Source organism: Arachis hypogaea, chromosome 9 (genome assembly GCF_003086295.3).
Source record: "Arachis hypogaea cultivar Tifrunner chromosome 9, arahy.Tifrunner.gnm2.J5K5, whole genome shotgun sequence".
Classification (NCBI taxonomy): Eukaryota; Viridiplantae; Streptophyta; class Magnoliopsida; order Fabales; family Fabaceae; genus Arachis; species Arachis hypogaea.
In genome coordinates this window covers 117,333,976-117,403,551 of record NC_092044.1, presented here as the reverse complement: position 1 = coordinate 117,403,551, position 69,576 = coordinate 117,333,976, and the positions used below count along the sequence as shown (strand labels likewise).

The 69,576-nt window shown below is 30.6% G+C and overlaps 5 protein-coding genes and 1 pseudogene across 6 annotated transcripts; 4 read left to right on the top strand and 2 right to left on the bottom strand.

Annotated features, from left to right (window-relative positions):
- Positions 1–17,195: 17,195 nt before the first annotated feature.
- On the bottom strand, positions 17,196–19,736 carry LOC140175248 (non-specific lipid transfer protein GPI-anchored 14-like). Its single transcript, XM_072202205.1, has 2 exons — positions 19,469–19,736; positions 17,196–17,260 (listed from the first exon to the last, which is right to left on the bottom strand). Exons 1-2 carry the CDS (start codon positions 19,734–19,736, stop codon positions 17,196–17,198), a joined length of 333 nt encoding a protein of 110 aa, XP_072058306.1.
- A 1,447-nt stretch (positions 19,737–21,183) lies between these two features.
- On the top strand, positions 21,184–23,607 carry LOC112713118 (receptor-like protein EIX2; annotated as a pseudogene).
- On the top strand, positions 23,515–23,877 carry LOC140175247 (receptor-like protein EIX2). The gene has a single exon (XM_072202204.1). The coding sequence runs from the start codon at positions 23,515–23,517 to the stop codon at positions 23,875–23,877; it is 363 nt and encodes a 120-aa protein (XP_072058305.1).
- A 3,370-nt stretch (positions 23,878–27,247) lies between these two features.
- LOC112712483 (ran-binding protein 1 homolog b) lies at positions 27,248–30,557 on the top strand. Its single transcript, XM_025765381.2, has 4 exons — positions 27,248–27,656; positions 27,762–27,913; positions 28,050–28,175; positions 29,956–30,557. Exons 1-4 carry the CDS (start codon positions 27,505–27,507, stop codon positions 30,180–30,182), a joined length of 657 nt encoding a protein of 218 aa, XP_025621166.1. The 5' UTR covers positions 27,248–27,504; the 3' UTR covers positions 30,183–30,557.
- A 587-nt stretch (positions 30,558–31,144) lies between these two features.
- LOC112712482 (protein PIGMENT DEFECTIVE 338, chloroplastic) lies at positions 31,145–34,902 on the bottom strand. The gene is made up of 8 exons (XM_025765380.3): positions 33,395–34,902; positions 33,085–33,159; positions 32,936–33,007; positions 32,619–32,699; positions 32,397–32,494; positions 32,022–32,147; positions 31,856–31,904; positions 31,145–31,743 (listed from the first exon to the last, which is right to left on the bottom strand). Exons 1-8 carry the CDS (start codon positions 34,343–34,345, stop codon positions 31,585–31,587), a joined length of 1,611 nt encoding a protein of 536 aa, XP_025621165.1. The 5' UTR covers positions 34,346–34,902; the 3' UTR covers positions 31,145–31,584.
- A 13,375-nt stretch (positions 34,903–48,277) lies between these two features.
- LOC112712481 (type IV inositol polyphosphate 5-phosphatase 3) lies at positions 48,278–56,250 on the top strand. Of its 2 annotated transcripts, none has more exons than XM_025765377.3 (10): positions 48,278–48,532; positions 52,820–52,886; positions 52,961–53,108; positions 53,200–53,272; positions 53,370–53,474; positions 53,567–54,332; positions 54,431–54,615; positions 55,102–55,210; positions 55,335–55,474; positions 55,692–56,250. In XM_025765377.3, the coding sequence occupies exons 2-10, from the start codon at positions 52,857–52,859 to the stop codon at positions 55,903–55,905; spliced, it is 1,770 nt and encodes a 589-aa protein (XP_025621162.1). In that variant the 5' UTR covers positions 48,278–48,532; positions 52,820–52,856; the 3' UTR covers positions 55,906–56,250. The 2 variants fall into 2 exon arrangements, with proteins under 2 accessions (XP_025621162.1, XP_025621163.1); XM_025765378.3 differs by having other exon boundaries at positions 48,326–48,532; positions 52,817–52,886.
- Positions 56,251–69,576: the final 13,326 nt, after the last annotated feature.

The following is a 69,576-nucleotide window of genomic DNA, read 5'->3' as shown; positions in this document are numbered from 1 at the left end:
AAATAAAACTGGTTTAATTTGTTTTGTAAATAAATTAATTAATTTATTTATTTAAAAAATTATGTATATAACTGTTAACTGATATAATATCACTTAATATAGTGTTAGTCTAGATATTTATATCAGAATTAATTAGAACTGTTAACTGATTATAGTTACTAACTAATTAGAGTTAATTTTTAGTTAGCATTTATATATATCTTTAATTAGGAGGTAATTAATATTTGTGGCATTTTACTGTATATTGAAGTGGTATAAAAAGAGAATATAAATTTATTTTATAGTTATATTTTATTATTTTATTATTATTCAAAATGTGGGTCCTATCTTTATCAATCTCATTTTCATTCTATTAAAAGAATCTGTAAACTTACATTTTTACCATATAATTCACCTTAATATTTTTGTGATTCTCCATAATTCTTGTATGTTTTTGGTTTTTTTTCTGTTTTTCTTCTCTCCACTCATCATCAACCTGAAACTTTTTTATGACTCTAAATTTTGTCATGGTAGATGAAAGTGCAAGCATAGATTAAATTTGGAATTTTAGAAAACAACATTTCATAAGAAGATTTATCTTTTAAAACTGAATTAAGTAATCAATTAATGAGATAGGCAGTATGCCCAACTGCATAAGTCCAATAATATTTAGGAATTGATAAATGAAAAAATAATGTTCTAACCATATTTAATAAATGTTGATGCTTTCATTTAATCACTTTATTTTATTGGGATATTTTTACACATAATGTTTAATGCATAATACTTTTTTCGGTTAAAAAAAATTGTGAAATTAAAATTCAAATCTATTGTCCAATCTAAAATATTTTATAGTTTTTTCAAAATGTGTTTGAATATATGCTACAAATTTTTTAATTAACAACTGAATTTCAGATTTCATTTTCATAAAATAGAACCAGGTAAATCGACTCTTGTCGTTGATCACAATTAAACAATATTTATGTCTAGCAATCAAGGGAATAACATAAGGATCTCAAACATTAACATGTATAAAATCAAAAAATTTATTAAATTTTGTGATGCTTTATACAAAAAAGTTTTTTTTTATTTTGCATAATGACAGAAATTACAAAACTTCTTACAATCTATATTATTAAAGAGATGATATTTTCTTTTTATTACAAGCATCTTATCTGTAGGGAGGTATATGTTCGAGTCTAAAATACCATTTTTTGTATTATTTTATACTCTACGTTATGCTGTTATATAAGATAATGTATTTGTATTGTGAGATTAATTGATGGGTTAATATGTATAGGGTGAAATGTGAGTACAGTTTTATGTGGCACTTGTGAATCTGGCGATGTGATTATCAAAGTATATTGAAGCAAATTGTCATATCGTTCGAGATAAAGTTCGTGAGAGTGTTCTTAAGCTATTGTCAATAACTTTAGTCAACCAAACAGCAAACCTCTTTAGTCAACCAACACAGGAGATCTTTTCACTAAGACTATGTGGCACCATGACCTTTTAATTCATGTTTCTCCAAATTAGAATTATTAAATATTCACACTCCAAATTTGAAGAAAATATTAGCTGAAATAATATCATCTAACATAGTGTTAGTCTAGATATTTATACCAGAATTAGTTAAGATTATTAACTGACTATAATTACTAATTAACTAAAGTTAGTACTTATATATATCTTCAGTTAGGAGGTAGTTAATATTTTTGTGATTCTACTCCTTATTTTTTTAGTAAAAAGTCTCACATTCTCATATGCTCATTCACTCTGTTTTTCTTCTCTCGCACTCGTCATCAACCTGCAACCTTTTTATAGTGTTGGATTCTGTCAATAACCTGAAATTTAAGAATTAATGGTCAAATTAGTTTTTAAAATATGGGTCATTCTTTAAATTCATTTTTGATAAATCAAATTAGTCTTTCAAAAATTATAAATTAATCATTTTTGTTCTTTCGTCACTCAATTAATAATTTTTGCCAACGATTAATGGTTTAAAACATTAACTGACAATATACATGATACTTAGTATTTCCAATTAGATACTGAACAAATATATTTATAAAAATCTATCAATTTAGTCTATTTTTCCAATTATCCTAATCCTAATATAACTTAACGACACTAAATTGATAATTTTTTATAGATATATTTATTCAATGTCTAATTGAATATGTTAAGTGTCATGTGTGATGTGTATTAATGCTCTGTATCATCAATTGTTAACGAAAATTACTAATTGATGAGTAATTGAAGGACAAAAATGATTAATATATAATCTTTAAAAGACTAATTTAACTATTATGTCTATAATTTAATTTCATTAGTAAAATTCCTTGTACTAATGATGAACAGACTTCTTAAGTAGCTAGGGACGAAAGATGAGAGAAACCTTTTCTGAAGTATACCATCCGTGTATTATTGACCTCAAAACATATGAATCAATGCCAAATTAAAGATGCCCGAATTTCATTGTCTGACAGCCTCAAGTTATGAGCCTCTATAAAAGCTAAGATTTGGACATGTTAAAGTGTGAGAGATAAAATTAACTAATGATTTTATAGTTAACAACAACATATATAAAACTATATATGTATGTGTGTGATGATTTGAATTTCTAATTCTTCTTATCAACTAGTACATCTCTGTTTAGTGAAATAAAAGTTAAGGTAAAATTAATAATATTCATGATGTTACCAGAATTTGGACATGGTTTTAGATTTTTTAACATTTATATGGTGTAAGTTGGTAATTGAATCAATGTGACAAAGTTAGGTAGTGTGGCCAATAGCAAGAGATTCAGAGCTGTGAGTGATTTATGTGGTAACATGTCCATGGAGTTGGCATGGCACACACAACACAATGAGGTTGCCTTATTGGGAACATAAAGGTTATAATTACTTTGATGATACTCTATGCCTTCGGAGATTGTGAAAGGTTAAAGGGTTTGGAGTAACTTAAACAATTTCATCGTTGTCTTTTTTTTCTCTTTGTATAAACCTTGCTAAGCAACAACTAAACGTGACATTTGACATTAATTCTAAGCAAGAGTTATATTTATGAGGGACATGGAGTTTTTTTTTTTTCATAGTCTTTTTTTAGTCGAAAATATTTAATAATAAAAAAGTTTGAACTTATTTTAATTAGTATGTCAAAAAATTTAATTTTATTTAAGTATTTGTTATTGATTAATAAAGTATTATATTCGAATTTTTTTAACACTTAGTTAAACAAGCAAGTTAATGAGACAACTCAAATTTTAACCTATAAATAACTCTAACAAATCTTTAGGTATATGCATAGTTGATAGTAGTGATAATAATAGATGCATTTGCTAAATTAAGAGTTTGATGTAAGGTGAAAATTCAGGTGCAGTCGACTTTACGTGAAGTTGATAATTGAGAGTCGATAGATGATTTGACTAATTTGACTAAATTTTTTTCTAACGATTCTCAACTATCAACTTCACGTGACGTCAACTGCACCCGAGTTTTTACCTTGATGTAAACTTTATATTTGTCCACTACGAATGACACGTACAATATGTGTATGACTAAGAAATTAAGATAAGAGTCACATAACTTACAACCATAGGGTGAGAATCGAAATAAGGGGCTGCCCAATGATATCCATATATAGATAGAGGATAGGGTTAAGAGGGGTGAAATTGGCAGTGTATATAGATTTTTTTTTATTTGTAATATTTGCTTTGTTTGTTTGTAGTTTGTACTACTTTTTTAGTTTTTTTTTTCTTTTTAAAGTAATATATTAATTATTGTTTTGATTATGGAAATTAAGAAAGGGTAGAGTTAGCAGGTTACCGAGGAAGAGGAGGTGGGTGTGTTTTGGGAATGGAGCAAAAGAAAATTGTGACATGTGATGTGAGTGAGAGGAGTTTTTGGAATAAATTAGGGCACAGGTAACGATTTGGGAGTTTTATATACAATTAAGGGTTTAGGTTTTGACTGTTTTCATGCAATTGAGCTGCACGAGGCTTATCTCTCATAAATGTCACTAAATTTTAGGGTTGAGAACCTTTATGGCTGGCACCTATCATTTTATTTCCAAGTATTTATTTTAAGTATGTCTTATAAAGACATTAATTGAAGTACTTAAAAGAGAGTTTATATGAACAAATTAAATGATTCAAAATTTTAATATATTTGTAATATATTTATGAAAATTAAAAAAATTATTTTTTTATTAATAATAATCTGAAATCCAGACAAACACGCCTAAATCGATTCTTAAAAAATTTCAAATCAAACATTTATAATAAATTTTTATTTTATAATAGATTTCAAAAATTATAATTTTGTGAGAATCTCTCTCTTGTAAAGGATAGTAATTTGTCTTATGGTGATTTTTTTATCTAATTATTTTAATATAAAATTTGTTAGAGACTTAATTATTTGTTTATCATATTAAAATTTTGATTGAAAATAATAAAACAGTTAAATTTATTTGACTGAATAATTCTAAGAACTTCTAAAAAATAAAAATGATTAAAAACTAAAATGTTTAATTTAAAATTTTTGAGACTAAATTAATTATTTCGTCTAAATCTAAATAATATCCTGAAAAGTGAAAACCCATGTTAATAAATTATTTTTTAAATAAAAGGCATACGGTTCCCATCCAATTTTTTTAAGTTCTATTCAAAATTATACATATATATTTCCTTTCCTTGGAAAGGCAAGGTGTTTTGTTTTGGACTTTTTCATCCAGAGACAATATATAACGACAAAAACTTACTCAGTTTAAAGGATTTTAAAATTATGTTAAAGTTGAGTCTGCATTATTTTAATGTCATGCACTAAAGTCTACACATTTTTTTTTTTATCGAACTTAAAATTTTGTGTTCTGCTATCATCTCTCTCCAATATATACTTAAAAATTGACGAGTGTGTTAAAAATGAGCTAATATGTGTTAAACTTAATTCAACTAAGCTCAATAAGAATAATAAGCTTAACTTAGGCACGAATTAGTGTTAAGAAAGTTCAGTTAATTATTTGTAATATATAAGTCTAGTCTATATCCTGAGCTTGAGCTCAAGAAGACAATATCCTATATACTCAATTTATAATATAAGAATTAGATTTAATAATAGATACATGTGGAAATATATAGTAAATATTCTACTTATATACATGTTATTAAATTAGAAACTGCAAATCTACATTTCAATTTATAAGTATAAAAAGCGAAGAATAAGCTCAGCTCGTTTAACAATTTAGCTAAAACTTCACTCTCAATCTAAACAACTTAACGCGTGAAGAGTTGTTAACAAATCAAATTTTGATCGGAATTTTTTTATGCGTTTTTTCGGGTCTTTCATGTCATCGTAAGGAGTCAATGTGAACAGTAAGATAAAATTTTTAGGCAGTTTAAAATTCATAACGCCAGCCGCGTGAATGAATCTACAGCATTGTCTAATTCGTCTTTGTCATCATTTTACTGATTTTTCTTTAGTTATTGAGTTTTCGAGATATGTGTTGAATCAAAATATTCTTCTTCGTCTTCTTAATGTTCATTGTCATTATTTTCAATCCGAGTATTGGTTAGCTCGACTATTTGATTTGCCATTCGTGATTTTCTTCCGTCATGCGCTGATTAGCCTGTTGTAATTCCGTTATCATTTGAAGAAGCTCGTATGGTGTGGGAAAAGGTAGGTCAGCCATGAGCAGGTGTGAAAATTTTGGAACCTATAGAAAGAATGGTTTTTGTTTTGAGGCCCCACGGTGGAACTAATCGTTCTTGTAGAGGTTGGTAAGTGTATAGCTCGTCTGCCAGTGAATACTTGTAAACTTTCTGTCAGGATGAGGTATACGTTGGCAATGAGAGAACAAGGGGTAAGTACCTGCAAAAGGTACTCCGACGCTCAAGTCAGTAAGTGAGTAATAAGTTTTGTAGAAATGCAATGAATAGAACAATCTTCTTACCATGTCCTTTATAACAGAAATGAAAAATAACCGTTGTATATTTGAGTACTAATGGTATTTTAAGTCGAGAGTAATAACATATCTGACGTTTTGGTACTTGTTTGAATGTCAGTTATTGACAGTTAATCTATAACGTTTATGGCTAAGTTATAATTTGTAACTGATATATAACAGTCGTATTGTGAAAATTAGTAAAGCTAATTTTAGAAAATATATAAATAAATAATAACTAAATAAAATGAGAGGTAATAAACAATCTTAGTTTATAACCTTAGAATTTTAGTGGTTGAAAAAGAGAAGAATTATATACCTCTAATTGACGGATGGTTCATATTGAAGAGACTCACCTATAAATTGAGTTTTTCTTTAATTCATTTCAATCAAGTCATCCAAAGAGAATAACATAATATTTCTTTGAGTAGTTTTCTTCTATATATATAGAGAGAAGTGTGTTCTTCTTTTGTCAAGAGAGAGTGTTATTGTAGTCTCCTTGTGAGAGAGAGAAGTTGTAATTCTCAAAGAAAGTTATTCAATTGTTTTCATATTTTATACAAATTCCTAATTTTTCATCTCTATATTTTGCTGTGTCATTTGTCTGGTACCTAACAGTGGTATCAGAGCCAAAGGTTGCTGATTAATATATTTTTTTTCTCCGCTGCAAGTTACCGTCTAAAAAAAATGGCAGCAAAGTATGAAATTCCGAAATTCAGTGGGAGTAATTTTTCCATATGGAAATTGAAGATAAAAGCCATTATGAGAAAAGACAATTGCGTGACAGCAATTGAAGGTAGACCCACTGGAATTACAGATGAAAAATGGAAGGAGATGGACAACAATGCTGTTGCAAACTTACACTTGGCACTAGCTGATTCAGTTTTATCAAGTGTAGCAGAGAAAAAGACAGCAAAGGAAATTCGGGATGCTCTCACCAAATTATATGAAGTCAAGTCACTTCACAACAAGATATTCTTGAAGAGAAGACTTTATACTCTTCGAATGAGTGAATCCACATCGGCAACGGATCACATCAACAATCTAAATACGCTATTTTCCCAACTCTCATCGTTGGAATATACCATAGCGAAAAACGAACGTGCAAAGCTCTTATTTCAAAGTCTACCAGATTCATATGATCAGCTTATCATTAACTTAACTAATAATGTTTTGACTGATTATCTTTCTTTTGATGACAGGCTGCTGCGGTTCTTGAAGAAGAATCTGGGCGCAAGAATAAAGAAGATAGATTAGAAAGCTCAAAACAAGCAGAGGCTTTGTTGATGACAAGAGGGAGATCAATGGAGCGTGGTTTCAGTGGGAGTCAAAGTAGACCAAAGTCACAAAGTAAGAAGCAGGTCAAATGCTACAATTGTGGTAAGAGAGGGCACTTCAAGAAAGATTGTTGGAATAAGAAGAGTATAGAAAAGGTTCCAGAAGGATCAAGTTCTCAAGGATGTGTTGCAAGTACCTCTGAAGATGGAGAAATCTTGTATGGCGAAGCAACAATTGGTTCTAAAGGCAGTAAACAGCTCACTGATGTTTGGATTGTTGATTCAGGAGCAACATGGCACATGACTCCTCATCGTGATTGGTTTTGTACATATGAACCTGTCTTGGAAGGATCTGTGTTTATGGGAAACGATCATGCCTTAGAAATTGTTGGAATGGATACTGTCAAAATAAAAATGTTTGATGGTTCTATTCGTTCACTTCAAGGGGTAAGACACGTGAAAGGCTTGAAGAAGAATTTGTTGTCGATTGGGCAATTGGATGAACTTGGTTGTAAGACCCATATTGAAGGTGGGATCTTAAAAGTTGTTAAAGGAGCTCTTGTGGTAATAAAAGCAGAAAAGATTGCAGCAAATCTATACATTCTTATGGGAGATACTTTGCAAGAGGCAGAGGCATCAGTTGCTTCAACAAGCCAAGAAGAAATGACGATGATATGGCATTGCAAACTAGGCCACATGTCAGAACGAGGCTTGAAGATTCTTGTAGAACGTAATCTCATTCCCGGGCTCAAATCGGTAAACTTACCATTTTGTAAGCACTGCGTTACAAGCAAACAACATAGATTGATGTTTGGTAGATCAACTGCTCGGAGCAAGAACATATTGGAGTTGATTCATTCTGATGTGTGGAAATCGCCGGAGATGTCCCTAGGAGGAGCAAAATATATTGTATCATTTATTGATGATTACTCTAGGAGGCTATGGGTGTACCCGATCAAGAAAAAGTCAGACGTGTTTGCGATGTTCAAAGAGTTCAAAGCAAAGTTAGAACTTGAATATGGAAAGAAGATCAAGTGTTTAAGGACAGATAATGGAGGAGAATATGTTGATGGTGATTTTCTAACATTTTGCAAGCAAGCAAGTATTCAACGACAATTCACAGTTGCATATACGCCTCAGCAAAATGGTGTAGCAGAGCGAATGAATAGGACTCTCCTAGAAAGAGCACGAGCTATGTTGCAAACTGCAGGTTTAGCCAAGTCTTTTTGGGCAGAAGCTGTTAAAACCGCCTGTTATGTGATAAATCGGTCACCATCAACTGCAATTGGGTTAAAGACACCAATGGAGATGTGGCAAGGTAAGCCATTTAATTATTCTTCTTTACATATATTTGGTTGTCCTGTGTACGTGATGTACAATTCCCAAGAAAGAACAAAGCTAGACCCAAAGTCTAGAAAATGTATATTCTTGGGTTATGCTGACGGTGTTAAGGGGTATCGCCTGTGGGATCCCACTTCTCGCAAGGTAGTTGTCAGTAGATATGTGATATTTGCAGAAGATGAATTGCAAAAAGAACAAGAAAATGACAGCACTATTAAAGAGATAACCACTGTTCAAATAGATGAAAAATGCAGAGAAGGTGATCTTTCTGAACCAGAACCACAGCACGAAGAACAAGAAGCAGAGGCTAATGACATAGAAGTTCGTCAATCTACTCGACAAAGAAGAACACCATCATGGCACTCAAATTATGTTTTGACAAACCATGATGCATATTGTCTTTTGACAGAAGATAGAGAGCCAACAACTTTTATGGAGGCTATGCGCAATCCAGACGCTTCTATGTGGATGACAGCAATGCAAGAAGAAATTAAGGCATTACATAGGAACCATACCTGGAAACTTGTTGAACTTCCAGCAGGTCGGAAAGCCATTGGTAACAAATGGGTTTACAAGATCAAACGAGATAGTAATGATCAGGTGGAACGCTATCGTGCAAGATTGGTTGTCAAGGGATATGCTCAGAAAGAAGGTATTGACTTCAATGAAATATTTTCTCCGGTGGTGAGACTAACTACTATTAGAGTAGTTTTGGCTATGTGTGCTGCATTTGATTTACATATAGAGCAATTAGATGTAAAGACTGCTTTTCTTCATGGAGAACTTGAAGAAGAGATATATATGCTCCAACCAGAAGGTTTTGAAGAACAAGAAAAAGAAAACTTGGTTTGCAGGTTAACTAAATCTCTGTACGGTCTAAAGCAGGCGCCAAGGTGTTGGTACAAGAGATTTGATTCTTTCATTATTAGCCTTGGATACAACAGACTTAGTTCAGATCATTGTACTTATTACAAGAGGTCTGGTGATAATGATTTTATCATTCTACTGTTGTATGTGGATGACATGTTGGTGGTAGGTCCCAACAAAGATCAAATCCAAGAATTGAAGGCACAGTTGGCTATGGAGTTTGATATGAAAGACTTGGGACCAGCAAACAAGATTTTAGGGATGCAAATTCACCGAGACAAAAAAGATAGGAAGATTTGGCTATCGCAAAAGAATTATTTGAAGAAAATCTTGCAACGCTTCAATATGCAAGAATGTAAGCCAATTTCAACCCCACTTCCTATGAATTTCAAATTATCCTCAAGTATGTGCCCTAGTAGTGAAGCAGAGAGGATGGAAATGTCTCGAGTACCGTATGCATCAGCGGTGGGAAGCCTTATGTATGCCATGATTTGTACAAGGCCAGATATTGCTCAAGCAGTTGCGGTGGTAAGTCGATTTATGGCAGATCCGGGTAAAGAGCATTGGAATGTTGTTAAGAGGATCTTGAGATACATCAAAGGAACCTCAAATGTTGCATTATGTTTTGGAGGATCAGAATTCATTGTCAATGGATATGTCGACTCAGACTTTGCAGGTGATCTTGATAAACGAAAATCTACTACAGGCTATGTGTTTACACTTGCAGGAGGAGCTGTGAGCTGGCTATCTAAATTACAGACTGTTATAGCTTTATCTACTATAGAAGCTGAATATATGGCAGCTACACAAGCATGCAAGGAAGCTATTTGGATCCAAAGGTTGATAGAAGAACTCGGGCACAAACAACAGAAGATTTCTGTGTATTGTGATAGTCAGAGTGCCTTGCACATTGCAAGGAATCCTGCCTTTCATTCAAGAACAAAACACATTGGAGTACAATATCACTTTGTTCGGGAAGTAGTAGAAGAAGGAAGTGTTGATATGCAGAAGATTCACACTAAAGATAACCTAGCAGATGCCATGACAAAACCAATCAACACAGAAAAGTTTGAATGGTGTAGATCCTCATACGGCCTATGGAATACATGAGCAACATGAATTTTGAAAATTTATCAAAATTAGCTTTAAGTGGGAGATTGTGAAAATTAGTAAAGCTAATTTTAGAAAATATATAAATAAATAATAACTAAATAAAATGAGAGGTAATAAACAATCTTAGTTTATAACCTTCGAATTTTAGTGGTTGAAAAAGAGAAGAATTATATACCTCTAATTGACGGATGGTTCATATTGAAGAGACTCACCTATAAATTGAGTTTTTCTTTAATTCATTTCAATCAAGTCATCCAAAGAGAATAACATAATATTTCTTTGAGTAGTTTTCTTCTATATATATATAGAGAGAAGTGTGTTCTTCTTTTGTCAAGAGAGAGTGTTATTGTAGTCTCCTTGTGAGAGAGAGAAGTTGTAATTCTCAAAGAAAGTTATTCAATTGTTTTCATATTTTATACAAATTTCTAATTTTTCATCTCTATATTTTGTTGTATCATTTGTCTGGTACCTAACACGTATCACATATTTTCAACCAATTCTATTTCTTTTAATATCAACTACATTTTTAACTTGATGCTTAAGATTTATGTCATATATTTTTTTATTTAATTTTTATATTTCTAATTGTATAATTATCATTTTTAAGATTAATTTTTGAGTATTACAGTAGTCTGTTAATCTCTTTTAATCTCTTTTCTACAGTAACTTAACAAATAAAGTGATAAATTAACATTTTATTATCATATTGGACACCAATAAGACAATATTGTCTACTTTTGGCACCTAATAAAAGCATACGTGATGTTATTTTGATATATGTTGACATGTAAAATAGTTTTGCATATATTGAAATAATATCACATCTGTTTCATTAAGAAGCTAAAAACAAATGACATCGTTTTATCAGGGTCAAATATGGTATTGGAATATTGGTATATCACTTTATTTGTTGAGTTATGGTCAAAAAAAGATTGATATTATGGTAATACTCGAAAATCAATATTAAAAATAACGAAAATGATTAGTAATTAAAAAAAATTAGTCAAAAATAGTCATAATTTGTTTTATTTAGTATTCATTAATAATAATTAATAAATGCTAAATAAGATAAGTTATGACTATTTTTTTTTTGTTTTCCTAGTATTAATAATGCAACTAAAACTTTAAAGATCAAATCACATATGATGTGAATATCAAAAACTATTTTAGAGTTTTATGTTAGAATAAATCATTTTTATTAATTCAAATAATCCATATTGAATCACCAAAAATTATATATCACAGTGTGAAAGCGTATCTGTACTTATAAAAGTGATAAAAGAGTTGTCTCAATCTTCTTCAACCAAAACCTTCTGTATCATTAATAGGGTTGAATTGTAACTCTTCTGATGGGAAAAGAACTACAGAGGCGGCTTTGGTATGTTGGGACCGAAACCCTAGAGTCACTATTTATATTTGAGCATGATATCTATTATAAACTCTAAAAGTTCAAAAGATACTATTTGATTTTATTTTCATTTCATTCTAAATCAAAAGTAATTATGACTTATTTAATTTAGTATTTATAACAATAAATAAGATCACTGTTATATAAATTATTTAATTTAAAATAGTATAATTTGTGATTATAATTAATATATATATTATTCATAAATAAATTAAATAATTTTTTAATATTTTAATATTAAAATATTAGATCCTGGCTCAAAACTTTAAAAAGAAAAAAAAATGTACAGATTCTCTATATTATATACTCCACACCACTTATTAATCCATTTTCTATCAATGTTGAATTTCATCTCTCACTTAATATCTCAATAACAAAATATAGTTAAATTAATTTGTGTCGAAACCTTCTAATATATGTGCGTTCTTCTTGCAACGTGTAGTGTATTCCTTATGTATTTTTTTATCAAAAATAAAAAATTCAAATTTACTATTTTTTATTAGTTCAATATAAAAAGACTATACTATTTAAAATATAACTCGTTAGCTTCTTGTATATTATGTTTACGTATATGATAAATTACATCTCATATTAAAGACATAATCAAGCTAATTAATACAGATATCTTGGGGCTATATATGTCTATTTGAATAGTGCCAAGATCAATCAAACAATATATAATTTATGGGAGAAAATATTAAATATTTTGACCCTGCGACTTTGCAGTCCTCGCAAAGAGTCACTCGGAAAAAGTTCAATAGTTTGCTACTTTGCTTTAATGCGCCGCTACATATACTATACAGCATATATAATAATTATATAGTATAGTACAATATTATAAACTATTATCCATATAAAAATATATTACTGAATATATATTTCTAGTTGAATTACACTATGACTAATAATGCTGGATATAACTAGTGTATAAAAAAAATTGTTAAATATGTTAATTGCATTCGGTGGCATATCCTGATTAGACATGAGTGAATCCGTTGAGAGAAGAAGCTGGACTTAAAAGCAACCAAAGACAAACCTTGGAAACAGGAAACATAATTAACTTTATTTTATCAATATATATATATTTTTTATTTTTTATTAGCTAAGGTTTGGAAAGGAGGGGGGTGTTTGTTTTGTCCTTTGTTTATTTTAGCATACAAGGTTTAATTTATTTATTTTTTTTCGCTTTATGCTCAACTATATAAAATTATAAACATCTTTCTCTATACTAAGCAGGGTTAGTTCACCTATAAAATATAGTAGACTGCTTAATAGTATTAAAAAATAAAAACCCTAACCAAATAGAGGGTCTTGGGTTCCCTTATTTTCCGGGGTGCTATCTCAAAAAATGAAAATATATGTTGAGTATGCACCAACAATGTAATTTGAATTCTTGATGAGGTAAGAAATTATTTTGAATTCTTGATGACCATTATTACTGTTATCTTTATTGTTTTAATTAATATATATATTCTAATCATACTAAGGTTAATTCAATTTTTCATAGAGCCCCAAACCCTATACTTGTAAATTGTAATAGGCTTCCAATTTGGTCACCCTGATTCTTTGTGGATCAGTTCTCATTTTTAATGAATTAATAATTACTTTCCTTTTTACTCAATTTTGTTAGCTACTTAAACAAAAAGATTAGACTTACCAAATATATGTGTAAGAGTTAAAAAATCCAAACAGAAAGAACACAAGATATTGACTTGAGCAATCAATTCCTAAATACATGGGTAAGAGAAAGCAAATTCTTAAATAAAGTAAAGTATTTTATTAAGGATTATTTGAACCGGGTGCAGCTTGATGAGAGGCATAGAAATCCTCCATCTGTGCCAAGCCTCAGCTGCGCCTTTTTTGTGTTTGAGTTGGAAGAATTCTTGCCAGAAATAGGGAATTGGATTATGGTGCAGGTAATTGAGTTTAAGGGTTGGGCTTCAAATGGTAGTGAGAGGTAAACTTTTTCTTTTGTTTTTATTTTTGGGCCTGAAGTATGACGAATAATCCATGGGTATTCATACCAGAGGAAGTATAGAGAGTAATGAAGTGCCAATGAGCCATAGCTCACACGGCATTCCGTCTCCTCCCCACTTCAAAGGTCTTGGGTTTGAGTCCTACCAGCTTCATTTGATGAGGAGAAAGTACAAATACTTCATTGACTCTTTAGCGAGATTCTAGATATCATCATTATATTATATTATTATTCAATAGCGGAGTTAAAAATATACTAATTCAAGAACATAAAAAGAACATATAAAGATTAAAATGTACTAATTCAAGAACATATAAATTTATATATAAAAAGAAATAATTACACTTATTAAATAGGAAAATTTAATAGTTATAATTAATATATATTTTATGAGTTAGATGATATTTTGATTTTTTTTTATTTTGTTTTAGTTTATAATTAAAAAGGATTAATCTAAACGGTCTCACAACAAAAAAATTTTAGGACCATAATGACTGACACTAATAGGTACGATACTAAACAACCACGGTGAAAAAAACCGACTCTTGCAAAAAAAAATATTGAATTCTAATTTCACAATGATTTATTCTACAAATTTAAAACAATTCCATTTACTTATTTTTTTATTTTCTTTTAATGTTTAACATGTGCATTTTCTTTTAAATTGTGATAGATTTAATTACGTCTGACAAGGATATCAAAAATTTTGCATTGTCAGACATAAAAGACATCATATCATGCATTTTTATGAAAAGAGCTTGTAAGAATATCCTTTAATGTCAATTTCTTTTAGTAATAATTACTCATGACAGGATAAACGACTAATAATAGACGAATTCAGTTGTGACAGACGACAATTAGAGACCTTAACATCATTGATGTTGTGCACAGTGATTATGGAATAAAAAGAAGCTTATAACAGGGTTACGAGGGCAATGAATAAATCTGAGGAAAGATTTATTTTTTATAGTCATGGTGGTTGCAGCAAAACATTTCTGTACAACTTGATATTAGTAAAGTTACGTCAGAAGGTAAAATAGTACATAATGTGGCTTCCAGTAGAATAGCATCCCTTTTCTTACCAAATAGTAGGACTGCATACTCTAAATTCATGATACCTTTAACTGTAAATAAATATTCTACGTGCAAATATCCGACAGGACTCACCCCTTACCAAATTGTTAATAGAGACAGATTTAATAATCTGTGATGAAGCACCTGTGCCTAGCAAGTATATTTATGAAGCACTGGATAGATGTTTGAGAGATATTATGAGGTACACATCAATTGCTAATGGCGAGCGTCCATTCGGAGGGAAGGTGATTGTACTCGGTGGAGACTTTAGACAAATATTGCCTGTAACTACAAGAGAATCTCGACATGATATAGTGCGCAAAACCATAAATTCTTCATACCTTTAGGAGTCTGCTGAAGTTTCATGACTGTCAAGGAACATGAGACAAACTATGGGATGCAAAAATGATAACCAACAGGAAATCAAGGAATTTAGTGATTGGTTGTTAAAATTGGTGATGGCCTACGAAGAGATAACTTAGATGAAGAGTCAAAAATTGAGATTCCTATAGATGATAGTTTTATATTCCAAACAGGTATTTGATGAAAGGAAAAGGACACATATCAATTAGATTGAAGGATGGTTCTCTAAGTTATATTTCTGATGTTTTCTATGCTCCTGAACTTGATTACAATTTACTAAATATGGGGCAATTATCTGAGAAGGGATATAAGATGATAAGTTATCGTGGATATTGCACTGTGTTTGACAACAACGGAAGGTTCATAGATAAAGTAAAGATGACTTCAAACAGAATATTTCCATTAAAAATTCAACATGTTAATCCCTCTTGCTTGAATTTTGTGATACTTGATGATAACTGGCTGTGGCATATGCGGTTTGGACATTTTCATTTTTCTGGCCTAAACTACCTGTTAAGAAAAGGATTTGTTTCTGGTCTACCACGGGTTCATATTCCCAATTGTGTTTGTGAGATTTGTCAACTGGGAAAGAAGCACAGAGATTCATTCCCTACAGGAAAGTCATGGAGAGCCAGAAGATTACTTGAAATTGTGCATTCAGATCTCTGTTCTATAGAGATTTCAAGTAAAGGTGGTAGTAGGTACTTTATCACTTTTATTGATGATTTTAGTAGATATACATGGGTATACTTTCTGAAGCAAAAATCAGAAGTATGTGATGTCTTTAAGACATTCAAGGCGTTTGTCGAAAAACAAAGTGGCTGTAAAATCAAAATCCTCAAAATAGACAGAGGAACATAATATCTTGCATGTTCAGAATACTTTAAGTAACATGGAATTCAACACCATCTAATAACTAGATATACTCCTCAACAAAATAGAGTTGCTAAAAGAAAGAATAGAACCATCATGGATATGGTTAGATGCATGCTCAAGACAAAACAAATGCCTAAAGAGTTTTGGGTAGAAGCAGTCGCAACAGCAATTCATATTTTAAACAGGTGTCCAACAAAAAGTGTTTGTGATAAAACTCCAGAGGAAGCTTGGAGAGAAAAGCGGACTTTCATTCGTCATTTTAGAATCTTTCGGTGTATCACTTATTCCCACGTACCAGATCAATTAAGGAAGAAGTTAGATGACAAAGGCGAAAAGTGTATCTCTATCGGCTGTAGCACAGACTCAAAAGCATACAAGTTCTATAATCCAGAAACAAAGAAAGTAATCATCAGCAGAGACGTGACGTTTGATGAGAAAGGCATGTGGGACTGGGACACAAAGACAGAAAAGCAGTCGATTGTAATTTCAAATACATGTGATGATGAAGAAGAAATACAACCGGACACAACCGAACAACCAGAATCATCTAAAAGACCTCAAAGAGAGCGGAAACTACCTGCTAGATTAGCAGATTATGAAGTTGGCAATGACAACAATCCGTCCGATGAAGAAATAATAAATGTTGCTCTATTTTTAGACTGTGAGCCCTTGAACTTTGAAGAAGCTTCTAAAGATAACAATTGGAAGAAAGTAATTGATGAAAAGATTCATGCCATTGAAAAGAATGACATATGGGAGCTGATAGATTTACCAACAGATAAGAAGCCGATTGGAGTAAAGTGGGTTTACAAGACTAAGTACAGACCCATTGGTGAAGTTGACCATTTCAAGGCAAGATTGGTTGCAAAAGGATACAAACAAAAGCTAGGTATTGATTAATTTAAAGTATTTGCTCCTGTTGTTAGATAGATACTATTTGTATGATTATTTCACTCTCTGCTCAAAATAAGTAGAAGATACATCAGATGAATTTTAAGTCAGCATTTCTAAATGGCACTTTAGAAGAAGAAGTGTACGTTGAGCAACCTGCAGGATAAAAAGTTTTTGGAGAAGAAGATAAAGTTTATAAGTTGAAGAAAGCTTTGTACGGGTTAAAACAAGTACCAAGAGTGTGGTACAAGAAGATTGATTCTTATTTCACTCAGAATGGTTTCAAAAGATGTCCATTTAAGTATACACTTTATATCAAGTTTGTTGAACCTGGAGATATCTTGATCATGTGTCTTTATGTTGACGATTTAATCTTTACTGGTAACAATTTGAAGATAATTGCAGAATTTATGGAGGCTATGATAAATACTTTGAAATGACAGATATGAGCTTGATGCCTTATTTCCTTGGCATCAAAGTTCTTCAAAAAGATAATAGAATTTTCATTTCTCAGGGAAAATATGCAAATGATATTTTGAAGAAATTTTAGATGGAGCACTCAAAACCAGTTTCTACTCTGAGCGAAGAGAAATTAAAATTATTGAAAGAAGATAAAGGAAGAGCAGTAAATCCCACATACTATAAAAGCTTGATTGTAAGTCTAAGGTACTTGATTGTGACCAGACCAGATATTGTGTTTGGAGTTGGTTTGCTTAGCAGATTTATGGAGGAGTCTTGTACCAACCATTTGCAAGCGACAAAACGGATTTTTCGATATATCAAAGGTACTTTAAATGATGGTATTTATTATGAAAATACTAATGAAGTGAATCTTGTCGGTGGGCTAGAGATATAGAAACAAGAAAAAGTACTTCGGGATTTATATTTCATCTTGGTTCTGGTGCAATTTCATGGTCATCAAAGAAACAACAAGTAGTAGTACTCTTTACGGCAGAAGCAGAATATATAGCAACAGCAAGTTGTGCAACGCAAGCAGGGCTAAGAAGAATTCTTGAGAAATTAAACGAGAAACAAAGTACTCCAACAATGATATTTTGTGATAACAAGTCATTTATTGCACTTTGCAAAAATCCTGTGTTCTATAGAAGATCGAAGTATATTGATATTCAATTTCACAAAATCAGAGAGTTGGTGAATGAAAAAGAAGTTTTGATTGAGTAGTATTCTACTGAAGACCAAGTTGCAGATATATTTACAAAGTCATTAAAGACCGAGTTATTTACAAGTTAAAAAAATGCTTGGAATGATTAACTCTACAAACTTGATTTAAGGGAAGCAATGTTAGAAAATTAAATCAAGTGGTATGCAAGTAACAAAAGTTTAGAAAATCAAAGGCAGAATTTAATTTGAATTCAAAGTGGTTACAAGTTCATGGTTTATCACCAAGATTCTATAAACTTCTTCTTGTGCTATCAACTTGTACAAGTTGAATCCAACATAGAAGACTCTACAATATTCATTAGCATGCACTGTAATTAATTTATTGTCACCACCTTTGATTCTTAGCAACTAAAAAATATTATTTTGATTAAGTAGTTGCCTATAAATAGACTTAAACTCATGTACTGTAAATGTGTTCCTTGAAATGAAAAAAACATGATTATGAGAAGTGTTCTGTTGTTCTGAGTGTTGATGAGTTTGAGAAATTAAAAATGTGGTAGCATTATTACGTGAGTAAGTAATTCTACAGCGAATATAGTATGGGTATTATATTTACACTCAATCATAATCCTTGGCTTTGCAACCGATTTTTGGGAAATTCTTGGGTTTTGTATTTAAAAAGAATTGGAGGTATGTTTGCTCTGGATATGTGGACAAGGTAGCAGACAAGATATATGTTGCAGTTGTCTTGAAAGTAGCCAAACTAAAGGAAATGGTGCAGAGGAACCAACAAGTAAAACTTAAAGTTTGAAGTTTAGTTTTCACCATCCTCATCCATAGTTCACTTAATGTTTAATGATATTGTTAGTGTGATTAGTTTTTCCTTTTATGCCTAGTTTTTTTTTTTGTGTCTGGTTTGTGTGTACTTGATCTTCTGCTTGGTGAGACTTATAAATAAATTATTTATTATTCAATCATTATGTTCTGTATTATCCATATAAATAAAATGATACAAATACACTCCCTTTTATTTGGACATCATCACAGGTAGGCGAAATTCTGGGAACAAAAATAAAGAACCAATAATAACAACAGAGCTATTTCAGATATCATTGAGTCCTTGTGTGTGTTAGGTAGTTAGTTAAATATTAGTTTCTAGTTGAGTACTCTCATCACCATGTAACTATGATCCAAACTATTTCTTTTCTTTTAAACATAAAAAGAGGGATTGGTTAAACTTACCAGGGCACTGTGAGAAATTGTCAGAAGCTTTGCAAAGAGAAGGGAGACCAAGTGCAAGTGTGATATTGATCTTCAATCCAAGGTCAGGATCATCCCTGTCTTTGAGGATAAGACAGACACATTTTTTGTTGTTCTTTAAGGATTCTATGAGGCCACTGCAACAATCTGATGTGGGAGCTTTTGCATCACCACCAAGATATGGCAAACATGTTGCAGTATTTGTTAGTTGTTCTGCACATTTTTGTTTCTCTTGTGCTGAGTCCCCCATTGCATTGCTGATTAATATCAATGCTATTGTTACTAACACTAACTTAGAATCCATATTCAATTATAGAGAATGAATATTGGTGGAGGTAGATTATAATCTTAAAGTTATGTAAACTATTTATATAGAAATTGTGGTTTATTAAAAGGTTATATAAGTAATGTTAGATTCGAAAAGTGGATTGAATTTCTTTTCCCCTTTTTATTCATAGAAAATCATACAAGCAGTTATGACTTATGAATTTTTGTTGAACAATCAGCATTGTTCAAAAGAGGAAAGTAAATGAAGAGTGAGAATGACTAGAGATAGTAGATACTATACTAGATAATAGGATAACCTTACAATGAGATCAAGCTAGCTTATTATGCAGAACATATAAACCACATTTATCAAACTAAACTATGCACTTTGTTATATATAACTTATAGAAGATTGAATAGAGAGAAAAGCCGTGTGAAATGAGCATCAAATGGTGTTAGGATTTCCATGAAAAATAGTATGAATATTATTAGAACAAATTGGAAAACTAAATGTGGAATTTGTAATCATGGTTTTTTCTGATTGACCACAGAAAATGCAAGTTGTACTAAATGGGTTGGTAATGGCAAAAGAACTATAAAAAGAAAAAGTCTTTAAAATAGAAATGTTTCTTAAGCATAATAATGTCTAACGTATTATTTTTCCACCATAAATATATTCCAATGATCAAGTAGTAGTTGTAGTGAGTGTCCTAATCATAACTTGAAGTTTGGTTTTCTTTCCCCAATAAAATGCAAGTAAAAATCAGGAGTCCATGAAGTCAAAGTGTGCAACCGGGAGATTCCACCGTTGACTGGAAAAGTGATGAACCACTTCATAATTCAGATATGAGGATCACAAAAAAATGTTGAGCTACGTGTACAAATATACGTAAAATTAAGGTAGAAACTCACGTACAATTATCTTCGTATAAAATTGATAGTTAAAAACCATTAAATGAGTTTAACATATTTGATTAAATTATCATCTAACGATTCTCAACTATAGACTTCACAAGAAGGCAACAACAGCATGTGAAATCTCACCAACATAACAAGCACTAGCGTGCAATTTGCTGTTCATACAAAGAAAAAGAAAATATTATTTTTCATTTTTAGAAAAGAAATACCAGGTGGATAAAGATTGGAGTTGGTTAAAAGTTTGTATAAGAGTAATATTTGCAAAATAAAGTGTGACGAATAGCAGATTTTTTGCTCCAACTCCTTAATAAAAGTAAAAGATAAAAGATAAATACTTGTACTACACACATATTGTTGACATTCACATATTCAGAAGCATTTCAGAGTCATATATGTGATAGATATGTTATAGACTAATAATTTCACATATAAACTGCACTACACTAATGTGTTAAGCAGCCACTCTTACTATATAGTATATACAATAATATTCCTTCTGGTTTAGCAATTGATCATGGCATCCCCATATGCAACTCAATCTCTTCTCTTGATTCTGTTCATCATTCTAACAACCTTCCTTCACTTCAGTTTATGCATGGTGAAAAGGCTAAACATGACATGCAATGAGAAAGAAAGGAATGCACTCCTCAGCTTCAAGCATGGACTCTCAGACCCTTCCAACAGGCTCTCATCATGGTCTAATGAAAAGGACTGCTGCAGATGGCTAGGAGTTCGCTGCGACAACATCACCGGCCGAGTCGTGGGACTCAATCTCAGCACCCCGCTCAACTCGCCTTACATGGAGTTGAGTGGTGAGATTAGTCCTTCCTTGCTTGAACTAGAATCTTTGATTAGCCTGGACTTGAGTTTGAACTATTTTGTTCATACTCAAATACCAAGCTTCTTTGGCTCAATGAAGGGACTAAGATACTTGGACCGTAGCTTAAGTGGATTCATGGGACTAATCCCTTATCAGCTAGGAAATCTTTCAAACTTGCAGCATCTTAATCTTGGATACAACTATGCTCTTCAAGTTGGTAACCTTAATTGGATTTCAACCCTTTCTTCATTACAATACCTTGATTTGAGTAGTACAGACCTACATAAAGAACTTGATTGGATTCAAGTTTTTGGTGCACTTCCTTCACTTTCAGAATTGCACTTGGAGAATTGTCAAATTGATAACTTATCACCATCAAAAGGGAAAGCCAACTTCACAAATCTCCAAGTGCTTGATCTTTCAAACAACAATCTCAATCAAGGGATACTTTCATGGATTTCTAATCTCAGTAGAACTCTTGTGCAGCTCGATTTGCGAAGTAACTTTCTGCAGGGTGAAGTCCCTGAGATGCTATCAAGAATTCAGAACTTGCAGAGTCTTGTCTTACAAGGAAACCAACTCAATGGGGAACTTCCAGATTCATTAGGCAAGCTTGAGCATCTTGAAGTCTTGGATCTCAGTAACAACACCATCACAGGTCCTATTCCATCATCATTGGCAAATTTATCATCCTTGAGGACCTTAAATCTCGGTCACAACCAACTCAATGGGACAATTCCAAAGAGTTTTGGATACTTGAAAAACCTTCAGGTATTAAATCTTGCTTCAAATTCTTTGACAGGTGGTATCCCTGAAAGTCTAGGAATTCTCTCAAATTTGGTGACATTAGACCTTTCATCAAATTTGTTGGAAGGACCAATGAATGAATTGAATTTTCTAAAACTTTCCAAATTAAAGGAACTTCGAATGTCGTCAACAGAACTATTTTTCAGTGTCAATTCTAGTTGGGTGACCCCTTTTCAACTTGAATATGCTTTGATGAGTTCCTGTGGAGTAGGTTCTAAGTTTCCAACATGGCTTAAGAGGCAAAGTTGTTCAAATCAGGTATCTCAGACAAGGCTCCAATTTGGTTTTGGAATTGGACTTTGCAGCTCGAATTCCTGGATCTCTCTAACAATGAGATAAGTGGAGATCTATCTAATGTCTTCTAAATTCCAGCATCATAAATTTGAGTTCTAATCTATTCAAGGGTCTATTGCCAAGTGTGTCTGCAAATGTTGAAGTGCTGAATATTGCCAACAACTCAATCTCAGGACCAATTTCTCCTTTCTTCTGTGAGAGGATGAATGGTAATTATACTAACAAGTTAGCCGTGCTCGATGTTTCGAACAATCGCTTATCCGGTGATCTTGGTCAATGTTGGATGAATTGGCAAGCTTTAATGCATTTGAACTTAGGCACAAACAAATTGTCTGGTGAAATTCCAAACTCCATAGGGTACTTATCTGGACTAGAGTCTTTGTTGTTAGATGACAATGCCTTTTCTGGATCAGTTCCTTGGACAATGCAAAATTGCTCAATGTTGAAGTTCATTGACATGGGTGACAACCAACTTTCTGATACATTACCAGCATGGATATGGGAAATGCAACCTCTAATGGTTCTTCGCCTTCGATCCAACAAGTTCAAAGGAAGCATTAATCAGAACATGTGCCAACTTTCCTCCCTCATTGTGCTGGACCTTGCCAACAATTCCCTCTCAGGAACAATTCCAAATTGTTTGGATAGCTTGAAGGCAATGGCTGGTGAAGATGACTTCTATGCCAACCCTTTGAAGTACTACTATGGATTTGATTTCAACTATGATAACTACAAAGAAAGTCTTGTTTTGGTTCCAAAAGGAGATGAATTAGAGTACAGAGACAACTTGATCCTTGTGAGAATGATTGACCTCTCAAGTAACAAGCTATCTGGGGCTATTCCAACAGAACTTTCCAAGCTATCTGCGCTGCGGTTTCTGAACTTGTCTAGAAACTATTTGTCTGGAGAGATACCCAAAGACATGGGTAAAATGAAATTGTTGGAGTCCCTTGATCTCTCATTGAACCAAATTATGGGTGAAATCCCTCAAAGCTTGTCTGATTTGTCCTTTCTCAGCTTCTTGAACCTATCATACAACAACTTATCAGGTATGATCCCAACAAGCACTCAGCTTCAGAGCTTTGAGGCACTTAGCTACACAGGTAACCCTGAACTTTGTGGTCCTCCTTTGACAAGTAATTGTTCTAGTGGCCAAGAGTTGTTGGGTGCTGGTTCTGTTGAACATGCTGATGGCATTTTCTTTGATACATCTGACTTTTACAAAGCTATGGGAGTTGGATTTGCTGCTGGGTTTTGGGGGGATTTGCAGTGTTATTTTCTTTAACAGAACTTTCAGGCATGCTTATTTTCGTGTTCTTAATCACTTGGATGATCTTATTTATGTTTCCATAGTCTTGAAGATAAGAAGGTTGATTGCTAAATTATAAGTTTACATTCTAAGAAGTGTGTTATCACAAGGTTGTCTTTGTTAATATAGTCAAATGGTGTCATTTCTGTTTTTATTTACTTTCATTTGTGCTCAAAATTCTTGGATGTTTGAGAAACTCAGAATGTACCTCTGCAGTTAAGATTTTGCTTTATGCTAATTTCCTTCAGTAACTAAAGCTAAAATTTCAAGGTGTCATTGAAGTGAATATATTCATTCCTAAACATATTGTTTTTCTGGGTGACTATCATTACTAACATATTACCACTCTGTAGTAGTTTCTTGCTAATTTCCTAAAAAAAAAAGTATATGGTACCAATATACTATCCAAATCTATTGTCGATAATAATTAATTATTATATTTTAATTACAATTAGCATTAACATATATAAAGAGACACATCTATTAAGACATTTTCATTCATAAAAAATATTTTTTTTTTAACACATTCATAAAGACACTTCTATTAAACACAAATATAAATAAGAGTTGGTAGAAGTTGGTAAAATCTTTATTGATTACGTAACGGGATTGTTTCAAATTACAACAATATTTAAAATAATAAAAATTATTTACAATAAAATAGTGTTGTAAATACATTTAATTATATATTGTTACGTTAATAAAAATAATTATTTTTTTATTGACGGTCTAAACAGTTCTTCAATGTGTAACGCGTTTAATATTTAATTTAATAATTTAGGCTTTAATAGGTCGCCTATAAACTAAATTGGGAGCTAAATTTTTTGGCCATTTAACAAATATCTGTTTGTTAACAAATACATATAAAAAAATGTTAATTCTTGTTTAAAATTTAGTCTTTGTTTAGTTTTTTGAAGAATTTATTATTATTTAATTAATTTAAATATTTATTTTTATAGTACTAATTGTTCAAAAAATAAAAATTATTTATTTTTTTTAAATTGAATAAAAAATATTATTTAAAAGATAGCTAATTGCTCTTACACATATATGGATACATGCATGTACATAAATGATACATGTGTATATAATATATAGAAAAAATGTAAATAAATAGTTTTTAATTAATTAATTTTAAATAACTGTAATTAATAATAATTAATTTTATAATTTTAAAAAATAAATTTAAATAATTATTAATTAATAATCATTATACAATTTAAAAATATTATTTTCAAAGTTATATTTATAATTTTTAATATATCATTATACAATTTTTTATGAAGATAAATAATGGTGCAAGTGCAGATATTTTCAAGAGCTTTAAGGTATATTATTCATATCTATTCATTATTGGCTTCTCCTCTACTTGATTAGCTTATTCATTTTCAAATATATTCAATTACAGATGGGATGTGAATGTAGTAAACACTCTTCCAGACTACATGAAATTTATCTTCTTAGCACTCTTCAATAGTGTCGATGGCATAATTGCCTTCCTCATCTCGCAAAATTGCTGTAAATAAAAATTCTGATATTATATGATAAAATTATTAGAAATAATAACTGATGTGGTGAATGTTATCAGTGGTGTGAGTGGTGCAACAAGAACATCATTCCGCCGTTTCATGCCTACCTACAAAATGCAACAATTTTGTCGTCCGGCGAGGCGTTACTTGCTCCTTGGCTCCTTGCTATTTCTTACTAGCTCAAGCTATCGATGATTCCATTACTACTAACTACCTGGTTCGCTCCTCATGCACCATTTTCAGGCTCTACAATGATCGAGAAAGAGTGGAAGAAGATGAACGGAGTTTCACACTGCACCTACCAACATGGTGATGGCCTAGGCAGGCCTGATGATTCAGCACACAACAGAATCAATCTGTTACTTGTTCACCCAATTCCAATTACCTAATTCATAATTAATACAATGTTGCAATTTCACATGCATACATTATTATATATTCCCAATAATTGTTACTAGTTCTCTTCAGTATCAGTGTTTCCAAATGATGTATAACATCAATTATCACTCAATCTATGTGGTAATGTTTGTTAATTGAGACAGAAACACAGTATTGTTAACTAAAATTTCAATTTTGAGAGATAAAATTTTAGTCTTATAAAATTTTTTAGGCTAGAAATTGAAATTGTAATACCATTTATTAGCTGTGCATCCCTCTACTATATATTTACTGTCCAATTTGACACACTTAGCTCAATTTGGTTTATAAGAAATCACCTTTAGGGTGCACGCAGATCGGATCAGATATGGCTAAAATTTCGATCAGATCCATACTAACATCATCGAATCGGATCAGATCTAATATCCGTAATTTTTAAAGTTGGATCAAATCCAATCCGCATATTTGATTGGATATCAGATATATCCGCAAAACACAAAATTTTTTTAAAATTGTATTTATATTAAAAAATATTAATAAAATTCATTTTTTCTATTCTTTTAAATATATTTATTCTTAAAATAATATTAAACATATTTTTCTTAAATAATAATTTAAAATAATACGACATATATAATCATTATTAGTTGAAATAAAATATAAAAAATATTTAATTATTTATTTTTTTATTTTTGCAAATACGTTACAATCCAATCCGATTAATCTACAAATCCGATTTATATCCACAATTTTCAAATCGAATTCGAATAAATAACGGATCCTATCCATTAACACGCCTGATCAATTTCAGTTTATTAAGCTTGCTACCATGCTAGCTAATATAATATAATTTGACTCTCTGATCCAAGAAATAAAGATTAAAAGTCCGTGCAAAAAAAAAAAAAACATTATGAGTACACAGATGGCTGGCTTCTCAATCTGAATATCTGACGGTTGGGCCAAAAATAATTAAATAGATAAAAACAAATTTGATTTTCCTGCATACAATAACAATAGAGGAGTGCTAAGGGGATATCAAATTTTGTGAGTTGTAGCCATCAATTAGTCATCAATAGTGTATTTAATGGTGTAAAATTTCATCTAATAGTAAAGAATCACTCTTTTTTTTTTGCTAGCTAAGTGCTGGCCATATTTTAACAAATTTTCCTAGACTTCTCCATAACAATAATAATTTCTGTTTATTTTTAAGATAAAGATTTATCTATTTTGTTTTTTAAAAATAAATTTTAAGAGTATAATAATTTTTTTAATTTAATATATTTAAAATACAAAAAATTAATAACTTTTAGTATTTTTTAAAATATTTTTAATTTAAAATATTTCCTTAAAATACATAACACATAGTTTATGTTATATGCTGACAAAAAATAAATAAATTTATGTTATGATCCACTTATTTTAAAGGGATAAAGAAATTGATCCCACAAATTTCAGTATTTTAAGACGCATGGAGCCCACGACCACATGATGAATTGGCACTTTTTCGCTGTGAGATAGAAAGAAAAAGAGAAGCCCAATCAATAATACACACTAGACACTACTGAGTAGTGAGTACTGACAACACAACACAGCTCGATTAGTGTGCCATTAGCCTAACTGCCCCAACACCTCACTCCCTCACGCACTTGCACTGCGCAAACCCTAAACTCCCCCGCTCTCTCTTTCTCTCTAAAACATGTCGAGCGCCGATCCCGAACACCGGGAGGAGGATGAAGCACCCGCTCCCGCCGATGACGAAGACACCGGAGCTCAGGTTGCTCCTATCGTCAAGCTCGAGGAGGTTGCTGTCACTACCGGCGAAGAGGACGAAGATGTCATCCTCGATCTGTAATCCCTAACTCACGCTTTTTTGAGTCTTCTCTTCTTCGATCATCGTTTTTTTCTTTTTTGAATATTACAATAAATCTGTGCTTTTACTCCAATTGATTGTAGGAAATCGAAGCTTTACCGATTCGACAAGGATGGGAATCAGTGGAAGGAGCGAGGCGCAGGTACCGTCAAGTTCCTGAAGCACAAGGCTACTGGCAAGGTTAGGCTTCTCATGAGGCAATCCAAAACCCTCAAGATCTGCGCCAATCATCTCAGTATGTGATTCCTTTCATTTGCATCTTCTTTTCATTGCTTTGATTTTATTTGATCTTGTTTTTTCATTTCTCCTTTTTTAGGTTGAGTTTTTTTTCCCTTTTTTTTGTCATCATCTTTGCCGTTTGATTGTTGCAGTTTTAGCTACTATGTCCGTGCAAGAGCATGCTGGGAACGATAAATCTTGCGTCTGGCATGCAAGGGACTTTGCTGACGGTGAACTCAAGGATGAGCTCTTCTGCATCCGATTCCCTTCAGTTGAAAGTGAGCATGTCCTTTTTCCTTTTTGGATAATCTTGCTTGGATGTTTTTAACTCTTTTTTTTAATGCCTTTTTGTAGTTGATTAGATTAAATTGTGATTGTGTTTGACAAAGTCTGTCACCACTTGGCTGCTATTCATGAATGTACTGATTTCTGTTTTATGTTGATCAATGATCTGTGATGTTCATCTTGTGCCTTGGTACATTTAATCGGTTCGTTGAGTCTGCTCATTTTATTCGTAGTTTGAACTTTAAACCAACCAAGCACAGCGTATTCTGTTTTGCACCCAGTGTTCTTTGATACTCTGAGATACTAGCGTATTTGTGTGTCTTTTCCTATGTTTGTTGGTTAAAGTTTGCTAAATCACTTGCATTAAAATTTTCTTATGAATTTGGAGTGAATTGAGCAGTTTGAACCGGAGTCTGTCGTCACATTTCCTGGGAACTTTTTAAGCATTATAGTTAATTAGGGCCGGCCTTAGGAGACATTTCTCACTTAACTGTACTTCCATTGTGTTTTGTTTGCAACAATTATTAGAGACGAACTTACTGTTATTTTGACGGCTTCTTTATGCACTTAACTATATCATTTATTATTAGCTTGCTAGTTGTGTGTTGTCTTGATGTGGTGAAGTTATCTACATATGTGATTAATTATAACACAAAAAGTTATCTAACAGGCTTCTGTGTATTTGATGACTATATCTTTTTGTATGTATATGAGGATATCTAATCCCCCTCTGTTGTCCATTATGCCATTCTTTTCTTGCTAATGAAATTATCTTCTATCAAATGAGAACAAAGTATCTGATGACTATATTCAATAAATGTTGGAAGCATAGTTTTTTTTATTGTGGATAGCGGCTCATGGCAGAGCACCAAAAATCTGCCATAGGGTTATGGCGTATGCGTTTCGGAAAATGGTGGATGGACTGAAAATACATGCATATGCACAACAAAAATGAAGAAAAACTGCACATGTAATAGATTATAAAATCTAATCAATATAAGCAACTTTCTACCCATAAAACATATAATTAATTCAGCAATTTCATACAACTTTAAGTCATAAACACCAAAAAAAAGGCAGAGTTTGAATGCCAATGATGGTATAGTCAAATACTAAAAATAAAAAAGAAAGATTAAAGACATTGTCTCATTATGCTTTAAAGTTGACATAGTGACCTATGTACATTGTAATAAGGATAGAAGAGAGGTTTCTTACTTGAGCAGCAGAGAGAACAACAGAGAAGGAAGAGAGGAGGAGTAATAGTTGTAGGGCCAACCGCCAGTGTCATGTGGCGGTGATGCTGTCAGTGGTTCTTCCAGCATCAAAGAGGGAGGGAGAATGACATAGGGAAGATATTTTTGGGTTGGTTATGGCGCAAGAGGCTGAAATTGGGGTATGAGAATGTGACCTTACTAATGTTAACTTCTAGAGTTTTCTGAATGACAAAACAATCCTCAAATGTAAAAAATGGTTCACCCAGCCCCGCCATTCATGTCATGGACCACCATGGCGTTGCCACCATTGTGTCCACCGTCATTATTGCATTGCAGTGTTACCCAGATGGCGGCAGGCCCAAATTCTGTCATGCCATTTTGCCATGGTGCTGTCATGGACACAATACTACCATTATTATTATTATTATTATTATTACAGGGCACTCATGCCCTTTCCAAATTCAGCTTTATGTATTCACTGCTGGACAAAAAGCTTAATGTTGTCATTCTCATCATAGTTTTACTGTGTATATTTACTCTTGTTTTCTCTTCGGATTAGATTGCAAAAGCTTCATGGAAACATTCCAAGAAGTTGCAGAGTCCCAGAAGAAAGAGGAAGGAGAAGAAGGATCCGCAGCAGCTGGTCTTCTTGAGAAATTGAGTGTTGAAGAGAAGACAGATGCAGAGAAGAAAGACGAGAAGTCTGAGGAAAAAGAATCCAAAACAAAACAGGAAACTAAGGCAGATGCAGAGAAGGAAGGTGAAGAGCCTGCTTCATCAGCTTGAGTATTATTCATTCACATTTTACAGTACATGGTTAATATGACAAGGTTGTGTTTGCCATCACATCTTGGGATAGTGTCATACTCGTTAGTCATGGAATTGTGTCAGAGCCATGCAATTAATTGAGGTGTTTGTGTCCTCCTTTGAGTCTTCTTGTCATCAAGCTTAAGTTAGAGTTGGGTTTGAATTCTAAGGCTTGAGCATTCTGGGTCTGGGAGTTTTGAGTGTTCCTTTCATTCTATATATTTATTCGAGTAACGAGTTATCTTGGTCATGGTCCGGCACTCTGTAGGGAGCAGTCGAGAAACAAAGTTATAAACAAAGGTTTTGGATACAAATTGTTTGTTTTCAAGAAATTTTAAAGTTTCAAAGCTACAACTTAGTTTTGCCTGCATTTGCTTCTACTCTTTTTAATCCTCTGTAAGCCTACTGATGTGAAGGGGAAAATGGACTATTATTATTTTTGTTATTAACCAAATACAATAATATTGTCGTTTCCTTGTATTGGTGAATTTTTCCTAGCAAGTATTATTAACACAAAATAGCAATTCGACAAATATAATTCATAGGTATCGTTCTAATTTGTTTCGAAAATTCAAATATTATTTTCTGCATTGGTGAAATTTTTTTGTCGCTTAATCTGTCTAGCTCGGAAACCGATCTGAGTGGAGCTCGGGAGTATTTTGTAAGGATTTGGGACATGATGAATTCAATAGCGTTCCCTAATACATCGTAGCATTAAATCACTCTGAGCAAATAGTCAGGTCACCAGGGAAACGTCGATGAATCAATCAGAGGGAACTTAACTGGTAACCGTAGCTGTCCAAACCCTTGAAAAAGGGACAGATGCGCAAAGATACGTAGAATGCCATTATAATTTGAATTTATCCGGATCTTTCTCAGGGTAAACTTTTTACATCAGCATCATCATTTAACAATGTATTAACACATGATACATAATATGATGATTTTAAAATTTTTTTATTAAAATGATTTCAAACTCTCAACAATTGTGCTTGACACGTGATTTTATGATCTATGTTTACCTACATGAGTACAAATTGGCTAGGCTACAAACCAGGGCAAAAAATTAAGAAAATTTGATGTAAAAAGAACAGATGTATGTTTTTTTGGTATCAAGAGAAAGTTGAGGGGTAAAAAAAGAATGGAACCGAGTTACGCTTTGATCCATTGCACCACATTCTTGGGCATGGCTTGTTCTCTTCATGCAAAGAATTCATCAGAAGTCACAACAATGACTTCATCCAATTTCCACTGGAGGCTCTTGATGGTTTCCTTCCAAAATGGCACGCCCCTCTTGGAACTGAGTGATCCATGCACTGTCAAGTTCTCTCAGTTGAGCTTCTCTTAGTGAATCATTCCATGCCTGTCTTGTGTGAAACCATTATTTTTCAAACTTGAACCATTTCCAGTTCGCATAAAGCGATTCGTTCTCAAAAGGCAAGGGAACGGCTGCAAGGGGCTCTAACTGTTGACTGATAGGAACAGATGGTAGCTTTTGCTTGTATTTCTTCGCCATCATATCAGCCTCCTTATATACTCTCTTTGTATTTTATGGCCAATAAGCAAATAAATAAATAAATAAAAGCACCAATCAAGATCAATCCAACTTAGACAACAAATTAAGTTTAATAGAGTAGCAAATAAATAAGTACCTCTTTGTCTGATAGAAAAAGGCCAGGTTCACTTTCAAGTTCTGCAATGCTGCATTGCAAAAAATATAAAAAGTTTAAAAAAGAATGTCCTTACTTTCTCCTTTATATGCTGATTTGTTGTTTTGCATTGTGAGCAGTTTTCAAGTTTCAGTCAGCAATTTATTACCTCACAGAAATTTTTCCAGGAAACATCGACTTCACCACTAGAACTCTAACGTTCTCGTCGACAGAAAGTACATCACTGACAGAGGTAACTTCAGCTTGACTGATATTTGAAATATGCAGCAACCCACTGAAAGATTACTCAAAGAAGTACATTTTAAAATGTGAGGTCATGCATATCCATGGTTCAAAGCAGGGCTAAAGTGTGCTAACAATTGTAACATGATGTTTTCGAATTTCAAATCTATCCTTCAGATAAAATATGCTTTGTTTTGTTATTTTTCTCCATTACAGTGCAATGGCTATTATCAAATTTTGTAAAATGTAATGAAAGTTTAAAGTTGTAAAATGGAAAAAGTGCACTCAAGATTTAACTGACCTTCTGTTACTTTCTCCTATTCTAACTTGTGCTCCAAAGGGATAGATCTTTTTCACAGTCCCATCAAGAAGTGTTCCCTCTTGAAGATATAGCTTTTCCTGCAACATCACATTACATAGCAGGAATTTCAAAAAACAAATACATGATAGAAAAGCTCACACCATGAAGCATTGGAATATAGCATCAAGAAAGAAGAATACAAATGTAGATGAGAATACTGACCCAAGCTGCCTTCTCACTAAGTAACAAATTGTTCTTAGATTCGTCTATTCGAGTGATTTGTACAAAAAAATGGCGTCCCACCTACATCATTATTAATCAAATAGCTGTAAGAAGTAGGACTAGAGAAAGAATAAGAATGGTTGAAGACAGAAGCATCAAATGTATTTAAAAAGTTTCAGACCACCTGGAGAACAAGAAAGTAAACACATTTATGGATTGCAGATTCTTTTCAGGTAATCTGCTGAACCCATCTCAAATGAGAAAGATGATTTATTTTCCTGACCAAGAACAAAGAAAGTTCCAGGGATATAACTCACATTTTCTTTCAATTCGGTAAAGTTATTTACTCTTTTCATAAGCTCAGCCTTCGGAATGAAAGCTCGCAAACCCTGCACAGCCATATTCAAGGAGTAAACATCTATCAAACCGATACATGAACATAGCTATTACAGTCAATGGCACGAACCTCGATCCTTGTTAGCAGGCCGCCAGTATTCCATTCTGTGATTCTAACCTCTATAGGTTCATTGAGCTGTTTTATCTGCTCAAAACATTGACAATGGAATATTTACATCTCAGCAGCAGAATAAGACATCATTCAAAACTTTCCAATTTTGTCAATTATTTCCTTACTAACTATAAATGTGATTGATCATTTGCCTCCTATTCATATAAATAATCAAATCTTCAAGCAAAGTAGTAATGAGAACAATTGAACCCAACTCACATAATCTACACATGGAACTTGGAAAAGAGGAATTAGAGAAGAGAAAAACCTGCCTAACTCGATGCCAAGCTATGCGGCGAAAGAGCCTTCGGGTCGAAAGCAATGGCCTATCACTAAGTGTTCTACCTAAAACCTCAGCAAACAAAATGGTTCCAGTCTCCACAACAGGCCTTCCAGGAACTGGAACAACTGCACTCATTGCATCATCATTCTTCACAATTCCAATCTTCCCATTTACCATAAAACCCTCAGCATCCTTTTCCATATCACATAACAAGTTATCCATTTCTTTGTTATACAATGGAAGCACTTCCTTTGTCAACATTGTACCAAGCAAATCTGCACCAATATTCACATCAAGCTTGTTCTCATTCCCTGAAACAACAACACCAACCACAAAATCCCCAGGTTTTGGGTCATAGTACTCAACATTCAACTTCTTATCTTCTTCTCCTTCCTCTTTCTCACCACCAAAATCATCTTTTTCCTCAGAAATTTCCAATCCCTCGAAAGCATCATCTTCATCATCCCCATCACTTCCTTTGAAAAACTTCAAAAACGGTGCCAATGCATCCTCCTTGGAAGGCACCTCTTGCTCCTGCTCCTTCTCCATTTCAGAATCAGAAGTAGAAGACTCTTCTGTGACAGGCAAAGGAGAAGGCTTGTTCAGCAACTCAAGCTTTTCAAGCTCTTGGGTTCCATCATCATCAACAGCCTCTGGAGACAAATCACTGGAGAAGCCATTAAAGCCTTCATTTTTAGAGCAAAATGTGAAGTGGGCAGGGCCCAAAATTGAACCTTTATTAGAAACAACGGAGACAAGAGAATTTGAAAGCACTATAGTATTGGTAAAAGAACCAAACTTTTGTGGCGTTGAGAATGGTTGCTTTGTGGGGTTGTTGGTATGTGGCTGCTTCTTCTTATTGAATGTGAAAAGAGTGATATCCTTAAATGGAATTGAACAACAGAGGGACTTGCAAGGATGAAGAAACAAGTGCATCTTCTTCCACCTTTGGTTTTTTCTTTCAGACAGAAGACATAGCGAAACTGATTTTTATTTGTGTTATCCATTTGAGGTTTCTTGTGTCTATGCCCCTCTGTTTTTGTGTTCTCTGTTTTTTATTTTTTTTAACTGTTTTTAGTTAAATTATAAAATTTAACCTTATGGATGATGTCTATCATTCATGGCCTTATATGCATGCACCAAGAAATATTCAGCTATTTGTGCAATTTATGCTGGAAAAATATTCTTAGTTTTAAGACTGATAATTTTATGAAATTTTTTTCATAAGTTTGTGCTATACTGTAATTAAACTTAAAAAATTTGTACACAAAAAATAGAAAAAAAAAAATTTTGTCCGAAAGAAATCTTGTTTATTAACAAAAAAAAAAGTGTAAGGTGCCAAATTTATTAATTCTATCTACTATTCTACTTGCTCTCCTTATCATGTGTGATGACTAAAGAAACACACATACACACACTCCATGGCTGAAAATAAAATATGAAATATACAAATGAAAGGTTTTTGTTTTTGGGACTTTTTTCTTTGTATAAATTTTAGGGACATTACAAATGAAAGAGTTAATTTTCTTTTTCTTTTTGTTTTTGGACTATAAATTTTAGGGACATTACAAATGAAAGAGTTAATTTTCTTTTTCTTTTTGTTTTTGGACTAGGTACCCCAATCGATTGGACAACCCCCAATCCTAGGTACACAACACACCCACACACTCCTCACATATTTATCACATTTTTCTTCAATTGCATTCTCTAGGATTTGAACCCTAGACCTTGAGGTGGGGAGGGGGGAGAAATGCCATTAGAGCCAAGGCTCATTGGCAATAGCATGGTCTTAAGCTGTTTCTTTTCTTTATTTGTTTGGTCTATTAAAATCTTAAAAGGAATTTTTTTTTTGGTCAAGAATCTTAAAGGATTTGGAAAGCTTCAGTTTGCTTGTTGGCAAAGTCTCCAAATATTCTCCAATATCAAGTGAGATGCTTAAGTGGCCCAAAATTTTAGGCAACATTGGGCCTGACTTACTATATTCTCTAATAATACAATCACCAGCCGGAATTATAACTATAAAAATTATGGTGTTTTTTAATATGTTGCATTTGAATTTGAAATTTGGTGAAGACTAAATAATAAAAGAAAACCTTTAAATAGAGCTAATAGTTTAAGTGGTCTCTGCAGTCCATCCTCAATATGAATTTAAAATTGTCTTAAATTTGTCCTTCGATTTAACAACGATCGTCTTTGAAATATTTTTTTGGTGACGAAATAATAACGTGATTGGATGGAAGCCACGTTGAAAGTCATGCTAGACTGGCAAAACATTATTGTTTCATTTTTTTCACCCAAATAAAACATAAACGACATCATTTAGGGTTTTTTGAGAGGTTTTAACAGATTGGAGTTAAAACTTTTTAAAATACCCTAAAGGACGTCGATCGTTTATATTCTATTTAGACACTAAAAATAAAACGGCGACGTTTTATCAATATAGCGTGACTTCCGTCTAACCATGTCATTATTTTGTCACCGAAAAGTATCTCAGGGACGTTGTTGTTAAGTTGAGGGACAAATTTGGGACAATTTTAAGTTCAGAGACGATATTAAGACTCAATTGCAAATTTAGAGACTATTTTAAGTAATAGCTCTCTTAAGTATTGTATTGTGAATGTGTAATATTGATGAATTTTATGATGTAATATTTAAAGATACAAATTGTCGGATTCATCTGAAAAAAAATACTATTTATACACTTAATATTTTTAACAGTCATATAAAAATATAGTTATTATCAATTAATTGTAATATTTAGGATTTTTTTAATTAACAAAAGAAAAAGAATATATCTTAGTTGTTAAAAAAATATTAGTGTTAAAATAATATTTACTATAAAGGAAATGTGCATAATGGATTGGAGCCAAATTTATATTTATATATATATCAAACACCTCTCTATTGTAACTAAAAGTGTTATTGTCTACTAATTGTAATTACAAACTAATTTATGAAAAATTATTTGTTTCACTTGCTAGTATTATTACATTAGACTAAATCAGATGACGTAGTACCCTAAAAATCAATAATTTTCCTTCCCAACTCACAAGAACAAATAACCCCTTGATTGGTGCAAAAAACAATTGAAACCGTTGACTTTGTCACATGATAATGTCTATGAGCTTTGTGATCTCTGATGTCAAAATTAAGCTCTGCATCTCTTTGTGACACTTGGTATGAATTTACATTATTAAGTTTGTTTAATTTATAGAAAGGAAACATAACTAGCTAAATCATAATATTTTAAACCAATGCCAATGTGGAGTCGTATCCAAACACAAATAAACTTTATCATAACCTTTTTTTTATTTCAAATAAAAAAAATTCATCAACATTTTTTAGTAGCTATGATATGACCTGTGCCATTTGTCAACAAAGAAAGCATATGCAATGTCTTTTGTGGATATTCAACGTAACATTATTCGTTGTTATGTTCGGGAATACGCGAACTACATACCAATTAATAATGTATAAGGTTTTGTGTATACAACGAATCTTAATACAAAATGATCCTTTTGTCTTTTTGTACCACTTATGTATAGAAAAGGCAAACTCTACTCAATCAAGATCAAAACATTGCTGCATGCTTTCAGATGAAAAAAACTAAAAAGATTGCATCACGTATGAATAATAATGTATGAATTATTAATGTATCTAAGCTAAGGGTGAAGGTATGCTAAGGGTGAAGTTTATTACGGAGAGTGTTAGGTAAACAATGATTATCTTGAACAATATGAACAACTACCAATTAAATAAAATATATTACATCTCAATTTAATGCTACTAATTCAAATTTACTCTTTTAACTTTATTAATTCATATTATTCATATATTATTCAAAAATATTATTAATTACCTATATTTTTTTTTTTACCATCAAGTGAACATTATATTATCTGTGCACCAAAGTCAAGATTATTTTATATTCATGTATTGATGTTAGCCGTACATTGTATATTGTAGTATATATTTTTACAAGGTCAAATATTTCGCAATGCTAGTTAATACTCGTATAAACATTATTACGTAAGTGAAAGATAGGACATGTAGAACAATATTTGGAAGCCACGTAGATATGTCTTTGACTTTTTTCCCTAATAAATGGTGGACTCCCAAGTTCCAAGTGTCTCAAATATATGCATGCACCATGGAATGGAAAAACTAAAAAAAAAAAAAAGTTTCCCGTTAGGCAATAAACAGGAGCGCGAAAAACACTAGCTAATATTTTATTGGGTTGCATTCTAAACATGAAAAAATATTCTAATTCATTTATCTCTTCTTATTTTAATTTATCTTTTATCTTTCACTATTTATCATACAAATTCTAATTTTTTTTCCATATCCACATAATAAATCCTAATCCCTTTTCTCATAATTCCACTAACTACCTCCAATTTTTCCGTCGCGACACACATCGTCTCTGATTATTGTGTCTTTTTTCACTCGCAAGTCACAACGAAAAAAAATATCCAAAATCTAAAAAGAACATCTAAAACTATATTAAAAATTTAAAATTCTTTTAAAAATCGAAAATCATTTTAAATTTCAAAACATAAAAAACGTAAGAAAAAACATCCAAAACTTAATAAAAAAATATTCATTAGTTTTAAAACCTAACAAAATGAGACATTTAAATAAATATTGAAAAAAGAATATTCCAAAGACTAAGATGATGGTTATTAGTGACTAAGAGAAGGGAGATTGAATCTTAGCCTCATTTTCTACTGACTTTTAACTTAGCTTCACCAAGAGAACTTGAGGAGATATTTTTGTTTTTGTTTTCTGTCTATCATGAAAATACAGGAGATATTTTGGTTTAATCTCTTAACTTGGTAGGAGATACTTTTCTTTTTGTCTCCTAAATTACAAAAACAGAGACAGAGAAGAGAACAGATAATTGCACACAGATGTATCCTGGTTCAGCTACTACGTGCAATATGGCCTACATCCAGTCTCCATCACAACTGTAACGAAATTTCACTATCTTTCAATGGATTACAATCACCAATTCTCCCTAGGATCTACCCAATCCTATCTGGGAAAAATCGATATTCTAACCCAATCTAAATTTGACTATGACTCAACCTACCTTTCAACAGTAAAGTGTTAACCCAACTTGTAAGGCAATTCCACAAGATCATGACACAAAACATAAATACATACAAAGAATTTCTGAGATAACTATGGCTTTTTTTTTCAAGTTTAGCTCACTGCCTTTTCTCACTCATGGGCTTTTTCTTACAAACATCACCATGTTTGTCTTTTTTTAATGAGACTTAGACAGACTAAACTGAGAAAAAGAACTACTAAATGGTAACCATGAAAGAGAAGAACTTAGAATAGTTTAGGTAGTTATGAGAACTGAATCAAGTTCTCTCTTCTACTCTCCTTGCCTTCAACCATTGGTCGTTCACCCTTATTATAGAAGAGTGAAGCTTCCAAGGTTGAGGCAAATTCAACCCCTTTGCAGTTTTCTTCTCCAGAATCAGACTTTGCAGCGGCGTCATCAGAACAGAGAGAGAAAGCGGAATCTTTGATATGTAACATACCTTCTCTTTCATCCTTTTTCTTCAAACTTCTTTGATCTTGACCATAAATCTTTTCTTTGTCCCCAAGTTTAGTTTTGGACCGTGAATTTGCCACTGAGCTTGTTTGACTTTACTATCTCCATGGTTGCTTAATTTGTGCTTGAGGCTTGACAGATTTCTTCACGATTTGTTCGTGTAGCTCAAATGGAAAAATCAGCTTTTGAGATGCTCTGAGCGGATGCTATCCCCCCTTTTGTTGTAGCCCTAAAACTTGTTTGAACTTGGTAACACAATTTTGTTCTTCACTGAAACTTTGCCCCATAACTTTTCTATTCTTTCTTTCTTCTTTGTTCAGAGAGTGATGTGATAGGAGAGAAGAGAGAGTTTGGATTTCGGTGGAAGTAATATGGAATTCGAATGAATTGAACTTGGGGGTTTAAGTTTTTGAATGGTGAGTTTTGGTGGATTCATCGAATGGGTTTGGATCTTTTCTTTGGGCCTATTTGATTTCTTTCTTCCTCATGGTTTAGCCATTCAATTTAGATCAGATTGTTGCTATAGCTGAATTGGAATTTGTTTGTATGTGTGGGCTTGCTATTGATGAGTCTTGATTATTTGCACCTTGGGTCGGTGTTAATTAATTTATTTTCTGCACATAAATACAACAAAATCATACAAACAAACAACCCATCAATGTTTGTTCATCACTTTAATTTAATATTTAATTTTTCAAACTCAACAATCTCCCCCTGATGACAAATATTATTATGCAAAAATGTATTGAAAGAGATTTAAGAATAGAAACTACCCTTTGATGATTTGATCAACAAGACACTCCCTTTTTTATCACCGAACTCCCCCTCAATGTGTGCTTTCAACAATTTGTTAACAAATTGAAAATTCCAAGCAACTAGAAATTTGCAAACTATTCCAAACAACTCAGCAAGTTCCTTAAAAATTTAGACACGTAAAATTTAGATATCAAAATAGAGTCAACACAAAACTTCATAAATTCAAAAAAAAAAACATGTTAAATCAGAGGCAGCCATAGGCAGCCAGCCATATTCCCATATTCATTTTTTATTTTATTTTCTCTCCCTTTTTGTCGTTAAGGAGGGAACCTGCAAGCAAAGCACAACAATAAATCGAGCAAAACAACAAGCTAAGCAAGCTTATAATAAACAGAGTTAAACGTATAAAATTATTTCAGTCATCCCGAATGAAACATTATTTAAATAAAACTAGAAAATAGTTATCAAAGTTAAAAATCCAAAAGTAACAAAATATTAAACTCCCAATGGCAGTAGGGGGCAAGACTAGGCATCAAATTTCTCTTCTTCAGTTTCCAATATGTCTTCCTCTTTCTCAGACATTACCTGATCCTCATCAAGTGAATCAAGGTGCTTCAAAAGTACCTTAATTCTGTCATGAGATTTCATCAGGAATTTTTCAATTTGAAGTGCAAGCTTCCGAGATTGTTTGCTTAATTGGGCCATTTGTTTGGTCATAGGCACAAACTCTTGAAGGACATCTTTGATAACCCCAGAGATTAAGTACTTGTAGGAGTCAGAAGTATCGGCCATTGAAGGTGAGGGAAGGCTTTCATCTCCACTTTCATTCAAGATATGATCCTTAGTGATCTTAGGACCCTTGCCTTTGGTTTGTTTTATTGCACTGCTACCTTTGAGAGATGAAACTTTGTTCTCAACTGACTCATTACTCAGATCAATTGTGAAATAATCGAATATGCAAGTTAGAAACATGCCATATGGAAAAGAGATATTTTTGTCACTTCGAACACAGTCAAGCACATGTCGAATTATGAGGTAAGCAAAAGAAATGAGAGCTAGATTTAGAATTGCATACAGCACCAAAATATCACAAATTATAACTCTTTAGTATGATCCACTTTGAGAAAGAATGATGTGTGTGATGATTCGGTGAAGCTGGGCTCTAACAGGTCCTAGAGCCTTATGGGTGGGAATCATACCATCCATAAGTGAAAAATTTTCACAAATGCTTGCCAAGGCATCCTAATGAGAGATACCTAAGTGGTCATCCCATTTTTCAGACATGTAAGCTCTTACATCGATATCTTCATAACCGATAGCCTCACTAATAGATTCCTTATTCAAAAACATTTGACAACCCTTGACATAGGAGTGGATTTCTCCCTCATGGAAAAGCAAGTTAGCATAGAACTCTCTAACCAGATTTGGATAAGCTGATTTTCAAATTTTGAAAAAAAAATTTCATTTCAACAGAACGAAGTTATCCTTAAAATCAATTCCTTTTTCAGCCAAATCTTCAATGTCAACAACAAAGGTAGAGCAAAGAAAACGTTTTAAAAGCTCTTGTTTGTGAAACTCATAATCCATACAAGAAGAGAATCAGAGAGGATCATAGTGAAAGTGAGAATGTTTATCAAATTTGGTTTTGTACTCAAGGGAGTCAATGTTAGGGGGTTCCCTGGTAGGCTTGAGAATTGCCCTTCTGGATGTTTTTGGAGGACGATTAGAAGAACGTCCTGTGGAATGAGGTGTGGAATGTGGAGGAGGAGATGGTGGATGGTCTTCTTCTTTCATGGGGCCATTTCCTTTTTCTCCCTTAGCCATAGATGATTCGGCTCCCCTATGCGTTGAGGAAGCCCAAGGATAAATGGTCTTTATTGCCATGAATTGTGTCTGTTGATGAGACTAAGATGAGGATGAATGAGAGTGAATACATATGTGAGTATGAGATTGAGGTTATTTTGAATGAGGAGGATTGCGAAGAGGCATGTATGAGCTAGTGCTTTTTCTAGTTGCTATTTTCTTTCTCATATTAAAGAAGGGATGAAAGAGTAGAAGAGAGAGAGAACGTCAAAGTGGGATAGTGAAAAAGAGAGAGGTTTTCTTGATTAAGAAACCATCGTTAATGTACAAAGAAAAATTCTCTTTAAAACATAAAATTTTTTAATGAAATGGTATTTAAGGAGAGGTTTGAAATTCAAAAGAAATGCAGCTTTTGAAATGACATATCAAAAAGGATTTGAAAGGTTTCTAATTGATATAACTTGAAATGGAGAAGAAAGAGAAATGAAAACAAATTTTAAGTATTTAATGATCAAGGTAAGTATGAAGCCCATTTAATTAAACAAAGCTTATCTCTTTTAGGCCCAACGGTGATGAAGAATTACTTGAGATCCCTTTGAGTTTTATTTCAAACTCATATCTTAGAAGATTTTTGGGCCTTGTTCAAGCCTTATAAAGGAGGTCATCATTTGCTCAATTTTGTTTCCTTGCAATCTATAAGACAAAAAAATACTTAGAATTTTATTAGGAACAATTCCATATATTGAATATCAATTATTTCTAGTGCAGTTCTCAGTTTACAGAACCTATCTTCACATAACAACTTTGTGAAGATATCAGCTAATTGATCTTCCGATTTTATAAATTGAATATCAATAGTTTCCTTTTACACATGTTCCCTAATAGAGCGATATCTTACCTCAATGTAATTTGTTCTTGAGTGCAACACGAGATTTTTAGAGATGTTTATGGCACTTAAGTTATCACAAAATAAAGAAATACTTTTAATTTTCAGTTTGTAATCGGCAAGCTGAGTTTTAAGCCAAATTAATTGTGAACAATATGAGAAAGCTAAAATATATTCGACCTCAGCAGTGGATAAAGCAACATTAACTTATTTTTTACTTGACCAAACATTTAGGGTTTGTCCAAGAAAGCAACACATCCTTGAAGAACTTCTTCTATCCACAGGATCTCCCGTAAAATCTGCATTACAATACTCAACTACACAAAAATTATTAGTTCTAGGATACCAAAAACTAAGGTCAGATGTGCCTTTTATGTATCTAATGATTCGTTCAACAGCTGAAAGATGTGATTTCTTAGGGTGAGATTGAAAACGAGAACATACACCCACACTTTGTACAATATCCGGCCTAGATGATGTTAGATACATAAGTGATCCAATTATACATCTATACCAAGTCTCATCAACATCTTTCCCATTTTCATCCTTGTTAAGTTTAGTATTATGATGTATTAGTGTACTCATGGGCTTCGAATTTTCTAAACCGAATTTCTTCACCAATTCATTGGCATATTTACCTTGGTACACAAAAATACCACTAGGAGTTTGTTTAATTTGCGAACCAAGGAAGAATGTGAGTTCTTCCATCATGCTCATATCAAACTCACTAGTCATTAATTTTCCAAATTCTTCACACAAGGTTTCATTTGCCGATCCAAACACAATATCATCTACATACACTTGGACAAGCAAGAAATGATTATTAGATTCTTTAATGAAAATAGTAGTATCCATAGTACCCTTTGAAAGTTATTTTGCAACAAGAAGGCACTAAGCCTTTCATACCAAGCTCTAGGAGCTTGTCTCAAACCGTAAAGTGCTTTTACAAGTTTAAAAACATGATTTCAAAAATTTTTGTTTTCAAAACTGGGAGGTTGAGGTACGTATACTTCTCTATTAATAAAGTCATTTAAAAATTTAACATCTATTTGAAAAAATTTGAAGCCTTTGTGGGCAGCATAGGCAAGCAACAATCTTATTGCCTCCATTCTAGTCACCGGAGCAAATGACTCATCAAATTCAATGGCCTCTTCTTGATCGTACCATTGGGCCACTAATCTAGCCTTATTTTAAATTACACTACCATCGTTACCTAATTTATTTCTAAAGATCCACTTGGTGTCAGTTATCTTCTTGCCATTTGGATAAGGTATGAGAATCCAAAACTTTTCTATTCTTTCTTTCTTCTTTGTTCAAAGAGTGATGTGATAGGAGAGAGAGGAGAGAGAAGAGAGAGTTTGACTTTCAGTGGAAGCAAGATGGAATTCGAATGAATTGAACTTGGGGTTCAAATTTTTGAATATTGAGTTTTGGTAGATTCATCGAACGGGCTTGGATATTTTCTTTGGGCCTATTTGATTTCTTTCTTCTTCATAGTTCAGCCATTCAATTTTGATCAGATTGTTGCTATAGCTGAATTGGAATTGGTTTGTATGTGTGGGCTTGCTATTGATAGGTCTTGATTATTTGCACCTTGGACCTGTGTTAATTAATTTATTTTCTGCACACAAACACAACAAAATCATACAAATAAATAACCCAATAATATTTGTTCATCACTTAATTTAATATTTAGTTTTCCAAACTCAACATAAGAAAAGAAACATCTAAAACTATTAAAAAATTCAAATCTAAGAAAAAAAATCCAAAACAAAGAAAAAAGAATAATCCAAAACTAATAAAAAGAATCATCCAAAAGTTAGAAAAAAATTCCAAAACTAATTAAAATAATCATCCAAAATCAGGAAGAAAAACTAGAAGAAGAAGAAGAAGAAGAAGAGTCGTAGGGTGGTCGCCAACGACGTCTTCGATGGTGCTGCATGGACCGTGGGGGACTCGCGGTGGCTTTCTGTGGTGGCGCATCACGGGATGAAGCCGCTGAGATCGCGTGTCGCGAGTGGAGGAGTCGCCGTGGCGTAGTCGATCGTGCATCACGAATAGGAGACCCGACAGCGGCTGTGTACAATGGATGGAAAGCCGTGGGGTGCAGATTCTAAATTGCGTGGCACGACGGATGGGGAACTTGAGATAGCAGCGGCGCCACAGGGATCTCGCGTGATTGCGTTACTTGCACGACTTTTTCATGCAACAGCGATATGGATGACAGGGAGGAAAGGACGTGCGAGAGCTCCCATCAACGACGATGGCGCACTGCAAAGGTGGATATGCAGCAGTCTAATCGGCGGAGGATTGACTGATGAGAAGAAATTGGAACGTAGTATGAGAGTGTGTTTAGAAAAGATTACGTCACCTAATCCTAATTATTCAAATTTAAAACATGATTATTTTTAATTAATTAAAATTTAATTTTTAAAATTAATTTTTTAAGATGTTATTTATGTTGACGTGTGGATGTGTTGTCTTCTTATACTTTATCTAAAAAAAAGCCAACCTTTATTTATATTATCTCTCAAATAATTTTCTATTTAAATAAATTAGTGTATTAAAAGTTTATTAATTAATTGTACGTAAAAACATTATACCTAGCTGTTTATTTAAATAAGTTTAATTTTAATTCACTTATAATATAAAATATTTATATGATCATTTAATTATATTCATCGTTTTGAATAATTATTTAGACCGTTATTTTTTTTTTGAAATAACATTATATAATTAGATACACAATTATTTTACATTAATGGTATACTAAAATTAAATTATATTTAAATGCACAATTATTTAAGATTGTCAAACGGACGAGTCTAACTTGTTTAATTCGGCCTGCTTAAGTCCACAGGTTAAACAGGCTGGTCCATTCGTTTAAGTGCCCTTTATTCACGGGCGATAATTTTACAGTTTAATTACTCTGTTCGTCTCTATAGTTTTGCAAAATTTTTAATTAGGTGCCTATACTTTTTTCCTTTTAATTGAGTCCTTGCACCAAATTTTTTTAGTTTGGGTCCCTATACTTTTTTTTTCTTTTTATTTAGGTTTCTGTACCAAATTTTCTTTTTAATTAGGTCCCTATTTAATTAAACCAATTACTGTGAAAATGAACCTAATTAAAAAAAAGAATTGGCACAAGGACCAAATTAAAAAGAAAAAAATATTGGGACCTAATTGAAAATTTTGCGAAACTATAAGGACCAATGGAGTAATTAAATCTAATTTTACAGCTCATTTACTTTTTTATTTTATTTTTTGAAAAAATATTTTTTTTATTTGATGGGTTAGATTTTCAAATAGAATAAAAAAAAGTATTGGTCAAAAGTGCTATTTTAAAAAAATATAAAAAAGGGATAAAGTATGTGTTTTGTTTCTAATGTTTGTGATTTTCTTTAAAAGATATTCTTAACATTTAATTGTATTTAATTTTGTCTCTAAGTTTTTTATTTGTATCAAAACTAGCGATGTTAACTCTCACTACAACATACACGAAAAATTCTGGTGAAAAATTACCAGCTATTTCCTGAACTGCTGTGAATTGGTGGGATACCAGTGGTTTTATTAGTATTTTTAAGCTCCGTTGCAAATCGGTCAATATAGCACCTATTCGGTATTCCAACAGTAACAAATAACACTTTCTCGATCTGAATAAAAAACTCTCGCTTTCGGCATTCGGGAGTCGGTCTTCTCGTTTCGTACGAACCCAAAAAGAGCAAACGCGCGAATCTCATTCTCGAATTCTTGTGCACTACTTGATCACCCTCACCCTTCTTACCCTCTTGCCCTATTGTTCTAATTTCATCCCTTTGTTCCAATTTAATTTATTTGTTTGTTGTTCTATTAATTTTGCTCCAATTTCATCTTTTTATCTTCTGCCTTTTGTTTAACTTTATCCTGATTCAACCACTATTCTGTTTCAATTCCTATTCTTGGTCTAGAAACATCGATTGTGTTCCAATCTAGTCCTCTGTTCGTGCAATATTTCTATCAATTTCAATTATTGGCATTTCTTTTGTCCATTTTCTATTTGCTGTTACTGATTTATGTTTTGTGATTCGGATTTGTTTGTATTCGGTTGAAAATCGCTAATTTTGTCTTTATCTAATATAAAATATTAGGGATAAAATTAAAAATATTTAAAAATAATTTTGTAACAAATCAAACATATTAAAAATAAAATTGAATAAATAAAAAACGTTAGGGACAAAATTAAATAAAAATAAATTTTATGAATATTTTTAAAAAATTACAAATTTTAAAAATAAAAAATATATTTTATCCTATGAAAAATATATTAAACGAACCATTTTCGTTTAGTCTATATTTTTTAGTTAATTGGACTCAATTCATTTAACTCAAAATTTTAAAACAAATTTAATTTTAAAAATAAAGTCTATCTGCTTAAATGAATAATCAAATTGACCCGATAAATTTAATCTATTTTGACAATTTACCATTTATTTATTGAGAATTACTGGCACCATTGTTAGAGTATTTGTTTGTACCTTCCTTCCTTGTATTAGTTAAAAAGATTTTTAAATGTACTGTCATATCGGTATATCAGTAATTTTTAACCGTTGATCTTAATTATATATTATATATATTGTTTATAATTAAGATCAATAGTTAAAAATTATTAATACACCGATATGACGGCACACTTAAAAATTTTCCTATTAGTTATATATGCCGTCATCAAGATATAAAACTAAAGTACAAAAATAGAAGTGGTGGAAGATCCTTCTTCTGCCTCCATGGTCATGCAGGGACAGATAATAAAGCAAAAAATAAAATCTATGTACCGAGAAAACTCTTTAAATGAGTGACTGAAATTCAACGCACTGCACATGATTGATTGATGATTGTATGGTTTTGTGGGATCGCAATAAATTAGAGATTAAAAATGGATGGAAATTTACGTGCAGTTATATGCAATTATTTTATACGAATATAATAATTAAAAATTATTAAATAATTTATATTCAATTAAATATTATCTAATAATTAATCGTTATTAATTTCACATAAAAATAATTGTGGATAAATGTTTACTTAAAGAGAGTAGCAGCAAAATAATTTTCACGTGGAAATGCATGAAAGCTTTAATTTGGTAACCTGTCTCTATAATAATATTATTAAAACATGCATATATATATCCAGAACAAAAAAATCAGTTACCTATATAAATCATATTCATAGCATCAAGTGATCCATGAACCTTACATAATATAATTTTCTCTCTGTGTTAGTTGCAAATATTATTACTACTACATACTTTTTTTTTAACTGATATATCTCTCTATTAATAACTGAAATTTTTTTGGTGAACGAAGAATGAAATTGACCGTAGAGTGATAGTTATAATTAATTTTTTAGAAATAGTAATGTTAGATAATCAATTTTTTTTCAACAAACATAACAAATTTTAATAAAAATATTTTAATTTATTAATATTAAATTTTAAATCTTAAATCATAATTTTTTAACTTTTGTCAAGGGTATTGATGTAAAATCTGGTAAGAGCTAAGCTAGTATAGTTTGTAGGTTATTATGATATATATAGTTAGCCCTAATAACTTTATCTCTCCCTAAATTACAAATCTTATACAGTAAATTTTTGAAAAATAAGAATTTTTAGAATTAAAAATATTAACTAATACATACTATTATTTTTGTACTTTTTTCTAAGAAAAATATATATTATTATAAAAAAATATTATGCTTAATTAAAACAATATATAGGGAGGGTTTATAATCAAGAATAATTTAAGACAAGATATGTGAATGGATATATGACACGTGTATCAATAAGGTTATATCTATTACCTGTTTTCCCATTAAATTGATAGTGACCAATGTTGTTATATATATGTATGTTTATATTATATAGCAATTTGTTAGCATCTTGTTGTTGTGATCATCATATATATAAACATCATAAACCTGCTGCTATTGTCTCTGTTCTCTCGATCTCTTACTTCTTCATCGGAGAATTATTGAAGCCTGAAGAAGCTGATGATGAAGTTGCAGCAGAAGCACATGTACATAATAGTATAGTTAAGAACAAGAAATATCAAATAATAATTATATCAACAAATTAAAGGTATGCTTCTTACTTATTATTTACTATATATTTCATGATTAATTTATTGATTATTATTATTAATTAATTTGCATGTTCAATTCGTTTAAGATCTGTCTATCCAGCTTTCATCATTAACTACTAGACACAGTGTCGGCAAATTAAAGCAAAGAAGAGAAGAATGGATAGTACTAGCTAGTAACATAGGAACAAAATATAGGATGCATATTTTTCAAGTTGAAATCAAACATATACATACATAACAATAATGGATAGTTTTTTTATTTTTGTTTTTAGTGTTTTTTATTTTCAGAATGTTATTAAAAAAGAAAATAAAAAATAAAAACAAAAGATAAAATTTTATTATTTTTTCTTTCATAAAATTTAAAAAATAGAAAAATTAAAAATAAAAATAAAAAATACAGATACAAATAAAATGCTGCATTCTTAGTTTTTTGGTGGTTGAAGAAATTCAAAAAACAAATAATATTAAAAATTAATTTTTTCAGTTAATATTAATTATTTTTTAAATTTTATACTTTAAATTATAAACTCTTAAGATAAAATTCTAGATTATCAATTTAAAATTTAAAATTTAAAATTATTTAATATTAATTAATTTTCTACAATTTTTTTTCACAATATCTTAATTATTTAATCTTTTTACATTTACACGAACTCATGTGCTGTTAAATATTCCAATAATGACGGGGCATATTGCAACGAATGTACTAAAAGAGTAAAAGTAGAAACTCATTAGTCATTATCACGCGTTATTATTTCTCTTCACACGGTGGAAACCCTTATAACAATAGGCCATAGTAAACACATTAATTAATTAATTATTTAATTTGAAGTTAAAACAACCACCGTGAAACACATGTTCCATTTTATAGTCGATGTGGACATGTGTTGTGAACTTATGATCTTATTCGAGGAAATAATTAATGAATGGAACAATATTGTTGTATTTTTTTTTTTTTGAAATAAGAAGCTCAATATACAGTAAGGTAGAGCATTTAAAAAGTCTAGAGTTACAATACAAACACTAAATAAAATAATAATATTGTTATATTTGTATACAATTATTGACAAAGGTTCTACAAAACTGAATCGGTGATAGAATATTTAAATTAAGTGTAATGTTATATGGCTATTAAAATTTAAAAGTATGAAATATAGTAAATTGTTAGATTATTAGATTAAAAAAATTAAACTAAAAAAATTGAGTTGATATTTAAATAATGATAAAAAATAATAAATTTTGATAATTTTTTAACATTATTTCTCTTAAATATTTAAAATTTAATTAGAATTGAATTAGATATAACAAAATAATATATTTATATTATATATATTTTTTAAAATTATATTTTATTGTTTTAAAGACCAATTAATCATCAAAAATTGGATTGATTTAATGTTTTTTTATTGATCTACTAATTAATAGTCGATTTTTATTTTAAATTAGACTGACGATTTGATGGTTAATTTTCAGTGGGTCTGATGAGTTCTGTTTTATTTTCAGAACTATAACTATAAATTGATCAGTAATAATGAATTAAAATATAATATTAGCTACCTACTTTTATATTCTTTCTATTCTAAAATACGTGTCTTTTTCATTTTTTAAGGTTTTTAAACAATTAGTGTATCTAAACATAAAATGAAAGTGAATACTTATTTTAAAATAAAAGGCCTAGTAATTTGAAAAAAAAATCCTTATCTTCGATATAACTAGTTTTTTTCCTTATCAAAGCGTTGTTTTATCACTTGAGCATTAAATATTATTGTATCAACTAATTAGTCATTTATTAATATCTATCACTAAATCAGATTTATAATTTAATTCAAGGCTAAATTTCTAAAATTGTTTTTAAGATTCACGTTTTGTACTGATTTAATCTTTGGAGGTTCTAATTATACTATTGTTATCCATAATTTATAGTCTTCACTCTTCACATAAAAACGGGGACCAACTATTGTCATCATCATGTGCTATAATTGAATGGTCTAATTTCTTGTGGTTGCGGCCTTCCTTTATGCTTTTAATTAAAGTCAATTATCCAACAAATTACGTTTTAAAGAATGCAATCCCTTAATTTCCTGTCTGCTTCCCCTTTACACGTATAGACCCTATTAATTAATGGGGCTTTTAGTGCGCCAAATCATATCATTCTCTACCTATCTACGCTCGTTAATTAATTTGGTTGTTACACATTTATAAATAATGGCGCCAATGATGACAATAAGTTTAGATGTCATATGCTATTTTGTTCTTAATCAATATAATAATATATTTGAGGTAGGTAAGCACTAAGCAGTAAAATGTTCTTGATGTATCATTATTTTGTGACTTTTGATATCTTAAAGTCAAGTTAAGTAGCTAGTATCCTAATGGTAATATCCAATATTTGTTAAAAAAGAGTCATTCAGATAATAAAGGCGTTTAAAATATTTTTTTAAAAATATTTTTTAATAATTAAAATTTAACATATATAATTAATAAAATCATATTATTTTTATTAAAATTAGAATAGATAAATTAATTTAATTAAAAAATTATAAATCAAATTTTAAATTGATCTAAATTAATATTATTTTAAAAAAATAATTACAATATCTTTATTAAAATAATAACTAAAATATTTCTATTATATATATATATATATATTAATTTTAAGAATTCTAAATTCTAGCACTTTACTTTTTTATCATTATAGAGTTAGGATTTAGAATTTTCAAAATATATATATATAAAATAGGAATATTTTAGTTATTTTTTATAATAAAAATATTGTAATTATTTTTTATAAAAAAATATTAATTTAGATCAATTTAAAATTTAATTATCATTTTTAATTAAATTAATTTATATGATCTAATTTTAATAAAAAATAATATAATTTAATCAATTATTATATATATTAAATTTTAATTACTAAAAAATATCTTTAAAAAAATTAAACGTTTTTGTTTAAATAACTTCCTTATTAAAAATATAAATCAAGTGGTGCATCCACGAATCCGTGAATGTTAAATTTGTCCAATTAAATGAATAGATCAATGGGGTCTTAATTAGGTGAGGCAATGCCAAATTACATATATTATTCTCCCAAATGTTTGATTGGTTACTTGTTGAAAGGGGTTTCAATGTACGTTAGTGAAAAAGTATTGCAAAATAAAAAAGGGTCAATAATTAGAATAGGAACAGCCAAACACAGACCATGTAATTAAATTAACCTGAAAAAAAAAGACCATTATTAGTTGGCGTGTCAGTTGAATGGCTGTGGTTTATCCTTTAGCATATTAAATTATTAACATTAAGTCATATTTGTGACAGATAATAAATAGTTAAATTGTTAATAGAGATAGAAACACGACAACGTATCCTTCATCATATATAACAAAGTTCACATTTTAAGATTTGGTAAGTTTTGTTCTCTTTCTTAGTGGAGGCATAATGTTGATACAACCAATCAAGATATATGTACATAAAAAATCCATTATATATGAAATATAAAATATAAATTAAAAGTATATGGGATAATAATTGATTTAGTGGTTGATTATATATATATATATATATATATATATATATATATATATATATATATATATATATGTTAATTTGGTGAAAATTTTTTATTTCTCTTGAATCCCTTCACACTTTTTTTTTCTTAAAAAAAAATTAAATGTGTGGATAAATGTTGTCTTCTTATAGACATGGACCCAGTTATTGCCGTCTAGTTACAAATGTGATGTGAGACCTATTGTTTTCTGGGTATATAATACAACATACAATTCCCCGTGACATTGGCAACTACATATTGGTTGAGTAGTCAACTCACTCGTCCGCTTAAGCAAGTATCAGAAATTTGAATCCCATTTTGTGCATGCAGTAATTTATTGGCCAGCGACAAATCTTTAAATGGAACTCAAATCTATGACAGATTAATTCAGGTTAAAAATTCCGTAAAAAAACAAAAAAACTAAATGTTTGATTTTTTTTCCCTAAGTTTTTATCAAACACCTCAAAGTTAACAACCTTCAAATATAATTATATCATTAGATCACATATAATTTAATTTTGAAGCATATAAAATATTTTATATAAACATCTAATTAGATAATACGATATTGTATCAAGACATAGAGAGAATTAGATAGAAATCAAAAAGAACAAAACAGAAATCTCTAAACTTAGAATTTTCAATTACATCATGCATATTTATATTATTATATCTAAGTTGGTTAAGTAGTTGAATGAAAGACATTGTTTTGCCTCTTGTGATTGATTAAAAGTAGATCAGAGTAGTAAGGTTGGTTCTTGCAAGAGTGAGTGATGAAGCAACGGTCAACCAACAATCCACAGGTATCTCTTTCTTTCTTTCTTTGTCTTTGCATGGCTTCTTTGTTTGTTTGCTTGTGACATTTTTTTTGTTGCAGGCTTTCTGGGGAAGCGTGGTGATGCGCAAATGGCTTAACATGGGAACTAATCAAACTGATTACACTGCTGATGACCCTGATGACCAGAATGATCCTGATTCTCATTCTGATTCTGATTCTGATTCTCCTCATTCTCATACTAATCAAGGTCTTTCTTTCTTTCTTTCTTTCTTTTTCACTTGTGCTATTAAATATTCAATCTTCTTCATAGAACAGAACAAATCTGAATGAGGCTGCAGATTTTATTCCAAGATTAAGGAGGCAAAAGTCATTAACTTCCAGGGCTCAGTACATAAACAATAAGGAACTCAGGTTACCATTCTATACTTAATTAATTAATTAATTAATTAGCATGCAACAACATATAGTAGTTGCAAATTAAACTTGATTTGATCAATTTGTGTAATAGAATATGTGTTGGGACATGGAATGTTGGAGGAGAAGCTCCACCTGATGATTTAGACATTGATGATTGGTTATGCATCAACCACCCTGCTGATATCTATGTTCTTGGGTAATTCATACATTCTCATATAATGTCACTAAATATTTGATCTTTACAAGATTTCTGGATCCAATAAGAGCTTTCTATATATGATTTTTCAGTTTTCAAGAGATTGTACCTTTGAACCCTGGCAATATCTTTGGTGCTGAAGACACTCGGCGCGCGCCAAAATGGGAAAACATCATCAGAGAAACACTTAACAGAGTTAGGCCTCCGGCAACTAAGATGAAATCCTTCAGTGATCCTCCCTCTCCCTCCAGATTCAAGCCAACGGCCGACATCCCGGATGTAGCAGAAGAGATTCTACTTGAGGAAAGTGACAGTGACATTGGTGAAGAAGTTCATCCATTCAATGAAGAAGAAGGCAACAATGTTGGTGACATTGCCACAGAAGAATCCATCAAAAATGCTGATTCTGATTTGCAAAGCCAGATACCTTCTTACCCAAGAAAGCTGAACAGGCTAAACTGTTTTCGCAACGAAGACTCACCCATGGAGGAAAACATAAACATGGACACATCAATTGGATTGAGTTGGCCAGAGCAACCAATGCATCTGCAGCCACAGAAAGTGTTGAACAAATCAAAGACTTTGAAAACTTTCAAGTCATTTAAGACAATGAAGTCTTTCAGAACTTATGATTCTTTCAAACCAACCACCATGATGGATGACATAGGTTTGCTTGGTGAGATTGATCTTGAAGCATTGATGAGGAGGAAGAGAAGATCATCCTATGTAAGAATAGTGAGCAAACAGATGGTTGGAATCTTCATCACCATCTGGGTTCGGAGGAATCTGAGGAAACACATTCAGAATTTGAAGGTTTCAACAGTTGGAGTTGGTGTTATGGGATACATTGGTAACAAGGTCTAGTGAGTTTAATTTGTTGTTGTGGTTTATGATTATTGTTATCATTATAGGAGAATAATGATAGATGAATAAAGATAATTTTGTGTTATTTTCAGGGTTCAATATCTATCAGCATGTCCATATATCAAACATTGTTTTGTTTTATATGCACACATCTGACTGCTGGTGAGAAAGAAGGGGATGAACTCAGAAGGAATGCTGATGTGCGTGAGATTCATCACAGAACTCATTTTCATTCACTTTCTGATATTCAACTTCCTATGGATATTCTTGATCATGAGTAAGTCTATGTCTTCAGTTAAAAGTATGTTATTAGATTATTAGACTAAAATAATGGAATTGGTCGACTAAAAGTACTAACCAAAAATAATAAGAATTCCGCTAAGGAGTCAATGAAATATTTGTACAATGTGTACAATGAGCTATTTATTTGACTCAATATGAGTTAAAAAATGAACATTCAGGATAAAATACTACTAATTTCTCATACACAATACACCCATACTATATATAATAACTATCCGGATACCAGGGATAATAAACATCTGATATCCTACTGAATCGAACATCCCTAAATCCCCATTATACGCATTATACAGATACTCTATTAGCTTCTTATACTTCCTCAAATAATAAATTCTGCTAGTTTGAGATTTTCTCTCTTATATATATTTATATAGGAAATTACTTATATGGCCTTATATGTTTTGTATGAAAAGAAACGTAACATAATGACTTAGATCAATTTCAATTTTTGTATTTGCAGGAGAGTAATTTGGTTGGGCGATCTGAATTACCGAATCAATTGGTCATATGAGAAAACAAGAGATCTCATCTCAAAAAAACAGTGGTCAAAATTATTTGAGAAAGACCAGGTAATATTATCATTACCAATAGAAATAGGTTACATGAATTTTCTACCACTTATTAACGAGTCCTAATTAAATAAAGTTAGATATATAATTATGCTCTTAAAAACTTTGTCGTTTGCTTGTGCAGCTAGCGAAAGAAATGGAGAAGGGTGTGTTTGAAGGATGGTCAGAAGGACAGTTAAACTTCGCACCAACTTATAAGTATGAGGCTAATTCAGATAAGTACTATGGAGAGGATCCAAAGATTGGAAGACGTGTACCATCATGGTATGCTTCACAACAATTTCACATTTACATACAAGATAGAGACTTAGGTGCAGTTTTCTTCACGTGAAGTTAATAGCTAAGAACTATTAGATGATTTGACAGATTTGACTAAATTGTGATATAACAATTCTTAACTCTCAACTTCACATAAAAACAACTGCACGTGAGTTTTCACCTAAAAAACCTAAAAGAAGTCATATGAATGGTTATATTTCAGGTGCGATCGCATTCTTTCTTATGGAAGCGGATTGAGATTGCTAAGTTATAGAAGAGAAGAGATTAAACTGTCAGATCATAGGCCTGTAACTGCCACATACATGGCTGAGGTTGAGGTTTTCTCTCCAAGAAAGCTACAGAAGGCTTTAACTTTCACTGATGCAGAAATTGAAAATGCAGAAGTCTTCAACAATTTAGCTAATTGGAATATTTAATTATTTACTTCATTAATTAAGTATATAAATATAATTAATTATCTTTAAATAAATAAAATCACCATATTGATTTGCAGGGTCCAATGATAATACCAACTTCTCAAATACACACTACTATATTTATTCATTTTATTTATTTATATTCTTAAATCAATATATTTATAAATATTTGCATTGCATGATATGTTTGTAATGAATCTTACTCTTACAAAAGGATTTAAAGTTAGTTCATAGATTGGATGTATATATATGTTCTATATTGTTGTATTGAGTTATATATTGGTAGAACTTTTATAGAAAATTTCTGTATAATTATATAAATAAACAAAAAGCATTTCATTGGAATATGTGTCTAGAAGAATGAGATATTTAAATATCAAATTGTTTTTATTTTTTTAATTTTTTTAAAACAAAACCACTTTTTTTTTTTTTTGAGTTCACCCAAATAAGTCTAGAAAATTATGAAACTTGAATGCAGGTGAAACAGGTTATATGCTATTTAGAAGATGATAATATCGCATAAAGTATAAGGTAGATTTGAGAAGTTTTAAACGAAATGTGTAATGCATGAGCAGGTCTTGGTATAAGTTTTTTTTTTTAAGAGGGAAAATTACATTAGAGTAATTACCCAAGAGATATTTAAAATTGGATGTTTTAATTTTTCAGATTTTAAAATATACAAAATAATTCTAACATTTACTTTTGTTAGTTATTAACGACGATTGTTAACGTAAAATGTTGACTTATATACGTGACCACTAAGTATCTATGTGTGTGATTTGAATAGATTAATCTTAAAAATAAAGTATAAAATAGTTCTCGAAGAATTTTAAAAAAAAATCTCAAAATAACTTCTAAATTTTTTTAAAAAATTCAAAATAGTCCCTTCGAATTATTTATATATAATTATTTTTATATTGATAAATTTTAATTTCTAAAATTTTTTAGCTATTTATCTCTAATTTGATTGTTTATATATACAAAAAAAATTATGTATTTTTCTCTTAAATTATAAATTATTTTCAATTTTTTTATAAAAAAATTTAAAATAATTAAATAAACTCATATTTATTTTTTTATCATGCAAAATATTAATTTAATTTGTAAGTATCATATTATATGATTATTTTTTTATGATGAAAAAGAGAATAAGCTAGTAGAGAATTTTCATTTAAAATAAAATTTTTTACATAAGCAATTAAAAATATTTTTGCAAATGTTTATGAAGATAACACTTTAAAATTTGCATTCAATGCAAATAATGTCATCTATGAAGCCAAATTTGTAAGTTTTGGTCAATTACAAAATCAATGTGGATGATTTACAAAATTTCAATGTAATGTGAAAACTCCTAATACTTTGCAAATATTTGAAGAAAAAATGTCTTGCCAAATTCAAGTATTTTGTTTATGCTTTTTCTAAAAATTTTGGGATTCACTAGTTGTAAAATTGCATAAAATAAATTTGTAATTAAAGCTATTTGTGATACTACAATTAATTGTTATATCAGGAAAAAATAAATTTCTTCACTTATAAATATTTTTCTAAATTTATTTGGTGTTAATATTTTAAAAGTTTAGGTATATAAATAATGACTTTTGTAATGCAACAACCTCTTAAATTTAGTTGTTATTATTATGATTTTTACATCACTTCAATATAGGTATCATATGTCAATAATTAAATAATATTATATCTTTTGACATTTTAGTGGTAAAGAATAAAATCATCTTTTAGTTTATATTTTGTTATTTTTTATATTTTTTTATTCATTATATATATTTTTAATAATATTTTATTATTTTGACTCATAAAAATATTATAAGACATTAACTTTTGAAAGAGATTAAAAATATTCGAAAGAATTGTTTTGAGATTTTTTAAATTTTTTGGAAACTATTTTATACTTTACATTGAGAGTTGATTTGTCTAACTTGTACCTTGAATACTTAGACTATATTTATGAGTTAACGTTTTATATTAGCACCGTTAGTGATTAATGAAAGAAAAAAAATTATATTATCTAAAAAAATTAAATGTTGATAATTATTTTGTCTATTTTAAAATTTGAAGGACTACAGCGTTCAATATGATAATTAACAATAGTGTCCCAAAACATTAGAGGGCCAAATTACAAATGTCATCGGGAGTCGCTTCTTTTTTTTTTTTTGGTTTTGGGTAAACCCAAATTGTATCTGAACCCATAACCCAACCCGCCCAAACCCAATGTCTTCCGAAGCCCGCTTCTAAGCACACAAAATTTTGGTCTCATAAGGGCTAATCTTGTTAGGGAATGGGTTATCAAATTCCCCCTCTTTTAACATGTGAAGCTTGGATAGTTCTAAATTTCTTTAGTGAAATTCTACAATTTGAAATGAGGAGACCAAAATAATTGTTGTATGTACATATTGGTATTAGAACTTGTATTACTTCTACGTTATTTCTTTCAACCCAAATATCCACATAACATAAGGATATATTTGGGTAGTATTAAGTTGTTAAAAAAAATATTTTTTAATTTTTTTTTATTTTTAGTTGTTTGAAAAATTATTAATAATAAAAATTCTAAAAAATAAAAAATAAAAATTTGAAACTACAATTTATATCTTTTTAGAAAAAGATTTGTTTACTTAAAAAACACTACAATAAAAATGCTTAATATCGTTAGATTTAATGTCGGAGGTTAGTGATAGCGCGATCATTATCGTCGGATTTAAGAAAAAAAATCCGACGATAAGGTATTAAATGAAACATGCCGTTTTGCTCACAGGGCTGTGTGTTATCAGCGGATTTTTTCAACAATAAATCTGCAGGTAAAATTGATCCTAAATTCAAATTTGCGAACTCTTCCCCTCTATTTATGCAACATCACTTCTTTCCCCTTTTTTTCTCTCTCGTCGTCAGCCCCCAATGCCACCATTTGCTACCGTTTCAAAATCGTCGTTGCCGTCGAAGAGCGTCCACCTAGAATTTGTTTCTGCCATGGAGAATCTTATTTTTTCCTTGCGAGTTTCTGTCTCTATCGTTCGCCGCCGCCATTGCTTGCCTCCGTCAGTTGTGATACTATCTTTTCTCTTTCATCTAAGTATGTCTTATTCCTTTTTTTTATATTGTTGATGTTTACTAAACCCTAATCATAATAATTAGAAAATTCTCTAAATGTTAAGTTAAATTAAGTCCTATCACTTTATCTAGTAGTACTTATAAAATTTGTGATATTTTATTTTATTTTAGTTATTATAAAAAAAATTGATGAAATTTATGTTCATAGAAGCCAAAAAAAACTAGTAAAACAATTACAATATAATAAAAGTATACATATTATTAAGATGCATGTTGATTTGCAAGTTGTCAAAATTTGATGGAATAATACTTTGTCTATTATTAAAATATATGTTAGTTGTCTGGAATTATATTTAAAAAGATTTTTAGGGAAAGAAATATGGTAATGCTTAAGAAGATTGGAATCTTATGAAAGAATCCACAGAAATAATTGTCTGCTTTATTGATTCATGGAGAGTTATGAATATGCAACAGTACAGTATATTTTATGATTTGTAATTATTAATTAATCATCATTAATATTTTTAATGATATGAGATTACATATTTTTTCTATTGATTAAATACTGACTAAATTTTAATAAAAATACTGACATCATAAACTTTCTCATAAATATGTATTACATCAATATTTTGTGTAACTTTAATTTAAATTTTATCATTATGTGTTTCTCAATGTTTAATATATCTAATATGTAATGCAGTTGCTACGTTTTATTCATTCTAAATTATGAATGCATGTTTAAATGTGAAATTGGTGGTTCTACTTCTTATGTATAGGCATAGTGTTGAATTTTGAATAATTGGATATAGCTTGCGAGAAATATTAAATTTTTACTTTACCTATTATGTTTTTGTATTAGAGTATTTTGATCAAGTTGTGCCTGCTTCAAATGGTCAAGCAATGATGTTCTGGTCTGCATAAAAGATTGGACAATTTTTATCTTAGCTAGCAATGATGTTCTGTCTTTGTTTTGAATAAGACTTCAATACCATTACAATTTGAGATTTTGACACCATTAAAATTTGTCATCAAATCTTAAGAGTGATCTCCTAAATTATGTACTTAATTAGTCTTATTTGATTTTTTCTCCCAATCACATGGTGGTAATTCATACCATAAACCGTTGAATTCACTTATTTTTATAGTTTTAATATTAAATTTTGATATTTGAATTTGTTTGTGTATTTTTAACTAAAAATTATAGACAAATTATAAGAAATTATAAAATTTTAAATTTTGTTAACTTAAAAATTATTAAATTTAAATATTTAAAATTATATATTAAATTTTTAAATAATTCTTTTTAAAAAACTTAAAGTTTAAGTTTACCGTCGAATTTATCGACGGTTAAATCAACCGATAACTATCAATTTAATTATTAATAATAAATAATGTATTACCGTCGGATTTACTGAAAATAAATTCGACAGTAAAAAGCTTTAGAATTTTTCCAATTAAGGTTTATATCCGCCCGCTAAATTCGGCAATAATTAGCGGCAGACAAAAAAATATACCAATAACAATTACCGACGAGGATTATACTGTCGGATTTATTTCGCTGCTAAATTTGACGATAAATAGGTTATCGAAAATTTTTTTTGGTAAATCTGTCAATAAATCTGACGATATCCAACGACTTTTTGTAGTGAAAAATTTTAACATATTAAATAAACAAAAAAAAATATTATCATCTTAAATATAATTGATAGATAAAAGTATATTTTTATATTAAATATCTGTTGATTAATATCTAAATTTGTCTTAATAGCTACATATTATTGCTATTGTTATTTTATTATTATTATTATTATTATTATTATTATTATTATTATTATTATCTTTTTCTCAAAAAATTAAAATAAAAAATCATAAAAATATTTTATTACAAATTTTTTTAAATCAGTATTCAAAAGAAAAAATAAAAAACAAAAAATAAAAGAGTATGAAAGTCACAAATAACAAATTGGTAGCAGATCAAAGTTATTAGAAACAAAATCCTTAAAAAAAAAATAGTTGCATGAAGATATTAAATTACAATACTCGCTTAGTTCATCCACAACCTTACATTGAAAATCTTTGCCAAAGCATATTCAAGTGTTAGAATTTTTTTTCCTTCAATTTGCGTTGATAGAGAAATATTTTCCTATAAACACTACAAGCAAATCAATGCAACAGAATGCCAAAAACAAAAAGAGGTAAGAAAAAAGAAAATGAGAAGAGAACGAGAGGGAAGAGATTTTAAAGGAAATTAAAAAAATTGCAAAAAATATGAAATAAGTTGGAATTTTTTATTTAAATTAATAAAATATAATATTTATTGAAATGCGTAATATGTAGATGAATTCTAATTTTAAATACAATTACACATCCCAGCTTGAATACATTAAATATATAAATCTGAATATGATACATTTAAAAAAAATACAGATGCATCTGGGATATGGTACAATTGTGTAATTATACATAAATCGAAAGCTGAGTATAATTTAAATTTTTAAAATTATAATTTTTTTAATTTAAAATAATGATTTAATTTAATACGTCGATATAATATTTTGGATAGTGTTGTGTTAGTTTTATTTTTATTTTTTTATTTTATTTAATTTTATTCAAATTAAATATTTTAAAATTTTAAAATTACAAAATTTTAATTTAAAATTTAAATAAATATAATTTAAATTAATAATTTAATTAATTCAATATAAATAAATATACTCATACTATTATACTCGTATGGTTAATTATGTTTATATATTCGATTTTGAAAAAAAAATAATGGTATAAAGTTTTTAAATTAAAAATTAACCTTTTAAAATTTTAAATGTATCCAAAATATGTACAAAATCAGTTCATAATTTAATATGTTGATATAGTATTCTGGATAAAGAAAGGATATTTAGAATAATTTTGATGTAGTTTTTTTTGTCTTTTTTTTTAAAGATAAAAATTTTATTGAATGAAATTTAAAAATTTGGGTCTAGTAGACTTCATACAAGATTAAAGATGAAATATTTCATAAAACTTACATGATATCACTTAAAAGAAAGAAAAAGCTTAAAAAATAAAAGAAAAGAAACTTAATGAGAGTGGTGTGGTCTTCGAGGAGTTTCATCTTCATCCTCTTTTTAGTGCTTGAAAATCATTTTCTAACTTAATTGTTCGCCTTCAAAATTTGTTGATAACCAATTTTTTCTCCTTCAAAAATTAATTTATTTCTTGTTATCCACAATTATCACAAAAAGTGAGTTACAAATTAAATCTTCTTCTTTCCATTTTTCTCCCTTCCAAGCATTCATGGAGCTTAATCCACCATTGCCACATTTCAACATCATTGTTCACGTTGTTGGGTGTCATACCAGAATTTTACCAAGTCATCGTTATTTGTGGGTAGGTCAGCAAACAATGCCGAATGATTTCTCCTTTTGGTCACATCTCAAACAAATTGGAAAAACCACCTCAGATAACCTCTCATGGAGTCTTCTTCTAACACGTAATTCATTGTGAAAACTCTTCATAAGAAAACTTTGATTTTTTGTGGGCATTTCAGATCTCACAAGAAAGACCAAGATTTTTTTAACTTGCATTGATCTAGAAGTAGCTCTAGTGGTGAATGATAAAATTGATGAGTTACCTTATACCGTGAAACAACATTGTACAGACCTTTCCTCTCCAATGACCAGATAAGTTTGTCTTTTTTCGCTGAAATTTCTGCTTGTAAAATTCCTTAGGTAATTTCTGAGTTGAATTGTGCTATTACTACTTGATGGTTCCATTCTTTTTGCTCTATCATTAATTGTGCAACTCATTCTACTTGTGGATAATTGTTCGTTTGAGTAATTGTAGCTAGTGATAGAAAATTTTTAATCCAAGTATCTGCCATAATCTTTAACGAGTTATCCCTTTTTATCTTTCAAATAAGCTCTTTTTCTATCACTTTTCTTCCCTCCAACAAGCTTCTCCATCCCAAAAGGGGTTGTTACCTAAGTCGACTCTTAGAAAGTTTGAATACATGAAGTATTTGCTTCTGTATACTCTGAAAATTAGTGAGTCAGGTATAATCAGCAGCCTCCAACCCTGTTTTTCGAGCATAGCCATATTGAAAGTCTTAAGAACCTTGAAATTTAAATCTCTCTGAGACTTTAGTCTATAGATTACAGTTCATTTAATCGAGTGTATTTTTCTTTCGATTCTTCTTTGTCCCCACCAAAACTGCATTATCATCTTGGGAAGTTCTTTCAGTAAGGTCTCTGAAAGTTTAAAACAGCTCAAAGTATAAATAGGAATAACAGTTGTGACTGCTTTGATGAGTACTTCTCTGCCACTGGCTGAAAGCAAGGATCGTTTTCACTGCTGAAGCTTCTTGAAAACTCTATCTTTAATATAATTAAAGGTAACCTTTTTATACCTGTTAACCACGGAGAAGAAACCTAAATATCTATCTTAGTTTTCTACATGAGGCACTTGTAATACATCCGCTAGTTGATTCCTTATATCTTCCGGTGTGTTATAACTGAAAAAAATTGATGATTTATCCAAATTAATGACTTGACCACTAATCTGAGAATAGGTATGTAGCACGCTTAATAGATATTGACAATCTTCGGTTGTAGCTCTACTAAATAGAAATTGAGTCATCTACAAAGAATAAGTGACTAATATTTGGGCATCTGTGATTAAGTCTCAAGCTAACAATTTTTTATCTCTGTTCTCCTCTGTAGAGCAGATGAAAGAGCTCCTTTGTACAAAAAAGAAATAGATAGAGAGAGAGAGGATCGCCTTACCATAATTCTCTACATGGTTTGAAAAAGTCATAAGGTTGTCCTTCCACAATAATAGAATAAGAGGCTGTCATCACACACTCCTTCATCTAGTTCACCAATTTTTCTCAAAAACCCATCTTTTTCATCATAGCCCAAACAAAACTCCATTTCACGCTGTCATATGCCTTACTCATATCTAATTTGAGAGCCATCTCTCTCTCTCTCCAAACCATTTATTCTTTAGAAAGTGCATGAACTCATGAGCAATTAGCATATTATCACTAATAAGTCGACCTTTGATGAATGCACTCTGATTTGAGTTAATAATTTTATCCATGATATTTTGTAATTCATGCACTAGAATCTTGAAAATAATTTTATAAAATATACTGCTCAAACTAATAAGATAAATTTGCTTCATATATCAGTATTAGGGACCTTTGGTATCAAACAAATATTGGTATGATTAAAAGTCCTCAATAAATTATCCCCAAAAAAAACTAACCACTACGCGTATCATATCGGTCTTTAACTTTTTATAACATTCTAAAAAAATGATCAAATTTGACAATAAAACCTTCATCTTTTAAGATAGAAAAATGATTTATTGAAAAAACAGCATCTTTATACCTCCTTTTCTGTAACCGCTCTAGTGAATTTTCTGTTAATGTTGGCTTTAATTTTTACTAGTACATCCTCTATTTCAGCAGGAGGGTCCTTCGAATCAAAAGATTTGAATAAATTCTTAAAATAAATTTGAACAATGCCCACTAATCCTTCTGGATTCGATCTACTCCCTCTTCATCATTTGTTAATCTGGAGATTTGATTTTTTCTATTCCTTATGTGGAACTTGGAAAGAAAATCTTTGTGCTACTTAAGCCATTAGACCCTGAATTTTTTCTTCTAATACCTTTCTTCCATCATGTAAGCCTCCTCCAGTTCCTCCTCAAATTGACGAGTAATCTATCCGTTTGTCCCTATACCCTTGTCTTTCTTCTCTTCCAACTTATCTAAGAGTAGAGCAATCTGAGTTTGCGAGTTTGAGGTCATCATCCTCTGTCAATAAACAATAGCATGCCTGTATTATTTTAATTTCTGGAACTATTTATACATTGGAGACCTTTCTATTTTCACATCCCATACTGCCTTCACTAACCTTTTCGTTTTTTTCTTCCTGCACTATCACTCTTAAAACCTAAATCTCCTCTTGGGTTTAAGCAACATTGCATCATACTTTAGGAGTAAAGGACAATGACCTGATCCAACTTCATTTAGATACGATATTAAGATCCTTGGATAGGAATTTCTCCACTTAGTAGGCACCAATCCTCGATCTAGTCTCTCCTTGACCAGCGCACTACCAAATTGTCTATTAGATCAAGTGTACTTCAGGCCCTCATATCCAAGATTACACAGGCTTCCTCAATTAATTAAGTCTATAAAGATCTGTATTAAAATTGCTGAATTAATTCTTTTACCTTTTTTCTCATGTTGTGTCACTATTGCATTAAAATTTTCAATTACTAGGCTGAGATTATCACACAACGAATCCAACACCTCTAGTAAATTGTTAAACTACTCTCTTTTCAATCTATCATCTGTGCTTAAATAAACTCCAATCACATTCCGCATGTTTTGCAATTTAAAATCTTCTTATTTATAGTGAATGTAAAAATTCTCGTGTTAGCAAATCTACACTGCAACCTCCTTCTTCCAAGCAACCACCAAACTTTTTTCCTATCCTCTTGATTCAATACAAAATAGATTAGAAAAACCAGCTCTTTTAACAATTCTCTTTACATTCAATAGGTGTTATTTTTAATCTCACTCAAAAACACTTCGGGGAAATAGACTTTTTCATTGAATATAAAAAAGAAAATATATATTGATCTAATTAGTTAAAATTCAAATGAGGGTATATTTAACTATTTATCGTGATTTCATAATACTTAAGGTTGTGTTAATACAATAATAATGTCAACTAAGTTTTCTTGAAAGCTAGCTAGTTCCCGGGAACAAAAAAATATTGTGATTGTTTACTATTTTCCTACTTGCTCAACCTTTTACTGAAAACAGTATTTGGATCTATATATATATAATCAACACAGGTTTAGGCGTTTAGCTAACAGTTATGTTATTTATACACTTATATCAATGTCATTATCTTGAATTTTGATTACTCCCCACCATTCCCATTTGAATACTAATATTCATATATAAGATTATAAGTTACATATATATAGTCCAATTTTTTTTATCGTTGTCGGTGCTCGTTGCATAGTTTATTCTGTCAACTAATAGTATGTTCATCCAATAACCTAATATATAAATAAATAGTATATGTTCACTTTCCTCATATATATATATATATATATATATATATATATATATATATATATATATATATATATATATATATATATAGCTTTGTTAATCAATTTTATATAAATCCAGCAAGATAAGAGAAAGCGTCACAAATAAAATGAGAGAATTGTCACTTTGATAAATATGCCTTTCCAGGTAGTATGGCTTAAAATCCGCATTTATTTTCATGGACTTGTTAGAAACATGCTAATATATATAACAACAATGTTAAAGAACCAACTCTATATAAGCTAAGAATCAGCCAACTGGTAAATTAGAGGTACCGGTGATTTTAACCAGATATTGCTACTGATAGACACACGGATATTTTTTTTTCTTGTAAATTGAATGGTTTTGGATATAATTTCTATGTTTCATGTGTTAGACATTAATAAAACATAATTAATTATGTAGAACCAACTAATGACTAATCAAAGCATCTGTTCCGTGATTCTCTCCTAACACTAACGTATTTTTCCTCATGTTTTGAATGTGGTCAACAATAATTTAAAAAATAAATTAAATTATAAATTAATAAAACTAATTATAATTAATTATATTATTCCATTCTTGGCTAATTATTAGTTGGTTCCATATACTTTTCCTATATATAATGAACCTCGTGCCTTAAAAAGCATACCAAATAATAATTAATAATAATAAAGGGTAATTATAGGGTACAGATTGGAGGATATAGATATTCTCCTTAGAGTTATGTCATGGTGACAGGTGTCCAGGGGGAGCCCGCTTCTGACTGTTCGCTGAAAGGGGTGACGTGAAGCTTGCACGAAGCCGAGTAGCTGTGCTTGGACGCGAGGAAATTGGCTCCGTTTGGAAATGAGGTGCTGTGCTTGGATGGGGAAATTGGGCCTGGCTGAAATGGACTGCATACAAGGCCTTGGATGAAAGTAGGCTGTGAGAGAATCATGATTGAATGGGTGGGATGGTTTCAGTAAGTAAGTAACGGGGATATGACCCCTTGATCCGAGAAAAAAGAAAAAAATAAATAAAAGATTGCATAACCCAATTGAAGGTAGGAAAAAAAGAAGAGAAAGACTATATGCACCTGAAATTTTTTGGTGACGACTGAATACCTAGTTTATTTAGGAGGCAGTAGTCGTTTTGGATAATTTTATATAATTTAAAAAGTAATGAATAAAGATATGATTGAACAAATATTAAATATCTGAGTAGGCACTACTGGATTAATAGTAAAAGTATAATTCATGCAGGGTATGTTTGGAGATTCGTTGAAAGGGAAGAAGCACGTTTAAATTTTTTGAAAGCTTCAATTTTTGATTTGAAAAATTTTTTTTCTCATGAACGCAGAAGTGATTTTGCTGCCCAAAACCACATTTACAAAAAGCAACTATTTTTAGCTTCTGCGTTTTCTTAAAGTGCTTTTAGCCATAGATACTAACCATTTATTTACCTTTTACCAACTTCATCCTTTATATATGTTATTGTATTAATTTATAAAATTCTTATTATTTCTATTTATATGAGCTCTATTTTTTTATTATTTATTATTTTTTTCAACTGTTTGTTTGACATTATACACTTTTATAATTGTGATTTTTGTGTATTATTTTTGTTATTATCTTTTTATAATATGATTTATTGATTCTATTAGGTAAAGTAAATTAAACAAAAAATTAACTGTAAATAATAATAATAATAGAAAATTATGACATACTAAAAAAAGAGTACTAAAATATATTATATAAAAAGATCATCAAGAACTTTCAGATTTGTTTCAATCACTGTAAAACAATTATTTAATTTTTTTATCATTTTCAGTACTCTCCTTTGTAATTGTAATTCTCGTATACTATGTTTTAGTATAATTTTTTATAATACAGATAATGATTCCATTAAAAAAGATAAATTAAATAAAAAATTAATCATAGATAATAATAAAATAATAAACATTGGATTTCAAATTAATATTAAAAATAAGATTATTGAGAGTATTAGAAAAAGAGTTCGATGTAAAAAAATACTAAAGTAACATTTAATACTTAAAAAATGTAACATATTTGATTAAATATTCTTTTATATATATATATATATATATATATATATATATATATATATATATATATATATATATCTAAAATTTATATTTTTTTATTTAAAAATATATTTTGTCTATTTTATATGTTATTTTTATTTTAGTAAGTAAATATTAATTTTATTATAAAATTAACTAATAAAATCAATTTAAACATCTAAATTGAAATAATAGGACAATATAAAAAAAATTTAAGTTGATGTCCATTTTAGTAATTTTTTATCTAAAAGTGATTTTGAATGGTATAAGCCAAACAACATTTATTTTATATAATCTATTTTGATACAAAAATTACCAGACATAAATCACTTTAACACAAACTTACTTTTGATCAAAATCAAATTTGCAAAATCAATTTTATACAAACTCTCGTTTGCAATCTGTAATCCGAACACACACAGTATCGGAGAAATGTTGAGATGTAAAAATATGTTGAAGTGAATACAATTTAGCTGCACGTTAGATGTGTTGATTCTATTTATATGTTAGAACATTGACTAAATAAGATAGTGAAAGATTCAAATATGTAAGTATACTGGTTGGCGATATAATGATTGAACGCTGTATAAGACGGCTATTTTTTTTAGGTATAGAAGTAAGAGTAGTGATATAATGAAACACTATAATTTTTGGTATTGTACGAAATTGCGGAAGGTATAGAAATCAGACGGTCCAATTAGTGAACCTCAATTTCTTTTAATTTTTTTAACACAAATCGGACAGTCCATTTCGTGTACCTTCTACTAATCGGACGCTTCGATTTCTGTACTTCTACAAATCGGACGAGCCGATTTCTGTACTTTTAAAAAATCGGACGGCCCGAATTCTATTTCTCTAATTAAACGGTTCCACCTTTGAGAATAACACCCCATCAATCCACATTTTTATAAAACACCATTGTAACTCCAATATTAAAAACAAAAACTTCATATAAGACTTGTCTCGGGTGTGCCGGTGTAGGGTTTGTTGACTTCTGACTGTTACTATTAATTAGAAGAAGGCAATAGGACGAGCCACTTTGTTTAGTGTAGATGTGGGTATGCCTTGGTAGTGGATAAAGTGTTGGTAACGCGTAGATTGTAAAGTCAGCTAGCAGTTTGTTGTGATGCTCTTCCGAGGGTGGAGCGAAAATTCTAAAGAGCTATGCGGATCGGTCCGGGGCAGGAAGGAGCTTTTCGATTCGGTCAAAGGTTTCAAAAGAGTGCAAGACGTAATAACGAGATAAACCGAAGTCTAGTTGCATGAATAATGCATATGATGGCTTCATCCTTACAAGTTAAAGTAAACCATAAGAGGCAGCACGTCGATTACAATCTGCACGCAGGAGATTCATGAAGCCTGAGTGATGGAGTGCCAAGTTTGAACCTCAAAGCAGAAACCCAAAATCGTAGCTGTTAAAATGAAA

What these genes read in the sequence shown, in the direction of transcription:
- LOC140175248 (XM_072202205.1), bottom strand. Translation starts at nt 19,736, where the DNA reads ATGGGGGACTCAGCACAAGAGAAACAAAAATGTGCAGAACAACTAACA. An exon ending in CAATTTCTCACAGTGCCCTG is followed by an intron (nt 17,261 to 19,468) that starts GTAAGTTTAACC and finishes TTTATCCTGCAG; the next exon opens with GTTGCTCAACGTACACTTCT.
- LOC140175247 (XM_072202204.1), top strand. Translation starts at nt 23,515, where the DNA reads ATGGGTAAAATGAAATTGTTGGAGTCCCTTGATCTCTCATTGAACCAA.
- LOC112712483 (XM_025765381.2), top strand. Translation starts at nt 27,505, where the DNA reads ATGTCGAGCGCCGATCCCGAACACCGGGAGGAGGATGAAGCACCCGCT. An exon ending in GAAGATGTCATCCTCGATCT is followed by an intron (nt 27,657 to 27,761) that starts GTAATCCCTAAC and finishes AATTGATTGTAG; the next exon opens with GAAATCGAAGCTTTACCGAT. An exon ending in CCGATTCCCTTCAGTTGAAA is followed by an intron (nt 28,176 to 29,955) that starts GTGAGCATGTCC and finishes TCTTCGGATTAG; the next exon opens with ATTGCAAAAGCTTCATGGAA.
- LOC112712482 (XM_025765380.3), bottom strand. Translation starts at nt 34,345, where the DNA reads ATGCACTTGTTTCTTCATCCTTGCAAGTCCCTCTGTTGTTCAATTCCA. An exon ending in GCCTGCTAACAAGGATCGAG is followed by an intron (nt 33,008 to 33,084) that starts GTTCGTGCCATT and finishes ATGGCTGTGCAG; the next exon opens with GGTTTGCGAGCTTTCATTCC. An exon ending in TTTTTCTATCAGACAAAGAG is followed by an intron (nt 31,744 to 31,855) that starts GTACTTATTTAT and finishes TAAAATACAAAG; the next exon opens with AGAGTATATAAGGAGGCTGA.
- LOC112712481 (XM_025765377.3), top strand. Translation starts at nt 52,857, where the DNA reads ATGAAGCAACGGTCAACCAACAATCCACAG. An exon ending in GGTCAACCAACAATCCACAG is followed by an intron (nt 52,887 to 52,960) that starts GTATCTCTTTCT and finishes TTTTTGTTGCAG; the next exon opens with GCTTTCTGGGGAAGCGTGGT. An exon ending in AATTATTTGAGAAAGACCAG is followed by an intron (nt 55,211 to 55,334) that starts GTAATATTATCA and finishes TTGCTTGTGCAG; the next exon opens with CTAGCGAAAGAAATGGAGAA.